At 35.1% G+C, this 72,089-nt stretch overlaps 3 protein-coding genes across 3 annotated transcripts in view; 2 read left to right on the top strand and 1 right to left on the bottom strand.

Annotated features, from left to right (window-relative positions):
- Nucleotides 1–18,942, bottom strand: part of LOC144441816 (uncharacterized) — a 58,420-nt gene extending 39,478 nt beyond the window's left edge. The window contains exons 1-2 of the mRNA XM_078131124.1: nt 18,770–18,942; nt 1–2,456 (exon numbers count right to left, since the gene is read on the bottom strand). The exon at nt 1–2,456 is cut by the window's left edge and continues 452 nt beyond it. Coding sequence (XP_077987250.1) covers nt 1–2,456; nt 18,770–18,785 — 2,472 coding nt within the window. The 5' untranslated portion in view covers nt 18,786–18,942. The remainder of the gene's footprint in view (nt 2,457–18,769) is intronic.
- Nucleotides 18,943–29,926: 10,984 nt separating this feature from the next.
- LOC144433272 (alpha-aminoadipic semialdehyde synthase, mitochondrial-like) lies at nt 29,927–53,600 on the top strand. The gene is made up of 22 exons (XM_078121615.1): nt 29,927–29,974; nt 32,272–32,633; nt 33,108–33,284; nt 34,052–34,204; nt 35,241–35,387; nt 36,168–36,246; nt 37,292–37,419; nt 38,189–38,472; nt 39,569–39,680; nt 40,386–40,448; nt 41,226–41,299; nt 43,035–43,162; nt 44,072–44,201; nt 44,850–44,960; nt 45,741–45,849; nt 46,125–46,201; nt 46,751–46,982; nt 47,597–47,692; nt 48,319–48,434; nt 48,999–49,087; nt 49,894–50,070; nt 51,402–53,600. Exons 2-22 carry the CDS (start codon nt 32,397–32,399, stop codon nt 51,518–51,520), a joined length of 2,838 nt encoding a protein of 945 aa, XP_077977741.1. The 5' UTR covers nt 29,927–29,974; nt 32,272–32,396; the 3' UTR covers nt 51,521–53,600.
- A 7,454-nt stretch (nt 53,601–61,054) lies between these two features.
- Nucleotides 61,055–72,089, top strand: part of LOC144436408 (alpha-aminoadipic semialdehyde synthase, mitochondrial-like) — an 18,687-nt gene continuing 7,652 nt past the window's right edge. The window contains exons 1-12 of the mRNA XM_078125209.1: nt 61,055–61,291; nt 61,757–61,933; nt 62,655–62,813; nt 63,524–63,670; nt 64,418–64,496; nt 65,542–65,669; nt 66,418–66,701; nt 67,920–68,031; nt 68,691–68,753; nt 69,507–69,580; nt 70,962–71,089; nt 71,616–71,745. Coding sequence (XP_077981335.1) covers nt 61,055–61,291; nt 61,757–61,933; nt 62,655–62,813; nt 63,524–63,670; nt 64,418–64,496; nt 65,542–65,669; nt 66,418–66,701; nt 67,920–68,031; nt 68,691–68,753; nt 69,507–69,580; nt 70,962–71,089; nt 71,616–71,745 — 1,718 coding nt within the window. The remainder of the gene's footprint in view (nt 61,292–61,756; nt 61,934–62,654; nt 62,814–63,523; nt 63,671–64,417; nt 64,497–65,541; nt 65,670–66,417; nt 66,702–67,919; nt 68,032–68,690; nt 68,754–69,506; nt 69,581–70,961; nt 71,090–71,615; nt 71,746–72,089) is intronic.

Raw genomic sequence — 72,089 nt, 5'->3', positions numbered from 1 at the left:
ATAAATATGATGTGGCACAACAGGCACAGCATAGTCATGGATCTCCTGCTTCTTTTCAATTGGAGGATTGTTCTCGATGTTTTCATATTCATTATAACTGTCATCCTCTTTGCTGTCACTTTCTAACTTTGGAATATTCTTGACTTCGTGATGAGGTTGTGTTGTTTCGACGACAACATGTTCTGTAGATGAAATTTCTTCTCCATGCATTTCAGCTGGGGAGGTGTCTACCTTCTTCTTTTCCTTATTATCAAGATATTTGTAAAATATACTGTTTCTCTTCCCTTCTCGAACATCCTGCTCTTGGTTTTCGATGTTGCACTCTTGTGCATCAGTCTCAGCATCATAAAATGTACTAGAACGATTACTAACTTCATCTGTTTTGCTCTTAAAACTGAATTTTCTAACCAGTTGCTCAGTAAAACTGGTCCTTCTAACTTCACTTCCGTTTGCTGAACTGAAGTCTTTCTGACTGTCACTACTTTTCTCGCTATCTATTGATGAAGACGTTTGTGTGCCTGAAGGCTCAACTACATGAACTGCAGATACTTGGGACTGTTCATCTTCAACGTTCTCTATGCTCGGACTTTGTGGTGGTTTCTGGGACTGTTCATCTTCAACCATCTCCAAACTCTGACTTGGTGATGGTTTCTTGGTCTCAGGTGTTTTAGACACTCGTCTAGGAGGTCTCTTTGAGGGAACAGGTGGAGAACGTTTGGGAGTTTTGACACTGCTAAGTTGTTGCTCCTTTACAGGACTTCCACTGTCAGTCAGACTTGATCCTTTACCTTTTGGAGCTTGTCTGACTGGTGGTGCGGGTCTGTGTGGTTTGGGTCTTGAAGGAGTTCTCTTTGGTGATTCACTAACCTGCAGATCGCTATGATCTTTAACAATGTCATGCCTAAGAGGGCGTGTAACTGGTTTTGGTGGTTTTATACTTTCATTGGATTCCTGTTTTTCTGATGTCCCAGCAGCTTTGACTGACTCTTGTCTCACAGGTGGAGCTGGTCTAACAGGTTTTATCTTAGACTGGACATGAGGTGTCACATTAGTAACATCTGGATTACTGCCTCCATCATCCTTTAATGGTTTTCTGGCAGATGGTGGCTTAGATGGGGGTGGAGGTGCTGCCCTTTTTTGTGTTTTTGTTGTTTTTTTCTCACTCAGATCACCATGTGATTGTGATCTTTCAACAGCATTCTTGTCATGTTCCTTCTCACTTGAATCTGCCTGAGAAGTGGACTGATCAACAGCATTTAACACTCCTTCAGCAGACTTACTTCTTGATCTTGACTTGGCTTCACTGCTTTCTGTGCACAATTTTGTAAATGTTACATCAGCAACCTCTGAATCTTTTGTATGGACATTACTATCCTGATTAAGCACTTTTGAAGAGGGTCTTGATTTACTAGGCTTTGAAGGGGTGGGAGGTGGTGGTCTTTTAGGCCTCTCCTTCTTAGATGGGCTCTCCCTCCCCACAAATCCCTCTGTTTTACTATCTTTGTTATTTTGTATGACTGGTCCTCCTGGAAATACCTTCACCATATTATTTCCTGTATGGGTGCCTGATGGACCACTGATGCTGGCTGCTTTGATCTTCCTTGGTGGTCTGAAAGGTGATGGTCCATCACTTGCTTGATCTCTCAGTACAGAATCATCGATGGAATGTTTTGAGTCTTGTGCAAATGAAAATTCATCTTGGTTTTCATGTGCTTTTGTTGATGGTATTGGACTAACAATAACATCAACTGTTTTGTACCTCTTAAGATGGCTGCGATTTGCTGGAGTTGGTCTTCGTTTCAAAAATGACCCTTGATCGCTTTGATTTGAATCAGTAACATTGTCAGGTCCTACCTGATTTACTGTTTCATTACTTGCAATACCCCCACTAATACCATCATTTTTGGTTCCACTTCCAGCTGTGTGATTGGAATTTTCAGAAATTACTTTAATCTCCTTTATTTTTAGACTTCCAACTTCAATAGTTTTTCTTTCTGACCTTGGCTTAGGCTTAGGTTTTGGTTTTGGTCTAATTTTGGGGCTTCCAACTGACTGACGATGTGTATGTTGCTTCTGTTCAGTTTGTGTTTGTTCCCCATCTGCATATTTTTGTTCCTGAGAATTATTGTGTTCAGTATGAGGTTCTTCTAGCTTTACACTTTCAACTTTAGTAAAGTTTTCGACACACAGCACTATTTTTTCTTGGTGCACCTCTCTTTTACTATCACTGTCTGTATTTCTTTCTTTCATCAAAGTTTCAGTTTTACTGCAAGGTTTATCCTTTGTGGATTCTTCACTGGATTTCTCAGTAATCTTCCCATTCTTGTCAATGTCTTTCTCCAATATCCGTGACTGCCGACTCACTAAATGTGCTGGTATCTTTGGTTTTGGAGGTATCTTGGGTTTTGGTGGTTTTGCAGGAGGACTAGGCCTGTCTGGTGGTACTTTGCTTCCACCTGAAATAGAATAAAAAAAGAATTTCAACATTTCATGAGCTTCTGTTCAATATATGATGATGATAACGATTAGGCAATACAGATAAATTGAGTTTGTTAATTGCACATCATTGTTATCATTTATTTAAGGAAATGTAATTTTTGATACTTGTGCTTTCAGTCTTTTGACCACTCAAAGTGCCCAAGTGCTACATGTATGTTGCTGGGCCTGGATAACTCTGGGATAGCCGCTGGATTGACTGGGAAAGCCTCAACAGTTCCACAGCAATGTGATCCACTATGGAGTATGCAACACAGTCCCATTTTTACCAAAATTGTGCACCATGGATCAGATCATTTTATCTCATGAGCTAGGTTTCATCTTGGCACCCTTAGAAATAACCTTTGATTGAATATACAAACATGCATACCTGTACATCACCATGTACATCAAGCTGCCCATAAGTGTATTGTGATATTACACAGTGACTGTATATGTACATATACATGTAACCCTGTTTTCACTTGTACAGGTACATGTACCATCAAATTTCAAGCGATAACTTCCTCTATGCTACCATTTTGCAAAGTGTCATGGACTGTTTACAGTGTTGTTGTTGTGGTCACAGTGAGGTTATCATACACTTTAACTTTAAGCTACCTTAAAACCTAGTCCGAACTTAACCACCCTCTCACATTCAGACTAAATAGCCTGACTATGTACTCTCTACACTATTAACACTTGGTGTTTTTTTTAAATATCAGGTTAATGTTTTCTAAATGTGGATTAAGATCAGAATGGATTCTATGTGTACATTGTACTGCTTAGAGTGTGTGTATTGTGAATCCTGAACTTAAACAATTGTCCTAAACAAAGGACTGATCCTATTCAATCTTATGGCTCTACTGATATAATACATACAGTATTTTTCTAAATACATGTACATACATGTAGGCAAGTTTTGAGCTAATCCGAAAAAAAATAGGTTATATGTATATAGGTTATTGGAAAAACAAACATTTCAAAGGCATATTGTATTTTAAAGTATCCATGTTGGATTGTAAATTACATGTATGCATGTAAACAATGATATAATTCAATAACTGAATTTAGTTGCACATAAATATAGACATCTGCAGGCAGCAGTACAGGATCACACAATATTATGACATCCTTAGCATTTATCCAAACAATGACCTTGACCTTACTACTGATCAACAAGTACTGAGCTCACATCAAAAGCTTGACTGTTACAATTGCAACACTAGTTGAAGCCAAATATACAATGTATATTCCAAGAAAACACAGCAATATCATGATTCATAATTTGTTCCAGAGAACAGCCATGTTGTAAGGGATGATCGCACAATGATGCACAAGGTCAATAAACGAATGTCGTACGTTTAGGACAAACCTTCTCCCCCCCCCCTCAAATGAATATTCACAAGTGTGACACCGACACGTTTATACGTGTATATATAATGTTAAAATTATGATGACAATTGTAATGGTCACACCACTCATACGATCGATGCAAATTATGTAACAATATGAAGTTAAACACATAACACTATTCAAACCCATCATCAAATTAACATTAAAATTTTAATCAACTTATTAACATCTCAATAGTAAATTAAAAACCTGTCATCAGTGAAGGTGCATGTGAAAGTTTTCCATATTTGTGTTCATTAGAAGTGTGGAAATGAAGTTCAGCAATCGCACTCATGCCAGACCCCTTCTCTCTCCCCCCCCCCCCCCCACAAACAATGTTCATTTTTTTAAATTCAACTTGTGTGACATTGTGCATTCGTCCCTAAAAACTAGTCAGAATTCAATGCTTCTATGCTGTGAATTCATATACATATAGCAAAGATTTCCTGAAATTTTTTTCAATATTATTATTATTATATATTTTCTGTATACGTTTCACATGCATGTGTACATTTGTACATGGTGTGCATTACTTCTGGTGTGAGTCAACCTAAATATTAATAATTAACAAAATGAGAATTTAACTGTATAACGTCAGTATATATAAATATGATTCCAATGAGCAATAAGTTACTAATTACACAAATTGGCATCTGTACATATATTTAAGAACCAAATTTGTAAATATGGAAGAATATTTTGCTATATAAGTTATACTTTCACTACTGTTGTCTCCCTGCAGCCCTTGTTCATTTGTAGAGCTCTACAGTATGTCTGTGGGTCTGGTAAATTTGCAAAACAAAGGTTAAAATTTATCAAACATGACAGAGTTTATCTCAGTTACAGTTAGATTACTGAAGTGTAATAAAGTTGCTGTACATGTATTTATATATTGTATTCAGAAATAAATAGGAGGTAATTGGTGTATGTACATTTGTATGTGTAACACCATCTGGTCAGAAAATTCATTATCATGAGTTGATCTTTCACATCAAATTGAATACTTCTTACATTGAAAATGTCTCTGCAGTTGAGCATAAGTGTACTTCCTACATAGATTTCAATAAGTGATAATTTTCTAACAGATTCTATGCACAGGTCAGAAAATAGGCTGTGAAGTCAACAAGTGATAATTTTCTGATAGCGTTCACAAAATGGGAGTGTAAAGACTCACAACATGTGTATATCATATGAAAACTATAAAATATATCAACTTAAACTAACTAAATAACTAACTAACAAGCCATTGAGAATGACATAGTCCCCGCTATGATTGGGTTTTAAGGAATTAGCACTACTCTGATCACGCAACAACACTTGTGAACCTAAATCAAACAGACTTAGATATGTTGTGTCTGCTTGTCGGACATGGAACATGCCTACAACAAGAAAGGATTGTTCGGGTATGGGGGATCATATCAATATGAAAATGGATATGCAAATGTATGTCATAGAACACTGTCCTAATACCAACTCTGAATGAGATCTGTTCAAGCATGTCTGAGTTATGGCTTTGGACATGGAAAATTCACAAACAAAATGGCTGCCAGGCAGCCATATTGGATCGTATCATGACGAAAATGGATATGCACATGTATGTCATAGAACACTGTCCTAATACCAACTTCGAATGAGATCTGTTCAAGCATGTCTGAGTTATGGCTTTGGACATGGAAAATTTGCAAACAAAATGGCTGCCAGGCAGCCATATTGGATCGTATCACAATGAAAATGGATATGCACATGTATGTCATAGAACACTGTCCTAATACCAACTTTGAATGAGATCTGTTCAAGCATGTCTGAGTTATGGCTTTGGACATGGAAAATTTGCAAACAAAATGGCTGCCAGGCAGCCATATTGGATTGTATCACAATGAAAATGGATATGCACATGTATGTCATAGAACACTGTCCTAATACCAACTTTAAATGAGATCTGTTCAAGCATGTCTAAGTTATGGCTTTGGACATGAAAATTCACAAACAAAATGGCTGCCAGGCGGCCATATTGGATCGTATCATGACAACAATGAATATGCACATATATGCCATAGAACACTGTCCTAATACCAACTCTGAATGAGATCTGTGTGAGCATGTCTGAGTTATGGCTTTAGACAGGGAAAATTCGCAAACAAAATGGCTGCTAGGCGGCCATATTGGATCGTATCATAAAACAAATTGACGTGCATATGTATGCCATAGCATGTTGCCCCTGTACCAAGTTTGAAAAAAATCGGTACAGGCATCTCCAAGAAACGGCTGCGGACGGACGGACGGACGGACGGACGGACGGACAGACGGAACCCAATCCATAAGTCCCCGTTCCGGACTTCGTCCGCGGGGACTAACTAACCGTACACAGCAGTATTTCCTGTATTCTGGATAAAACTGACTCAGTTACTAAGTCTATCTTTGTAACTTTGCCTCTCTCTCTCTATAACTGACTTCCCTTCTTATTTGACATGTTTTCAAATTAACCTTCACGTCATCATTTCTCTACATCTCAATGTCATTTCCTTCAAGTTTATACATGTATACTTTTGATTTCATCGTAATAGGTCCTATAGGAACTAGAATATGCTAAAACGTGTGTACATAATGATATTTAGTCATCAAGAATGTTGCAGGATACCTTGAATAGGGTCAAAGGTCATAAATAAATATTTTGGTTGCTATGAATATATTGCTATGAATATGCATGTTACATGTTTTGATAAGAATCACAATTTTCTCAAATACTAATAATTGGTTGGTTATTAATTAAAGTAAGATTTATAGTTAAGATTTATAAAGTAAGATTTATAGGTGGTACATTGTACACTTTGGCAGTGTTAGTATTAGTAATAATGACAATTATTAATATTCTTACATGTATATGTACATGTATTCAACAAATACATAAAACACCAAAAACAATATTTAAGAAATTCTGTAGTATTTATGGATTGACAAGAACTGGAAGTGAAAATTTGTTGTTTAGTGACTAGTCTTCTGATCACCCCCCCCCCCCCCCCCCATCCCCACCCAATCATCTAAATACTAGTATTGATAAATACTTAATATTCATTTGAACATACAATGTACACTATGAGCATTGAAATGGAACAGTTAAAATTCACTATACACATGTACAAAAATGTACATGTACATATAGTTCTTAGTCTTTATAAATATCAACATTTATGGCTACTTAACTTATTGCTCCTTTCTTCATGACAGCTGTGTGTTCTTAAGTCTCAGGTAAAAGAAACGTCTGTTTAGAGTTACCACTTAGCTGCAGATTTATAACACTACATTTGTACATGTATATAAAACCATACAGCCTCCACTGTTGGTGGAGGGTCTATCATAAAACACACAATAATACATACATGTACACATATGTTTGTACAATATGTACTGTTTGTATTCATGGTAGAGTTCTTTTGAAATACATCCCCTACTTACTAAACTCTACTTGCATGACAGGTTATATATAAATTCTACAATGACTCGCAGGTTATAAGCCCTAGTGGTCGTTATCTGAGCAGTCTTAATTGTGAAAATATTCTGAAGATAACGCAATATACAAGTATAATGTACCATATATCCAATATTCTAAATAATATGTGTACTGTACATGAACCTGTATTACTATTAGGGGGTTAGCTCAATTGACTTTTGAAGTTGAATGCATATCAGAGTTGTTCAGGATATGTACAAATGTAAGATAGACTTGAATAGAGTTTAATACTAACCTAGATTCTATACTTAATGTTATTGATTGGGCTATAAACTACACGTTGTGGAGTATAATAACCCAAATCGACAACATAAGAATCTAGGTTAAGACAGTGTCGGGTCAAGAATTCAGTAACTGAGGAGATAATAATCACACAACTTGAAATATGCACTTGACAAATTAATATCAATTATATCTAAGAGTTATTATATAATTGACATAACTGAAATATTCTTCTCAACATCAAAAATTTTGTGCTTTCACTGATTCTCTTGTGCTAGTAAATGTTGTTAAAATGTGTGTCATTTGCAACTATATACATGTAACTAAGGAAGTAAAACTTGTATGTTTGAATTTTTAAGGACATGGGTTATACCTGCATGATTTTCTGTGTCAATTTTGAAGAATTACACAGTGTTCTCCCCACTATAGAGAAAGCACAGTGCAAACACCGTCTTTGCCACCTAGGCTGCCATGCTTGGCAGGTTTCTACCATACTTTAAAAGTGTTCTACCATCCTTGAATTTTAGTAACCTTTGAAAGTTTAAACAAACAACTGAAAAGGAGGCAAAATAAATACTCAATTCTCATCCATTTGGAAACTTTAATAGAAGTAATAGGTAATAGTCAAGAGACATTTGAAAAGGTATACAATAAGAGAGTGATGAAAAAGCTGTTAGCATTTTTACAAGAAAATGATCATCACCCTTTGCACTTGGTTTTTTTATGAATAAAAAAATGACCATCACCCTTTGCATTTGACTTTTAATGAACAGAAAATGAAATGACCATCACTCTATGCATTTGACTTTTTTTGAATGAATGAAAGAGTATTTTCAGTAAAAGAATGGTTTTACTAAAGATAACAACTTGAGTCAGGAATTTTTACCACAGGCAATAGGAAGTTTTATGACCAGTTATACAGAATTGAGTAGTAGGCTTTGATACATGCATTGGGCAGTGAATGGGTTACATAAGGCTAAGCAAACCAATGGCTATGGACCAGCTGCATTGCACCGAGTGCAAATTATTTGGAGTATTTTTGCATAGCTGGTCTTGTGTCAAACAATCTCTATGTACAAATGTACTTTTTGTGTCTATCAATGTCGGTTCATTGTTTTTTGCTAAGGTCTGGGAATAACCCCGGTAACAGGAGGGAAATCTGGTAAAATTAGCAAAGCTTCCCATACCATTTACAATGTACCATTATTTTGGTGGGAGCCCCAGGGAAATGCCTGGGTAACTCAGGTAGACTTTACCTGCTTACCACCCCTAACAAGAAACACTACAATTTTTGTACTGTTATCAGAATTGTAATTGTAACTGTTAGTAGTTTCTTGATTTCTCCTCCTGGGATCAATAAAGTAATATATACATGCATTATTATTATTATTATTATTATTATTATTATTATTATTATTATTATTATTATTATTATTATTATTATTATTATTATTATTAAAATTGTTATTATTATACAATATTATTTAATTATTACTATCATTATCATTATTATTATTATTATTATACACAAAACTATCAACACTATATGGAGATTTTTCAATTATTTTAAATCAATATAATACAATACTAAACACTAGATATGAAAAGTGTAATGTATTTGCTTGATAAAAAATAGTGTCAATGTCCTTTTAATAGTTTGAAAGTCTGTTTTAAACATTGACAAGTAGACAGTAATAGTTTGAAAGTCTGTTTTTAACATCACTAAGTAAACTGTAAAACAGTACTTTATCATCCCATACATATAAGTTATTAGTTTTAATGTACAATGGAGCTGTCAATGCACAATAAATCAAATTTTTAAATTTGCTACTCAAGTCAGTAATGTACTCGTGGTTGTCAATCTGACATCGATTCGGCCCTCGATATCAGTTTGCGATTAGACTAGTGTTGCGCCGGATCGGAGTTTAGATAAAACGTAGGGGGGGGGGGGGGGGAAGGCGCGAGCGACTGTCGACAGTCTAGATTACATGTACTTTTCATTCAAAGCTTACAATAGGCCATTCCAGAGTCACCTGCAAACAGGAAATTGAGAATACAAATGTACAGTGCCCTTGCTCAAATTGGTGGTATTGTCACCTCATACATGTAGTACCATTTCTTAAGAGCTTTGTCCCTTGGTATTCCGCAGAAGTGTAAATCTGGGATGTTTTTTGTATTGTTTAGACATTTAGGAAAGCAGCAGTGCTCTGTGATTAACTGACTAACCTATACCATGTATACCCCTAAGGTACACATTGACAGGAAGTAGAGCACCACCATGGCAAATTTTGGAAAGGCATATTGATATGATTATTATATAAAAGTCTGTTATAGTAATACAGCTCTGTTTCCCTTTATTTATATCTATTTCCTCTGTATCTTCAGTTTTTAATTTTGTCATTGTGGGAGTGCATTATCACTTCTTCCTGCATAGGAAGAAATAATCAGTCACTCCTGGAATGACAAAATCAAAAGCAAACAACATATTAAACAAGTTTTCATCGAAACCATGGCCAACCTGCTCCCACATTTCAACTTAGTAAAATCCATATTCTGAATTTTTATGACAAATATGGCTGCCAATCTGTCATTAACTCGAAGGTCAAGAAACAAAGTGATATGCATATATGTCACTGTGGACAACTGTGTCTGACATTTGTGTCAGGTTTGGTTGAAATAGGCCCATGGTACATACAATGTACTATGATCAGAGTTGTGCATGTGCACTAGGACAATTTTTGGCTATTTGAGCTTTAAGATAGTGGTGAAGGTCTCATTAGAAAGCTCATTATAGATAACATGGGCGTAGAGGTCTCTATTGGTCAAGTTTCAAGAGTCAGTGTGCGAAATGAAACAAAGTACTGTACATACCATGAATAGACTACAGTTTCTGACATGTGCGAACTTTGGTTAAAATTGGCCTATGCATCTCAGCAGAGTACATATCCTCTATGATTAATTTCTGGTTATTTGACCTTGAAGATAGAGGTCAAGATCAAATGTTAACATTCTCATTCGATAGTTCAATATGGATGACATGGCTACATGTATATGCAAATGAGGTCTCCGTCTATTAAAGTCTCCACCCTTTAGTGATTTGGTTTCTGTAACTATGTAATTATACCCTATACAGGCTATCGGGCTGTACAGGGTTATAAACCCAAAAAGTAAATGTTAATGATAAAATGGCCTTCATTGAACCACTATTGCCAAGGTCATGAATCAAAGTAATGTGCAAATAAAGCCATATTCATGCATCAGCGTTTAATCAGATTGAGCTTACAATATGTCCTCATACTTTGAAATTGTTTGGTTAAAGGATATAATAAATTAATTAGAATGGCCTTTCGTCAACTTATTTGGAGACATTTTAATATCTTACCAAAATGTTTTATTATATTTTCCCAGTTTTGGTCCAAACAATGTGTACATCTATTTATTTGTCTTTGTAACCATCACAAGGTTAATAAATATTAAAAGACTTCAAACAAAAATTATCAACCTATCAAGACACAGTGTCATTATGTTACATGTACATGTGAACAATCTTGGCAGAATACATTGTGGTTGTTCTTTTTTATTTCCTTGTTATAAATTCCATCCCAAATCAGGGCAAATAATTAACCACATAACAATAACATAGCACTGAACTATACATACATGTACAAGTATCTAGGAAGTGTATGATAAACAGTAATGAAACTGGGCATTGCCGCCAACCCCCCCCCCCCCCCCCCACCACACACACACACATCCAATAACTCCCCTTTCAACAGTACAAACACAAATTCAACTGCAGTGTTCTCCCCAGGTTTTGTTGATAGGATACATATGATTATATTCCCAAAAAATCAAAGTACATCATAATATCAAACAAGTAGTACATGTGGCCAAAGGAAAGTTGAAGGCCAATTTATTACTTCAAAATATTAGCACCAATAAGAAACTCATAAAGCAGTGTTATTGATTATTAATTTATTGTTAGGAAAGCTGAAATTATTTAAATCTTAAAGTCCACAAATAAATTAGACTTTCGAAACACGAAAAGTTTGTGTACAGCTACCGGCAGACATCGTGTTAGTCCGAAATATCGTGATACACGAGACTTACTATACTTCCCTATGGAGGACTTCAAAAACTCGCGATAGTTTGTGACGTCATGGCCGCCATATTGGAAAATCCATGCTTTCATCGTAGTTGTACGATGTATCACTATCAGTCTACAATGTCAAACTACAAACTAAACGTGTTTTCAGGGTAAAATTGAACATGAAACTGATAATCGGAGATAACATCGCACTTTATCGAAAGGTACATTAGTCTGTTCAACTCTTTTCATGACATTGAAGAATGCACATGCTCTTGGGTTGAGACATACTCGGTGTTATCACTGTTACTCTGTCACTCTAGACACTGAATGTCAACTTCATGCGTTTCTCGAACTTTTATACTTTATAGCAAAATGGTTTGATTTTTTTTCGTTTGATTTTATAGTTGTCAAAATCTGGCAGTTCCGACATGCTTCTACGGTCGAACCGACGTTACGGATGGGTCGGTTTTGCCTTTGATTTACCGAAAGCTGTTGTACCGAGTGTGAATCACACTACCATTAGCGGGTTTACGCATTTTATTCCTATCGAAAACAATATTGACGGCAAACTTCAATGAAATCTGTCTGGTAATGGTAGAGGGTTGAATAGTCGTTTGAATTAATTAGACACTCTTTAGTTTTACTTGCTGCTTATGTGTGAAGGATCAATACAAACGTTGTGAAACAACAAAGGCGTCAGCTGACCGATTGACAGATGAACAATATTTACCGAACCCTATACAATCTGATAGCGTATTGGCGGAAATTAAAGGATATCGGGCCCGATACGCTAAAACCCTCTGCGGAGAACACTGAACTGGACTTAATTCTAAGGTTCAATAGTTTGTTCTTTGTTTTACATGACAGTACCACAGTATTATGCATGTATACAACTTTACTACACTTTTATCCTTCTAATTTTCACTACAAAAACATAGTTCACAATAGAGATACAAAATGTACATATACAAAAGTTCAGAATGTCCTGGTGCAGGCACTTTTAAAGAAATGATATTTTGGTGAAAAAATACAATAAAATAAAATCCAAACTGAAATAAAAGTATTCCATCATAAAAATGCCAACTATTAGTCCTGGCTTGCAGATGATGTGGCTCTGATGAATGAACAAAGATGGGACCAGGGTGGACAACAATCACAGTCAACATTTTCAATCTTGACATTAGTACTATAGTCAGTGGCTGGGACTAGCCTACCAAACATGTGGTTTACTGTTGCCAGCAATTAATTTCATGGTGTTGACTATACAACACAGTTTAATCTATTCTCTGTTATTCTTCAAAACTACGGCCAAGAACTCTACATGAACTTTATACAAATTACAATACACCCGCAAAAGTTTCAATTTCACACTTTGTGCCATCTGTGAAATTAGGGAATTCAAGCCACAGCAAACTACATGTAGTTAATCTGACGCCTATCACCATGGTATACATGTAGCATAATTTGACTTTCACCAATTGTGTATCTCTGTTGGTGTTCAAAACAAAGTTTCAGTTCTTTGTGATGTCAATAAGGGTCACATGTGACCCTATGTTTTGTTCTATTTTTCACTTATATCTGACGGACCCAAATTTTCAGCTCCGACATCAAAATAAACAAATTTTTATTGTCGCGCGCCCTTAGTATTTTATGTAACAGCACCCCCTCTGACAAGAATAAGCAAGTGTCTGGACTGCCAACATCATCTACAGTCATGGTGGCAGCGACAACACATATTCACAAACACCTAGCATTTCTTTCATGACGGAAGTTATTCAAGTAGGGGCCTGAGAATATCGTTACCAGGAATCCAATAAAAAGAAGATAGAGAGGAGGAAAAGAAGAGGCACAGAAACATGAAGAAGATGATTCTTTATTTGTTTACTTTATATTTAAATCGATCAACCGACCGACCCATAGTTGGTATGAAAAAGTAACGAGAAACAAAAAAAGTGAAGTCACCCTAATTGAATATAAACCTCATAATTTTGTCAAGAATCTTCATTCTACCAAATATGGTCAAATCTTACACCTAATGTTAGAATGATTCACTCTCGAAACTGCCACTGTATTACTCACCGAACAATAGAGTAAAGGTTCACTGAACAAAATGCATGTACACTATAAAAGTGCAATATTTTGCATTTCAATGAAAGGGGTGACACAAGGACATACACTCAAATCTGGTCACAATTGATACTGATAAACAGTAAATACCAGCCAACATGGGCAACAATGACATATCTACGAATAAGCCAACAAACCTAATTTTTCGTTAGTTCTCAGGATTTTCTTCGAGTTCAGCAATAAACCCTGAAGTTAGTACTCAATGACTGTTTCAAAAATTCATTGTAAAGCTAGGTTAGGGCTTGGTTTTTGAATTGAACTACTTTCAAGGATATCCTGGCTTGTTTGCATCAAAGAACACTACATTGTACAAGGTTCAAATATCTCATGAGTTCAAAGGTCAACCTCCTAGCTGTGAGATGTACATACATGTATGTACATCGACAACACCAAAGCGGTGAGTATGTTGGTTGAATCACAACAAGTTGTTATACTCAAAACAGCAACAAGAAGGTCAGAAGGGTAGATCAGGTCTGATGGTACAATGTACGTTGTTATTGATTTCTCTTTGCTACAACATCCTTAGGCCTAACAAAAAAAATTATGTGGTTCCGATTATGCTCAAATTATGTGGTTCCGATTATGCTCAATTTTAGAATAGGTGGGGTAGGAAGATTTTTTATTTGATTTTTTCACGTGTGAATGTCTAGTTCAGGTAGTTATGTTTTCTGTTGTTTTCCTTAATTGGTTTCTTCTCATCAGATGTGCAGCCATTACAGATTGGAAGAACAGTTTTATATCATCTTTGAAAGTTGATGTCAAATTTCGCATCCACTATTTCTTGTAAGACTTCACAATTTTCGCAATTTTTTTTTTTTTTCTCAAATACATTAAAAAAAAGGTTTAGGGTCAGCGTGAAAAACTATATGTAGGTGGGGTGGGTAACCAGAACCAAACAATTCTTTTTTTTAGGCCTTACACAATGTTTATGTCATGCTTGTCATACCAGTTTACACACATTTTCTGTCACACCTATATAGTTTGTTATGTATTTGACATAATTTCATAATTAAATATGCTTCGTCAACCAAATAAACCTACAAAAAAATCATTACATGTCTCTATTTTTCATTTTTATTTTTCAAAGGTTATCTTAGAAGTTAGGTTTTTATATCAAAGCTGCATTAGCTGCAATTGGAACTCTTTTTTTGGGTCAGCACCCAAAATCCCCCCCCCCCCCCAAAAAAAAAAAAATAAATAAATAAATAAATAAATAAATAAAAAAAAAAAATAAAAAAAAAAAATAAAAAAAAAAAATGAAAAAAAAAATAATGATTTCAACTTATTACTATACTACTTATAGATAAAATAGACCTCAAATTGACATATACATTGTCTAATTATTAGTACTTTAATTTTCAGTGAATATATTGTTGGTTGTCAGACTGAAAAATAATACTTCAGTTACAGCTAGTGCAGCTTTAAAAGAGGCCAATCATTATGTTTTCCTGCTTCCTGTCAAGTCGAAAACTTTGATAAAAGATTGGCAACTACTTCACTTGATGAATTGGGTGTTATTGATTAAACCAGCTACATGTATATATTTTTCTACACGAACGTCAGTCGCTATAAATTTAAATTTACACATTGATTTATGACATTCAGTTAATATGAAAATTGGATAATGTATATATATAGGCACATTTTTTATTAAAATATAATAACAGGAAAGTTGATGTATGCAGACTCATGTATCCAGATTATTTGATTAGTAATAAAGTTTGAACTGTGTAACGCTCTATAAAAATTGTATACTTGTTCAAAAACTTCCGGACTCAATTAAGTGAGTCCATGATCACATGGTCATGTGATCATGAGTGTTACCAAGTTCAAACTTTGCTACTAACTTCACAATAGAATCATTGAAGTATCGGGGTGGTCATGGAGTTCTTTGGTTCAGTCATGGAAGTATAACCCATATATACTGTAAACCTGCATATTTTCATGACTAGAAAATTTTGCGATTTTATAGTCTTCATGTAGTTCACAAAGATTAATTTTCACTAATAACCATACTGGTACATTGCATTATGCAGAAATATATATTTTCGCTACTACTTATTTTCGCAGTTTTGTTTTGTAGTGAAATTAGCGAAAATAAATCTTACGCGAACATTTCCAGGTTTACAGTATATACTTCCATGGATCAGTATACTCTTTATAATTTACCATTCTTGTCGACATATGTTATTTGTTTATCTGTTCTTTGCTGCTATTGTTGATTCATGTTAGTCAAATTTCTTTCTCAAACTCATGCAAACCACTTATTTGATGGTCTGAGTCTCAAAAGAAAGGGACAACTTGTATCTCATTCTTGTTCATATGTTTACATACAAAGTAGTTTGCCAGTGTGAAAGGTATGTTTAAACCACAGACACCTGTGGCCTGTAGTATGTGTCACAAAGTATTAATAATATAGACAATGTCATGTAGAGCCGATAACTGTAATATGTGAAAGAAATACAACAGGTTTCTAGAAACATGAAATTGTGAGCTAACAACGATAAAGTTCCTAGGGATAATTTATAACATTCTGAAACACATTAGTGGTCACGAGCGGCTGTGATTTCATGGAGGTAGAACTTGAAGGACTGTGGATTGAAGGTGCACTTCCTAGTCTTGCCACCTACAAGGAAGAAATTCTTACTTGTCTATGGTCTTGCATACAGCTGTGTAAATTTAATAACAAGATCTATGGTACCATACTACAAACAACAGGATTGTAATTTAGGAGTTTATTCATAGACCCTCCACCAACTGTTGGTTTATTAAAACTGTTATAAACATAAACAATGAAACAATAGACTGTCTACAATGTATGTCAAACAATGGATTGTGTGTGGATGAGTCTCTGTCATTATGGATAGATGTGGTCTCAAACTGCTTTTAGTTGTCTGAGGCAGTGAGATGTGGTCTATCTCAGCATGGATGTATTAGGGGATCCCCTGATCTCAGACAACCACATGTTGGTTGTCTAGTTAGCATCTATATATGCATAGGGGTAAGTTAACGGTATCTCCCCTTATACCTGAATGGTTAGGGCATGGAAGTAGAAGTTCTACTTCCATGGTTAGGGCATTGGTTAAAACATAAGACTTCTCCTGTAGGGTCTATATCTCTCCAACATCTTTGATTACTGCTACATACAAATGTTGGTTTTCAATGGGATTACTGTAACTCTCTGCATGGATGTATTAGGAGACATCCATGCTCTCTGCTACCCTACTAATAGCATTGTCCTCATCATATGTATGCAAATGATGCACAGCATGGTGTGTCTGTGGTTTATCTAAACTTGTCTACTCTTTATGGGTTCAGACCACTGAGTCTGAACGTAGACCAAAAACACTTTTTCTTGCCTGGGAATTTTCATTGTCCATAAATTGATAAAAAAAACTGATAATGCCCAGTTTAGTGAAACACTCACTTTTTTTATTCTACCTTCATTTTAATATTGAAGTACAGCTTGTAAAGTTTGTTGGGAAAGAGATTGGGAACTGTGAGGGAATGTGCATTGATTTATCATGAATAAGAATTTGATATTTTTCTTGGAGATCTATCCAAAAGCAAGATACCGGGTATCCAGATACAAAGTAAGTGCCTGAACCCATCTGACTCGGGATGGTATATAAAGTAGATAAAATGTACAAGTTTCTAGGGCATTTTACTGAGATTTGCTCTGCATCCAAATTCTGGAAAGCTACCCGGTATGTCAAATCTTGCTGGTCTCTGAGGTATACCACATTGCTTATGTCTGTTATGCTTCACTGGACTATGTTGTTATCACTGTTCTGAAATCTTAAATTAAAGCAAACACAAATCTCATAGTAATTCTTTGTGAATACAATATTTTAATGTGGGTCTCGAACTTATGTATTATTTAGATAATTTATGCACATGTGTGGGTATGTGTGATTGTCACATGAATCTGTAACCACAGTCCATCTAAGGATAGCCCCAGCGACTTGGCTGTCTGGCTCAGACATGTGCTGCAGTGCAATTGACAGTATATTCTGGCATTTGATGTATTAGGGAGAGTCTCCATAAATAGGTGTACTAATAATACCTCAATGGTTCGGGTGAACAGTATTTTCAAGCTAGACAGCCTGGACCAACTCTACTGAGCTAACACATGTTTTTATGTTGGAACACTTTTCAATCAACTACTGCATGCTGACACCCAGTTAACACATATTTATTACCAGTGATGCATATGTCAATAAAAAACATATATTTCAACGGGTAACAGTGAACCATAGACCCTCAGAGGGTCTGTGAGTGAACCCTCACTCTGAACTCCTTTCTGATTCAGTAAGTTATAAAAATGGTCGCTAAAGCTACCTATATCACAGTATCTCGAATCATGATAAATGATGGATGTATCAATTATCATGCACATAAAGGGGCGCGCCCCATGGTAAGCAATCAGTTACCTACAGCTGGAACGGCGAACGTCGTGAAAACAATATTAATTATTGCCCATTTAAAACTAACGCACCATTGCAAAGACAAAGACCATTTCCTCGAAAGACAAAATGAGAACAGGAAATTTCAAATGAAACCGCTGCGATTGAACATGAACTGGACGAGTGCAAGTTCTTGTGACAATAATGGAGGGCGTTTTACCCCGTCAACCTTGACAACAAACACCCAGGGCCACGGTGCTCTGTTCTTTCCTTAACCGCTGGATCATACAACTCGATCTCCTCACAGTCCAAGCACAGATCATGGACTTTGGCAGTTATGTTACTCTTTCTCGACATAAATTATCGGTTTACTTCGAAACGTACATGAACAAACTTAAGTTTGGAGCGTCTGTCAACTCAAAATGTTTGCCGTCCGACTTACAAGTTACACTACACAGTCTACAGTTCATATCGTACGATTTGCGAATCACTCAAAATTAGGGCTGTGGCCGATTCGTCCAATTTCTTCTTGCGTTTGAAACTTACCTGTGAGGGTTGACATCTTGCTTCCGATCACCTAGTGATTTCCATACGATCTTCACCTCAGATTCGTCATAATTTGAAGATCAGCGATCGCCGTACAGAAATCAAAACCGCTCTAGGCTGCCACTGGTTGACTGGTGGAAGTACGGGACAAAGTTCACTTCCTGGTTCGGTCATGATGACGTCATCTTTGGTATGAAGTCTCGAAGCAGAGGACGGCACACGCACGAGTGGAGTGTGGTCTCGAAGCTTCCGAACATCCGAAAGTTGACTGGAGGTGGCGCATGCTACAAGTTGCTGGTCCAAACTGTAAGCGGGGAGAGGGTGTGGGTGTAGGTCGGTGTTGTTCAAGAAAACCACTGTTCAACGTTTTATTTCTTGAGACTTATTGACAGACAGAAACAAACAATCAAAAATCACGCACACAAATAAAACATTGGTAATTGAATATTTACAGCAGGCCAGCGTTGTCATTTAAAAGGAATTAATTGCTGACGATATATGAAATGTTACAAAACTTGTGTGTGTGTGTGTGTGGGGGGGGGGGGGCATTCAATAAATTTATCAGATGCTATTTTAACGTCATATTGTATCGACATTGGCTCTGACAATGACAAATCAATCCAACTATTATATGGGCTGTGGTCAGTGCCCTAAATAGAATAACTTTTTACATGCATGACATTTTAAAATTTATCTTATCATTGTTTTTCTTTTCTTTCTTTTTTTATTGGGGGGGGGGGGTGTTTATTATATAGTAGTTATTTTGACCACACTTGATGATTTTATCATTATAAAAATTAGTATTTTTACGTACTTTTTTTCATCATTACTCGGTGGTTTTATTATTATCTCACCCTATATCATTACACATTAAATTTATCGAAAAACAAAAAAGGAAAGAGATTTCATGCTAAATTTATTTGAACATCATTTTTTATTGACTTCAGACTCAGAGATAGGGAATAGTAAAGAGTTATCTTATTTCCAGTATACTAGAAACCTACGATATACATGACAAGTCCCGGCACACGTAAAAACGAAAAGGACGAACGTTCAACACAATGATGTGATTTCAATACAACTTAATTTACAAGTGCATTTAGAATTCCAGATGGTTGTCGTGTGTGTGTGTATATATATATATATATATATATATATATATATATATATATATATATATATATATATATATATATATATATATATATATATATATATATATATATATATATATATATATATAACTCGGTGAGTATCAATCTGCTAAGACAGTGCTCTATACCGCAGTGGCAGAGCGTAATAGTTTTGGTAGTACTGGAACTCTTTCTTGGGTGTAACTCGGAGTTTCACGCATATTGCGATCATCAGACACTCTCTGATGATCGCAATATGTCTGATGATCGCAATATGCGTGAAACTCCGAGTTACACCCAAGAAAGAGTTCCAGTACTACCAAAACTATATATATATATATATATATATATATATATATATATATATATATATATATATATATATATATATATATATATATATACACACGACAACCATCTGTTTTTACATGTATATTGTCGTTCGGAATTCTGTCCTCCAGTCGTGCTTTAAAAGACAAACGACAATGCAATACATATTAAAATGAATAAAATATGTAGCCGTATATTGATACTAGAAATTACTATGCTGCTACTGTTGCTGACCATTGTAAATTAAAAGTTCTTCGGAAATGGATATCCAAATAACTGTATATATATATATATATATATATATATATATATATATATATATTAAGCCGTGTACACAAGAAGTGACATTGGCAAGAAAATATACCAAATGAAACACTGATGTTTTGAAAATGTCTTGAAAATATTAAGTATATCACTGAGATATTTAGCTGTGACACTTGCTAGGGTATCAGCTACAAAATTATGAAAAAATGTACTTAAATAGAGAATATATGATTATCAAATTTAAGTAACTGCGACTGTAAACTAAATAAAATGTCCAAGTATTCATCTCTTATCTTCTGAATGTTTTCATTTTTACACAGTAATGCACAGTGAAATTCATCTCCAATACTCGAGCTACACAAGGTGCATAATCTCTGTTTCCTTTCAATGTTCTTAAAATATATATATATATATATATATATATACAGTTTTTGAAGTTTGTCTTAATTATTTAATAAAACATCTTTTCACACACTCTTGATAAAACCTTGGTCTGGAAATAGTGCGCTCCGAGAACTCTGTGGTGCGGGGACGTGGTATCGAAGTTCCGCGGAGCGCACTATTTCCAGAGCTAGATAAAATTAAAAACCCATATATAAAAACTTGAACAGAAAATATCACCGTGATCGTGACAACTTCGGATACGTACAATTCATCTGTGAATCGACTAGATTTCATTTGTCCACAGCTACTTCATATTCGTATACGCAAGCTTTGTTCTGTTTTTATATTGCCGTTCTGTCGTGCTGTTGTTTTATAAAAAGACAAACGACAATAAAATATATATTAATATAAATGAAATCTGTAGCCGTATAGTGGTACTAGTACAATTACTATGCTGCTGCTGCTGCCGCTGACCATCGTAAAAATTTCTTCGGAAATGGATATCCAAATAACCTAAAGTCGGGCTTGTATACCTGGTACAGTTTTCGGATATTTTTTTCAGATATTGTAGAGTAATATCGACGAAGTATGTTACTGTTCGAGCTGTTGGTAACGTGCGAATCATAACTCTGAAACGAAATCTTATCGCTGAGGTCTGCCCGTCTCAAGACGTAGAGGGCGTCCTCTTCAAGCCGCTCAAACTTTCCAATGACGTCAAATTCAATCTCGCAGACTGGGCAAAGTTGATAGATAGGTTGCCAGTGGGGATCAACTCTCGATGAACCAGCGGTGTCTAGGACATATTGAACAAACTCCTTAAATTGTATATTCTTAAGACTATTGGGAACATGAAAAGGCCTATTTTCTTGGGACCGATATCGTTGAATTATATCCGTCCCATACATTTGGAGAAATCGCTGGTTCCATTTATCCGTCAGCTCAAATTTGTTCCTGAATGCCGATAATAGACGCTCGAAGGGATGGCGAACGAATAGGAATTTAAGATAGTTATCTAACCGTTTATTTTTTTCTTCTTTCTCCAATCTTTTTAGAGTTGGATACACGTTTTGATATTTGTTATGAACCAAGGAGTGGTGTACGTTGTCGTCAGAGTTCACAACACCCATCAGAACCAGCCAAGCCCGGTGCCAATTCGTACAGGCCACTTTAGGAACAGAACAGTAAACCAATTTGTATCTGTCTTCGTACAACATCCTATCACGCGCTTCCGAAAATTTCACGTGTGGCCCGTAACTTTCTCTCATGGTCTTACATCCTTGTCTCAAGTTGTCAAGGCGTGATTCGTAAGTGTCCTACAAAGTAAAGAAAGAATGAATGTCTGTTATGATATAATACATGGAATTTATTATGGATTTTAAAAAAAACTAATGTGAAACAACATTGACCAAGTCTGTGTTTGTAACTCAATAAATTGCAAAAAAAACCCCAAACAATTGTGTAAAGTTTATTATTGAACGTCGATAACAAACATTTTACACATATGAAAATTTGCGATGTACTTAGTTATAGTAAATCAGGATTTGACATGTGTAGTTTCACATTGATTTTTTAAGGAGGAAGAAATGATAAAATTGTTTTCATAAATTCAAAATTCAAAATAAATAAATACCCAATCCTCATCCATATGATCCCTTTAATAACGTTAACATAGTAAATACATTTATGATACTTCCATCATAAGGTATATAAAGTGATTAAACGACTATTTGACATGAATGGTAAATTCTCATATTTATCTGTATAAAAGTGAAAAGGTTATTACAATGTGTTTTTGCCCCCTTAGAATGTACCCACACACTTGTAAATATATACTACAAATTAAATTATTAATACTCACGATTGCCGTGGTAACATATTCTGAAAGTGAATCGTTTTGGGTTTCATTTCCTTCTGATACCAGAAGCCATCCAGTGATCTTCCTGGTGATATCTGATGAGGGAAGCATTTGAATTGCAAATTTACCATTGCAACGTACACAATAAAATTTATTAGTGTACCAACCACCGTACGTGCATTGCTGTGGTAAATATAATTGCATCAGTAACAAACAACAAAATATTCCCGTAAATGAGCTAACGGAAAGAGACAAACAATGAGAACGACGAGAGAGAGAGAGAGAGAGAGAGAGAGAGAGAGAGAGAGAGAGAGAGAGAGAGAGAGAGAGAGGGTGATGGGCAGTGCAGTATATATAACATTTTACAAGCAAATACTTGTCGTGAACCAATCTGATTAAAATCCGATGTATATGTCGGCTAATCGCAATGAACGATTAGCTGACATCTACATCGGATTTTAATCAGATTGGTCGTGAACAAAAAGCAGAATTATTTGGTAGTTATCCAATTACTGTACACATCTGTGTGTACAAATGTTACAATTTTGAAGTAGAATTAAAAACGAAAAATGTAGTCAACAGGCATTCATCACTGTAGAAAAACATCAAAGTAATATATGGTCATATTTAATAGAGAAACTAAATATTACATGTAACTGAAGTTGATGATGACAATTATGGCATTCAAGCATTTCAAAGTAAATTAAAACAAATCTCTGTGAATACAATTTGGCTGCATTAGTAAATTAAACAAATAATTTATTTATTGAGGTATTCAATACATTGTTGACTATTGAGGAAAGATTTATTGCCATCAGCCTGGGGAAGTTTATTGTTAGCAAATACTTTCACGAAAACAAACATTTAATAAATCGTATTCCTAGTCCCGTTTACTATCGTTAACATGTCTTGTAGTTAGATGTATTTTAGTATATTCTTGGCCATAGACTATGTTGTGTAAAACGCAATTTCAAAAGTATACTACACTACACTACGATGCACTGCACTACACTGCACTGCACTGCACTACACTACACTACACTACACTACACTACACTATACTATACTATACTATAAAGAAACCATGTCTATTGTAGAATAGTAAAACTCACCCGCTACTGTATTTGTGTTGAAACTGCTTCCCTTTGAAAAGTATAAAAACAGATAAACCACCAGTAGGAGCACACAGATTAACGCAGCTCGGTGTTTTATTTTCCACTGATTCATTTCCAACGTAATCAGTAAAATCTAATAGAAAAACAATAACGTTATATTACGAGACATTAACAAAACGTCAACATTAGCTTGCATATACTGTAACATTACCATCACAGTGGTTGTATAAGTGATACTTTACAACAATGTGTCGTCATGTATATTCTTACAAAGCCCTCTATAAAAATTGATTTTTTTTTATCTGACAACACTTACCTCGCCTCCTCGCCGATGTGTTGTTCGTAGCCGGTGTAGTCTTCGTGGGTGGCATATGTAGTAGTGATGCATTTTGTTTGAAGTTGCTGATGATTGGTCAGAGGCAGTATGTACCGTCATCATAGGTGGTAAATTGTATTGCTATTTCTAGCAGTATTCGCATATTACGAAAAAAAGTGGGGCTCTTTATGGATTACAGTAGCAATGAAAATGAACAGTTGATTACACAGTACGCCGACCTTCAGTAATTACGATGGGGGGGGGATTGTGGGGAGGGTCATATTTTAGAAACCCGCGTCCAGGGGGGGGGGGGTTTAACATTTTACGTTGACTCATTTTATGACCTACCTGGATTGTACTTGTTAGCATACAGTGGGAAGATAAAATTCTTGTAAAATGCACTCTGCACTATTTCAAACAAAGTCTACAATTCTGAGAGAAACAACACAGATCCCTAACTAATAGTAGTGTATACACTGATGGAATCGCACACACTTCCCTACATACCGTTTGTGCCACCAACAAAAGCAAAAAAACCTGAAGCGCTCAGGACAATAAGTCGTGCGTTCAAGATAACATCTCGCTGGTGCCCTCGAGATATTATGTCGTGCACACGACTTATTATAGTTAGATGGGACCAGGACGTACATTCAATTTTTAAATTCTATATAAAATAGCCACCACTATACTGACCTTAAAACATACCATATAACATATACCATATAACACACACACACACACACATATATATATATGTATTCCGTTTACATACACAAATTTATGATAACCCATACGGCCCCGGAAGTATACTTCGACCAATAAAAGATCGTTAGCTTTTCACAACGGGCGTTATATTTGTGACTACAAAACCAGATGGATTTATAACAATTACGGAGTTTGAACCATCTAAAACGATGTCACGTGATATAGAAAAATAGGTAGAAGCTGGTATTACTACATTGTTATTATTATGAATAAAATGTATGACTATTCTCATATTGTCTTCAATTAAGAAATACGATCGACCATTATCTATAGCATATATCAACGAACAGCCCTGTTCTCCATTTACAGCGTCAAGAGCTACCTCCATTTCCACACTACCTCCAAATAAATGTAAATTATCATTATCAGCGTCATTGGTTGGATGATTAATCACATAGATTCTAGAACCATTATCAAGCTTATACGTCTGTACTGTTTCTCTGGGACCAGTTCTATATAGCTCCCTTGTAATGGAAGGCACTGCGTCCCAAGGAGGAGCGTTGTCGTCGCCACTGTTTATATGGTTATCTACATATAATTTGGTCGTGAGATGTGTATATAGTGTAGGTTGTACTAAGCTAACAATATTGCCTGTAACAGTATCACCGGTCTTCATAATTCGGTTATTTAACTCTCTTGTGATATTATCATCACTCAATCCATCTACACTAAGCGATAGGTTAGATGGTTTTTTCAGTTTAATACCAATTTCGTTATTCACATAATGAAGTCCCCCATTTGCTTGAACATGTACAAGTGTCGGCCCTGAAAGAATCAAAGGTTTATAAATATTTGATCCTCCGTGTTTAATTAATCCATAAGCAATATTGGTTTCTGTGTCATTCCATCCGTCCATATTTTGTAGTTTTATAGTAGCATCTGGTCAATCAAATGCATTTTAAGGAAAGACATTTACATTACATGATACCAATAATATGTCAGAAACTGATATTAATAAATATTACAAACTGCACAAATCAACAATTATAGAAGATCATGGAATGGAATTAAATAAAGACGAAATTAATAAATCGCAACCATTTAGTAAATTAATAATAAGATTAAGACGTCCATATGAAATAAAATTCATAATGTAATATGAAATGGAATTATTAATATTAATTAACACGTTTTTATGGAATTTATAAAATAAAATATATATATAATTATATGAGTCGGGCAGAAATAAATGATGTATTAATTGATGTTGGTATTATTGATAAAGAACCGGTGTAAAAACCCAGTAGAGGTAGACCAAAAAAAAAGAAAATAGATCCAATAGTAGTTGATGACAACTGTGAACAATATAGAAGTAAATTGGGTTGTATAGTAGCATCTGGTCAATCAAATGCATTTTTAGGAAAGACATTTACATTACATGATATCAATAATATGTCAGAAACTGATATTAATAAATATTACAAACTGTACGAATCAACATATAGTACACTTGTTTCTGATAATATTGTAGATGGGTTTTTAAATGGATCTAGTAAACTATTTAGTTTTGTGTTACCAATCGATGATGCAGATAAACTTTGTGATGATTTAAAAGCTAACTTTTTAGTAAATACAGAGTTGAAGAAATTAACTGGATCATTAGCCTATAGTTTTGGTCCAGCGTTGGCCTTGTTAAGTGGTGGTTTGGTTTTTTACAGTCATCCAGTTATTTTATTGTCATATTATATATGAGTGAATCAGATATTATACCAAAAGAAGAAACCACTACTCCAAAGACAGAAGAACCTGTTAAAATTACAAAATGACTCACATATATCATTAGAGGGTGGTGAATATGAACTATTCCATAAAAATGATGATGAGTTTTACCATGGTTTAATTTGTATAGAATATCTATCATATCATAATCCACAAACTAAAATAATTGAGAAAGAATATCCAATGGGGCCTCAAAGTGGTTATTTCGACAAGTATTGCGACCACCGAGCTTTTATTGGGATTGATTCACGAAAAGCTTATACATCTGATTTCATGGATATTGAAAAATACCCAGTGTTTGGTTATTTTGACATTTGGCAGAAATATGATAAACATACCATTGAAGATTATACACAATATATTGTTAAATGTGAGGGCAATGTAATATTATTCCCCAGATTATATAGCAGATGTTATGGATATAAGTTAAATAGAATTCCAAAGAATATTATTTATAAAATTATATATTATCGTAAACCATCAACATTAAATAATAGTAATTCCACTGAGCTAGTAGATAGATTATGGACTGCAGATATGGATATATGTAATAAAAAATATATTTGTAACCGTAACCTAGGATTAATTGAAAAGAAACAGAATAAAAAAAACCATATCAAAAGTATTTAAATCTTATAACGAAGCATTTACATATCAAAGTTATTTCAAAAAAGGAGATATATATACCATAACAGATGGGGATGGTTGGGAAAAGATGAGAAATTTATAGGACGTGCAAAAAATAAGACACTAGTAAAAAAATTACATATTTTATGCATCACAGCTGAGACAGAATTATCAAATGGATTATACCCAATAAAAGATATGATATACGATATTAGAAGTTTGAAGAATTATAAAGCATACATGAGATTGGTGAAAAATGGTATAACACCAATTGGAATTAAAACTGATTCTTTATTAGTAGAAAATTCAGAGATTAAAAAAGCTGTGCAATTATTTAACTTTGCAGATGAGATTGGTGGGTATAAAATTGAGTTCAATAAATGGGTGACAGATACCCATGTAACACAGAAAATCAACGAATGTATTAAAATTGATAATGTAAAAATTATTAAACATACAATTAAAAATGAATGGAATACAACAGAGATTAATACAGTATTACATAAACATAATACTATGATATTAGTAGGGAGTATCCCTGGAGTTGGTAAAACATACGCATCGTCAAAGGCTCCGTATAATAATATATTATTTGTTTCACCGTATAACAAGTTATGCCAGCAATTGAGAAAAAAAGGGAACACCGCTATAACTCTTAACATGTTATTAGGTATCAAAATAGACGACAACAAACATACAAAAATGGCACAGTATAACGTTTCAGACCATGATTGTATAGTTTTTGACGAGATATTGTTATATAATCCATATCAACTATACCTAATTAAGAACTTTATTGACAAACATATGGATAAAAGAATGCTAGCAACAGGTGATTGTGATCAGCGTAAACCATTTTCATTTGGTGTAAACAACGTAACAAACAAAGCTAATAATCAAATGTTTTGTATAAACCAGATGTTCCCTAATCAAATAACATCGAATGAAAATAAAACGATTGAAAACAGCCTCAGACAAACAAAAACTTATATCGTTAAAAGAGGACTTATTTGATACATCTAAGGATGTTATTGAAGTGTTTAAAAAACATGGGATTAAAATTATAAACAATATAACTTATTATCTCGAGCACTTTTATTTCGAAGTGTAGTGGAAGAAATAACAGCTCTGGTTTGCGAGAATGTGATGATGATGATGATGATGATGATGATGATGATGATGATGATGATGATGATGTTGTTGTTGTTGTTGTTGTTGTTGTTGTCCTCCTCAATGTTTTGAATGACAGTGATAGTGACACTAAGGAAAGTGACAGTGAGAGTAATGAAACAAGCAATATATGCACAAAGTAATACTGAGTTATTACAAGTTACTCTATCATGAGAGTGTGTACCACATGAAAATCACGATATCAATTATAAACAAAGAATAATGTACCAGTAAGTTTGGTGATATTTGTGCGTGGCAGAAATATGTGCCAAATTCATTAAAGGGACAGTATCTGTAACTTGATGATTTTTTTTGAATACTTTTGTTCTGTGTGTCAAGTGCAATTTCTTGTTCCACTCCTTAAAACATGTTGAAATACCCTGTATTTGGCTTGTCAACACATACAGCCTGTATATGTGTAAAGTGCACTGTTATTGTTGATAATTTTAGTCCAGACTAAAATTCACTTGTCAAAAATAACAATGCAGTTTGTACTTACTTACATACAGGCTGTGTTTACAAGCGTTTGCCAAACACAGGAGTGTTTCAATGTCCGTTATGGAGTAGAACAAGAAACTAACAATTGTTATTGTAGTTGATACACAGAACAAACATACCTGAAAAAATCATCAAAAATTACAACTACTGTCCCTTTAATCTGTTCACTTAATTTCCATACATCTATCAATGAATTTTTCATTTTGAGATGGGGAAGGGTAAGATTTTAGAACTTGGGATTGGGGGGAGGGTCACATTTTAGAAAAAGGAGTAGGGGAGGGTCACATTTTACAGCTCAGACATATATCCTAAATCCCCCCCCTCGTAATTACGGAAGGCTCCCTACACTTAGCCAGCAGGCCCTTCAACCAATCTTGATTTTGAGGGAGAGACATCCGTAAGAAATGAAAAGTAAAACGAAATGTTGAGTCACACACACACACACACACACACACACACACACACACACACACATATATTGTAAATAAAAACAAAGCTACAATTATTGCAACAGCTAGTGTGGGATGGGTGTTCCTCTAGTTCACTGAGAATTTGCTCTTTTTTGTTTGAAAATAAGGACATGTAGGAGGCCAGCAACATCTCAAGCTATGCAAATATGGTAATATTTAGCTATTTTGCCCTCCAGCACAGCTCTTTTTGCTTTTTCCCCTCCCCTCCCCCTCCCTCTTTCTCTCTCGGCGAGTTCAAGTTCCATCCATATGTTTTATGTAAGTCTTTTCTACACTTTTACAATGTAACAGTATGTTTCAGTACAAACTATATTTGAGTAGCTCCCTTTCACACAGCAGTTTTTAATAACCCTCTTGTCGCTATGTGTTTTAATCACCCCCTCAACAGATTCACATCTAGACTGTAAGATCCGTCGTCGTGACGTTTCGCCCTCACATCGTGTACTTTCCATTCATACCTGCCGGTGGGGGCGCTCTTTTATGACTTCCGTTTCATGCTTTCAGTCGAAAACACACATGGCGAGCAGAACAGTCTGTCATTCTCTTGCTAGTGAATAAGGTAAGATCAGGATGAAATGGCTGTCTGATACAATTTAACAATAACATTTATCTCTTAGCTCAGCCCTGGTGGCGAGAAAACGATCGTGATCATACACATATTTGTGTCAACAGCTCAGCACTGAACAATTTCAAGTTCAACTTAAGTTCATATTATTATTACGGTGAGTCGGTGACAGACACGAGTGCTGTGGCAGTTACTCGAATTTTCATTTGCTTGCTGTGGGCATGGATCCTTGCTGTAAGGCAGAGCGTAAATGTAAAATGTATAACACTTTAGTGAAATACATGGGTACGATACCACAGGCACTTGAACCAATCTATCATTTCTATGCATTTAAAATATGTATAGTATACTTTAAAAACAAAAAACCAAGATTGGTTCAAGTGCCTGTGGTGTGGGTACCTACTACGAATATGTTAAGTGTCTGTCTGTCTGTCTGTCCGTCCGTCCGTCCGTCTGTCTGGATTGGAACAATATCATAGCATAGTGTACCATAGCGCTGCTTTCATCAAGATGTGTATGGGTCTGTGACTTTTTGTCACTCGACCCCCAGGCTGCGTGGAGTGTAACGTACATGTACATCACAGCCATACACGTATAATAAGGGCTAAGTGTACCTCAGCTACCTGTGTGGTAAACATAGTTGTGGGAAGCTTGAAATGGCATTGATCATTTCTCTTGTTGGATTTTACAATTGATGTCACTGTAGTTGTATAAGATGGGATGTGCATGGTACAACGAAAGAGAACATTTCAAAATTGTGTGTGTGTGTGTGTGTGTGTGTGTGTGTGTGTGTGTGTGTGTGTGTGAATTTTGTTTGTGAAGAGCTACATGTAGTACTAGTTAGTACATGTATTTAGTCTAATGAGGTCAAAGGTATTCAGAGATATATAAATAGTGCATGTTATATGGCCATTTATAATACTGTACATTTCAGGTATGTTAACCAGAGCAGTCAGTTCATATTTTTATCTTGGGCGCAGGGCAAATATAATTAAGGTAGATAAGGCTGTTAAAGGAAAACCCTGGTTTATTAAAACTGTGTCGAGAATATAGAACAGTGGACTGACTCTTCAATAGACTCACATTTGTATTCAAGCTAGGGAGTTAGGGTTACAGGTAGAAATGGAATCCACCCGCGAAAATGGCCAGTGTTCTAACTTCTACTCAAGGCTTGTTAAAATATCTCAAGAATGTAGGACTGTGATTTGAAGATAAAGTAGAAACACTTTTGTATTCAAGCTAGGGAGTTAACAAGGAATTGGAATTGAGTTAGACCCCCTAACACAAATCTACTTTGTGTCATCTGCCAAAAATGACCATTTCTTAGGCTGTTGTGCCTAGTAATATATATTAGCAGTTCTGATCAGAGAATAAATTGGTTTTGGAAGTCTGTACTGTTGTCCGTTACTGTCAGTGACCTCCTGACATAGTACAAGATTGTACACATTTCTCACAATTTCCTTCAGGGACGATTGCACAATGCTACACAAGCTCAATAAACTACTCAAGGTACAAAAAAACACCTTTCCTTCCCATAAACAAACATTCACAAGTGCGACATTTATATGTTTATAGTATATGAGATAAACCATGCCATGGTAATAATTGTAGTGGTCACACAAGTACAATCGATAAAATGCAAAAACGTAGTAAACGCTTTAAAATGCTAACCCAAAACCTGACATTGTATATCACATTAGCAGTAAATTTTAATCAACTTATCAACATTGTGGTTGTAAATACAGAACCTGTTATTTGGTTAGACGTGTGCAAATGCAGTTCAGCAATCGCTCTGACATCAAACCCTTAGGAGTCCCACCTTAATGGATGAAGTTTGTTTGTCGAGCATGTGTGACATGGTGCATTTGTCCCTTATGCTCTAATAATACAGGACATCACATTATATTGGTAATGTCTAGAGTATGCACAAGACTGAAGTGATCTGAAGAAATTATTTTTGATAAAGTATCAATGTAAAACGACTTCACCTCCAGAAGCATATAGCAAATGAAAGTGCAGCAGGAAAATACTACAAACATGAAGTGACACTCATGCATCATGGGGTTCTGTTATTACTACAAATGTTTACCCCAAACAGCAAATTTTGTTTTTAAAAAACAAAACACAATTCTATGTTCATGTGATTTTAAACACATGAAGCGATACAGGTATGCAGTAATGGTTTTGGTATTGCACCTCAGTGTCTGTGAAAATACCATGTGTACAGTTACTAAAAATACATAATTCATGTTCACTTTTTAACACTTTTTTCTCTCTTTCTCTCTCTCCAGATTTTGTACCTGTTGGATAATGTTGATGTGACATTATAGATAGTTGTTCCCAAACTTGTGACTTATTTCTTCTGAAACACAACAAATTTGAATCATTGGAAGGTGTGAGACAGTAGTACACAACAATGTGGAAGAACCATACAAAACAGTTATACAGGACAGTATTAACTGCCACTCAAATTCATGCTGTCAGATCATTTTCTCGAAAACCTCAAAGACCCCTCGTGATTGCGCTACGACGTGAAGATGGGACACCGTGGGAGAGAAGAGCAGCAATCGGACCAAAGCATGTCCAGGAAATAACAAACCACGGTATCAAAGTATTGGTACAGCCTTCTAACAGGCGAGCTTACCCTATGCAGGTATAATTTTAAAAAATCAAAATCTTGAAGGAAATACATTAAAGGCAATGTAGAGTTTGTCTAGCTGTAACAGGTTGTTTCCATTTGGATGACAATTTACTTGTAGTAAATGTTTGTGGCTATTATCAGTTTTTGACTAGTGACTTTAAATATGCACTAGTTGAGACTGGAATGTTTTTTTTTAGAACTGTTTTGTTAGCTATCATGATTTTACTACTTATAATATTATTCATCCTGAACAGTATTGAATCATCTGTGGGTTAATGTATTCGTGCAGCTGTACTGTTAAATATGATACAATAAAAACTGATATTTGGGTCCACACCCAAAATTCAACACCCTAATATGATGTAAAACACAATTTGCAAGTACCGAGAATTGGCATACAGGACACACTGTCAGACACATACATTAAGTGGAAAAGGAAGATTTTTATTTGCCTATCTTACTTGACATCATTCTTTCCCTTTCCAGGAATACGAGAATGCAGGAGCGCTAGTCCAGGAAGACATCACGGAAGCTTCTTTAATTATTGGAGTCAAACAAGTACCAATAGAAAAACTTATCCCAAATAAATCATATGCCTTCTTCTCACATACAATCAAAGCTCAGAAAGAAAACATGCCGTTGTTAGATGCTATGCTAGAGAAGGTATGGTGATTGTGTTCTAGTGAGTTTGCTATAATAAATTGTCTAGTTTTTTAGATGCTTTGTTTATATGCCTTTTCTGTGAGTGTAGAATATTGATGAAGACCCCATCATACAATGCACATACATTCCTTGGAAGCTTTTGAAATTCCTTTAATTTCAAGGCATTTCTTGAAAGTTCTGGAAATGGCTATTATCCCAGGAAATTCATGGAGAATGATGTTTTCGACATGAAATGAAATAGTTTCTGAGAATGTGATAACACTGGTAAAAGTACTTGTTAAATTTCACATAATATGCACTATAAATTACAGGCAATAACTTCTGTTTATTCATGTTAGTACACATACCTTGTTGGTAATACCACATTGATTAGTTTGGAATTAGATGAAATGGATGGCACTCAAGGTTGGGGGGGGGGGTTGCGTGTAGACAACTCTTGTGAAATGATGTGAGGGGCTCTTCTGAGAATTATAAAAAAGTATCTTTTCACAATACTTCGCATAGATCACAAAAAATACCCCTGTCCAGTGCGTCTCCCCCCCCCCCCCCACTGTATGATTGTCTATGGGAGTTGCCTCTCCCCACGGGATGTTGCAGCATTAACAACTCTTACTGTTTGATAGCGCTTAAATGATATAATGTTAAGTTTCAAATTCATGTAGGGGTGCACAAATTGATTGACCATGAGGACAGAATTCCAGACACAAATATAAACCAGACATGGGAAAGTCACAAGAGGACATGTTTTGTTTTTTTCTTTTTTTCAGAATATCCGTTTAGTGGATTATGAAAAGATGGTAGACAGTACTGGTAAACGTTTAGTAGCTTTTGGTAAATTTGCCGGCATTGCTGGAATGATCAATATACTCCACGGAATAGGATTAAGATTGCTGGGATTAGGTCACCATACTCCATTTATGGTAAATATATGATTAGGTGCTATTCGGCAATATTTATATGGTAAATATATGATTTGGTGCTATTCGGCAATATTTATATGGTAAATATATGATTTAGGTGCTATTCGGCAATATTTGTCTTCATTCAGCCAAGGACAATACTTGTGACCTAAGGGGCCTTGTCACTACACAGACAATACTTTTGACCTGAGGGGCCTTGTCACTACAAGGACAATACTTGCGACCTAAGGGGGCTTGTCACTACAAGGACAATACTTGCGACCTAGGGGGCTTGTCACTACAAGGACAATACTTGCGACCTAAGGGCCTTGTCACTACAAGGACAATACTTGCGACCTAGGGGGCCATGTCACTATAAGGAAATACATGTGACCTAAGGGGCCTTATCACTACAAGTCCATAAACAAGAAATTTCAGGTCATGATTATTTTCTGGCTAAATGAAGAAAAATATTGGGAAATAATGTAAAATCACACCCACACAAGTGTAATTACCGATAAATAGGATAATGTAACAGTAAATGTTTTGGCCTATATTTTGGTCACCACAGAACCAGTTATTCAGACACACATTACCATGACATTGAATGACATTGTTTGTTCAGACCTGTTCAGCTTGGCTTGTACATGGTGTAATAGTTTAATATGTAAATTCCCTGAATTCAAAGAATGTTGAAATATTGTTTTATTAGCATGATTAACGGGTGGGGGGCAAGCTGAGTTGATATGATTTTTTGATGTAATCTTTACTGTGTGTTTAAAAGTTACTCCCCAGTGGTCTGCCTATTCAAACATTCAATTGACTGAACTCTAGTCAGTTTTTAGGACATAAATTATAAATGATCCGATGACAAAAAAAATGTCAGGGAAATTTCTACTCTTCAAAATGAGCAACACAATTCTCCCCACTAAATAATGATTAGTCAGAAAAATGTGCAATATCCTTATGTTTAGAAATTATAGAGTGTCTTGGGAGTGCCGGAAGTTTATTTCATATACTTTGATTTTATACAAACCGTAATGTATTTCATATACAGCATATAGGTTCAGCTCACAACTATCGCAATAGTGGTATGGCCAAACAAGCTGTCAGAGATGCAGGCTATGAAATAGCACTCGGACTGATGCCAAAATCTATAGGACCTTTGACCTTTGTCTTCACTGGTGCTGGTAATGTCTCTCAGGTAAGAGTTTTGTTCTTGGCCTCCTTTGACCTTTGATTTCACTGATGCGGGTAATGTCTCTCGGGTAAGAGTATTGTTCTTGGCCTCCTTTGACCTTTGACTTCACTCGTGCTAGCTCTCAGGTAAAGTTGACCGTATGTATGTATATCTCTTTCTCATTGGAACACCTTAAACTTGATAGGTCAGAGGTCAGTTTGTTCGAAAGCGTAAGGAGCATCAATTATTTTGGCTCATTATAACACTAGCTATTTCATTTATATGTTAAACTTTTCATATTAAAAAGATGTTTTTTATCTGGAGTTAAGGTAAAATGCACCATGAGACAAATTTCGCTGACAATCAAAATTCTTGAGTTCTTTCTAAACTTTGCCAAATCATGGCGCATATAAAAAGCTTGTTCCTGGTCCTTTTGAAATAATAAATGAAATTTGGGGATTCACCATCTTGTTTTCAAGGCAATCATTAATCTTTTATTTACCATAGAATAAACACAGTATTTGGTAGCCATATTGGATTGTAAAATGAATAAATTTTGATATTTATTCCAAAAATTTGTATGATGATCCCAGACATTTTTTATTGATTTTACCTGAGAATGGGTTGGAGTTTACTTGAACAAATGAACATCAATGTTTTAAAGAGTTTATTTCTGAGGTGCATTCAACATTATTGATGAATATTGGATTGATAATTTGGGGATAAAAATAATCTGTGATATTTCTCTGTTAGATTTTGTTGAATTCAATGATCTTTATTTCTCTCTCATCTGGGTATAAATAGGGTGCTCAGGAGATATTCAAAGAACTTCCACACAAATTTGTACGACCAGCAGATTTGGAATATGTGGCTAAATATGGAGGTAAGAAATTGTCAGTAACTGTACATACCAAATTTACAAGACGATGATGATAAAGTCGTAATTATTTCAAATGAACAAGCTGTGAGGTGTAAAATATATTTATGTTGTAGTTCATCCTTGCATAAAGTAGCACATACAGCAGACAGTAGTGTTCATATAGTTACATAAACAATTTTCATACTAATCTGTCATCTCATAACCAGGTATATGCAATACTAGAATTAATGTAGGACAAATATTACTTTGGGAAATAAAGTTGTTTTTGTAAACATTTGGTTCTTGATTTTTAATCACTTATATTTTGTGCATTTGAAGAGAAACACAGAGTTGAAATTTGTTTCAAATTCATTATTCAGTGGAGGTCGTGCCATGCACACATTGCATTATAGGAGTCAGCAAGACATGCATTTGTCATACAATTCATGAAATAACACCGGTGTGTTTCCTTGTTTTTTGACAATCAGGAATGCTCGAGGCAGGGTTTATGCGCAAAGACATACAATGCAATTAGTGTCGGTAACTTTAAAAGTATAAACCCCACTCAATCAAACCTGGATTCAATACACACACCAAAGAAAGTAAGCTGTTCAGGAATAATGGATACAATAGTTGCTTGTGGCTGGCTGTATCTTGAATAGGGTGATTCATATACATTGTAATGTAATTGTTGCATATGTCTATCTTTTGCAGAGGGTGATTTAGATTTAATAAAACAAGGATTCGGACTACACGACAGACATGTCGCATGTCCCTGTAATTATTTTGACAGACAAACAAATAACATGCATAACATAAAACTGATGAAATCTGCATCAACCTCTATCAGAGGCATCGACTGTCGTCTTTGTATCAGTTATCTTGTTTGCCTTGACCTAATTCTCTTTGCATGAAGCTCTCTTTGTTCAAGCAAACGCACTGGCGTTATTTTGCTAGTTGCAGCAGAATATATAAATATTCATGATTTGGTTTATTTGATGGTAATAAGTACTTAGGAGCAAAGGCGATTAATTTATTTGTAAATCAGCTATTCTTTCCTTTGTTCTAGATCATAAAACAATGTATGCCACCGTGATTGATATGGAGGATCATCTGTACAGGAAGAACGGTGGAGGATTTTGCTTCTCAGAGTTTGAAGAACATCCGGAGATTTATGCATCAAGTTTCAGTTCCAGAGTGAGTTGATAAAATAGTTTCCATGAATTGGTTTTGACCAACCAGAATATATATGTGTTTGATAGTCATTTATGAGGCCCGGTATTAAAGTGGCCATATGGATGACGATTGGGTATTTATTTTGGATGTTTAATTTATCAAACAATTTTATCATGGCTTCCTACTTGAAATCAAAATATCAATATGAAACAACATTAACCAAGTCTGTGTTTGTAACTCAGTAAATTGCAAAAAGCTAAAAAATAGTGTAAAAAGTTTGTTATTGTAACGTACAATAACAAAGATTTTACACATTGATAAATCTTTTGCAATTTATTGAGTTACAAAGACAGACTTGGTGTGTGTTGTTTCACATTGATTCTTTAAGTAGGAAGCCTGAATAAAATTGTTTGATCAATTAAAAATCCTCACCCAATCCTCATCCATATGGCCACTCTAAAAGCAGAAGTGTTTGAGTTATGCCAGGAAATTTGACAGACCTCTTTCTCCGTTTATGATTGAAATGGCAGCAATAATGTGTAAATGGCTGAATTGAAATAAATTCTAGGTTATATCATTTGAAAAAATATAGTGCTAATGGAATATTTGAACCACTGGGTCAACCCAGCTGTGCAAAATGGGGACCTGGTAGGACAGGGTTTGTTGTGTGAAGGATTCAATTATATACACTTAGAGGCAGCACAGATTATCTCATTTAAGGAAAGGTGACATACAGGTATGTAATATTACACAAAATGTATTAATATTGTTGTTGCTCATTGTTTTTCAGTATGCACCCTGGGCATCAGTCATGGTAAATGGTATTTACTGGGCACCCACCCATCCAAGACTACTCATAAATGAAGACACCGCAGCACTTTTAGATCGTCACACTAGTCCAAAGACAGAGACAAGTGAAGGATGCCCAGGTTTACCTCATCGTCTTCTAGCTATATGTGATATCTCAGCCGATCCTGAAGGCTCTGTAGAATTCATTGACTACTCTACAAGTATTGAAGCACCATTCTGTTTGTACAATACTAGTGATGTCCATGAACATTTCAAGACAGAAAGGTAAGTGATTCCATTTGTGCCTAGAGGGGGGTAGCTGGAAATCAAGATATCCATAGACATTCTGTTTATATAACACTAGTGATGTCTATGAATATTTCAAAGGTGATTCATTTTCACCTAGAGGGGGAAATTGCAATTCAAAATATCCAGTCAGTGCTCTCTTGCATGCACCAAGGAATATCACTGAACCTTGCACAAAGATGAGATATAGCAGCTATATAGTATAACACTTTGTTTTCTTCATTGTAATCGTCTTACAGTTTTGCTACTAAAATCCTCACTTTTGTACAGTAATTTCTTACTTAATAAAAAAATAAAATAGTATTATAACGGTTCTTATTGCACGACCAAAACATTCTAATTACCTGCGAGTAACGTTTCGCCTGACCTGGTTGACAGGTTTTGTCAAACTGTCTGTTTGTTATGTCATACCGTTTTGCCTTGGTTGTGCAATACAAACCGTTATAATACCATGCTTTACCGACCTGATGAGTATTTTCAAGGCTAAAATAAATAACATAGTTTAGGAAGTGTAGTTTAAAACTATGGCTAAATTCAAGTATCCAGCCCCCCATAAATGTGAAAGGATTAGCACTTTACTTTGAAGGTGGTTTGCTATCTGAGTCTCACCAGTACATTACATAAATTATATATTCCTTTTTTGGCACATTTTGTATATGAATGTCTAAACATACACTTTGCATACCATATGCTATTAATTGTGATCTCAATGTGTGAATCTCAAAGATCATTAGTGTATTGTTTATGGGTAGTTCTGAGTTCCTCGGAGGTATTTTACTGGGTTCCATATCAGTGTGTTTGAGGGACAATAAGTGTGTGTAAAGTCTTCCTGTTCCTTAGGTATTTTACTGGGTTGCCACCAAAACATATTGATTCACTTCCAAGAAATATTTTGACTCTTGAGTAGAAATTTTCAGTAGTAAGTAACCCAGAGTCTATGAACATTCATTCTTGGATATTGTACAAAGTATTGGAATCGGCTTTGCCTCGTTTCCACCCTCTGTTATCGTGTTTTCCAAATCCTAGTGTAAACACTGACTATTTTGTTCTTTTTTTTGCTTCGTTTGTGTTGTAGTTTTTCGGGCGAAGGGGTCTTGGTGTGTTCCATAGACAATATGCCAGCACAGTTACCAAGAGAGGCTACGGACTTCTTTGGGAATTTACTGCGAACCTACGTAGAAGAAATGGTGAGTAAAGTATTAACAAACTACTGTCAGTCACAAAGTCAGTAAATGTGAGCGTAGAATTAGCAAGTTGGCAAAACCATGATAAGAGATTTTTAAAGTGTGATTTGAAGAACTGAAAAGTTTTGTATACACTGTAGATAGGGTTGTTGACATTTACTTAGTAAATTTTCATCCAGTTTTTTGTTTGACATTTATCAAATACAATTTTCTTTGGAACTATTTGTACTGTCATTGATGATTTGAAGAATAGGAATTGGAAGCTAAATAGAAAGTTTTTTTTTTTTGACGTAATTAGTGAATATAGATTGATTGTGCACTTGATTCTAATATTTGATCAGGGATTCTGTCATTTTCATAAACTTTGGGTTCTGGAAAGTAATTTCATGATTTTTTGGGTATTATTTCATGATTTTACATCACATATATTATGCGTTGATACCATGAAACATTAATTGAGTTGAAACTTGTTCCTCATTCAGTGTTCAGTTTACGTCCCTTATCATGTACACGCATCATCTCAAGGAACTCATCAGACATGCATATGTAGTAGCTGAATATAAATATTCAGGAGTCTATATTATTATCTTCAAATAAAAATGACTATAAAAATTACCCCATAGATGTACAAGTAGTTGTTTTATGCAATTTCTCTCATTGGAGCAGAGACCGTAATCTCTAACATTTTACTTCTGTTAATTTCCTCAGGCAACAATGGATGCAAATCTTCCTTTGGAAAGAGAATCTCAGTTGTCACCAGTTGTCAGAGATGTGAGTATATATAAGTCTAAAATACCACAAAAATCCATGGTTTTATTGCTTTCTATAGATAGAGAAACAAATTTTGGTACATATTTTAAAAAAAATTGCAGAATGTGTTGTTAGTTTTGCACATCTTAGAAACACCCAGGATAAATCAAAGTTTTTAAATTTAGGTGACTTTCATTTCATATTATAGATTCGTTTAATTGTGTAGCTTCTATATTTTCTAGATTTAGTGAAATTTGAAAAAAAAATCTCCTCCTTTAAATGACACAGATTTCTGTACAACTTTATGTAGTGACGAGCACTAATCTCACCATTAGGTCCATATGTTGTGATGAGAAAATAACTGTTTGTTGACAATTGGTAGGATGGCTGTACAAAAAAAAACAGTAACACAACTTGAAAAACACTCTTCTATACTGCAATGTTTGTGATATACTGTTGATTTTAACATTAGATAATATCTGAAATTGTGAAAACTCACCACAGTAAAAAATTCCCTTCATCTTGACTATATACAACATATATTCATGTCTAAATAGTATAGTTAAAGTCACTAATAGTGACCAATACCTATCTAATATCACCCAGTGTTTTTACTGCAGTTTGGAAATTCCGGTAAAGTTTGCGAAGCTTTCTATTCCATGTACCATTATTTTGGTTGTAAACCCCAGTAAAATGCCAGGAAACCTCAGGTAGATAATACCTGCTAATCACCCTGAATAAAATAACAAAAAACACTGTCACCTCTATTAGTATAGTCACATTCTATCATTTCCATAGGCTATCATATGTTCCAATGGTGAACTTACTCCAAAATACAAGTATATCGAAGACCTGAGAAGGAAACGTGAAATGTGAGTATAACGACTGAATTTTTTTTTATATTTAAAAGTAAATTTGAAAATTATTTCAACCAATTAATATGACATATGCTATACATCTCAAAATGGAATTGCTAAATATTTTAAAAATAAATACAACCATTTGTGCTGCTTTTATGAAGATCTGATTAAAGTGGTCATATGGATGATGATAGGGTATTTATTTTGGATTTTTAATTTATAAAACAATTTTATCATGGCTTCTACTTGGAAAATCAATATGAAACAACATATGGCAAGTCTGTGTTTGTAACTCAATACACTGTAAAAAGCCCAAAAATGTGTAAACAAGTTTCTTATTGTACGCACAATAACAAACATTTTAAACATTTATCAGTCCTTTGCAATTTATTGGGTTATAAAGGTCATTGCATATGTTGTTTCACTTTGATTTTTCAAGTAGGCCGCCATGATAAAATTGTTTTAGAAATTAAAAATCCAAAATAAATACCCAATCCTCATCCATATGGCCACTTTAAAGGGTCGTAAATGGTCGTAACCATACAGTGTTAATGAATTATTTGCATAATCAATGATTTTCGGTAATTAGGCTATATCTTAAGAATACATACTTCAATTCCAAAATAATTGTTAATGAATAATTTGCATAATTAATGATTCTTGGTAATTAGGCTATATCTTATGACTGCATGCTTCAATTTCAATACAATTCAGTACATACATTAACCATAACAAATTGTGTATGTCCTATAAAGTTAGTTGGTGTACCTTACAGTGTTAATAAATTTTCGGTAATTAGGCTATATCTTAAGACTGCATTAAGCAGTATCATACACTCTTGCATACATTAACCTAAGAAAGCACGCTTGTCCAAAAAACAAAGCCTGTTACCATAGTTTTTTTAGTTTAATGAATTATTTGCATAATTAGTGATTCCCTTACGGGAGGCATTCAGTTTAAATCTGGTTTGTACTTTTCCGATTGTAAAGGGTTTATTGTAGTATTCTACTGACTGACACATTGTAAACAATTGTTTGTTACCAGCAGATGTTATACCTGGTATTTAGGGCGTGGCATATAAATGAGTCAGTGAACAAAATTGGTATATTATGTAGGAAAATATGAAGGAAAGCCCTGTTAAGCCATCCACAAAGGCCTAAAAAAATTAAAAGTTCGGTTGCGGTTACCCGACCCCCACCTAGCTTTTCACTATTGTCCCTAAACTTTTTTAAAACATATACAAGAAAAAATTAATAAAATTGCAATAATTGTGAAATCTCACGAGAAATAGTGGATGCGGAAACTGACATCAACTTAAAAAAAGACAAAATAAAACTGTTCTTCCAATCTGTAATGGCTTTACATCTGATAGGAAGAAATAAATATTAAACACAGAGACATTTGGAAAACAATGGAAAACCTGACCTAGACACTCACACAGAAAAAATATATATAATAAAATCAAATAAAAAATCTACCTATCCCACCTATTCTAAAATTGAGTGTAACCGGAACCACAGAATTTTTTTATTAGGCCTAATACTATGAATACCAGAAGACAATTTGTAATGTCATCAAAGGTAATGATCAGGAGTATTTTTGTAAACCCCTTTGGAGTAAAAAAAAAAATAAAAGCTTGTAAACTCAGCTTCTATCACTTCAAATTCTCGTCAGCTTAAAAAAAGCTTAATACACTGTCTTGTAATACATTTATTTAACATATTTTGTGTGTGTCCATTGTCAACAGAGGGCGCCGGGCAATCCAAGTGCCATCGATCTCAGCATGGAAGAAAGTTCTGGTATTAGGAGCTGGTTATGTATCATCACCTCTTATAGAATATCTATCTAGAGACAGAAATGTAGCAGTCACTATTGGTGAGAATTATGCATGAAATCATCAATTTTATCTTAAGTAGTCTTGGGGATTGACAGGAGTGTTCAGCTGTCAAGGATAGTGTATGGTGTATTGAGACTGGTATATAGATTGTGGCAAAAAAAAGATAGGGAGGGGGGGGGGGTGAGGGAGGGAGGGATGGAGGGAGATGAGATGAGATGAAATATCGGGCATTTTATAAAGCTATTTGTAGATTGTGTTATTTGAGTGACTTCTCTTAAATCTACATTCTGTCACAGAGTGACTCACCTAGCACTAAATCTACATTCTGTCACAGAGTGACTCACCTAGCACTAAATCTACATTCTGTCACAGAGTGACTCACCTAGCACTAAATCTACATTCTGTCACAGTGACCTGCCTAGCACTAAATCTACATTCTGTCACAGAGTGACTCACCTAGCACTAAATCTACATTCTGTCACAGAGTGACTCACCTAGCACTAAATCTACATTCTGTCACAGAGTGACCTGCCTAGCACTAAATCTACATTCTGTCACAGAGTGACCTGCCTAGCACTAAATCTACATTCTGTCACAGAGTGACTCACCTAGCACTAAATCTACATTCTGTCAGAGTGACTCACCTAGCACTAAATCTACATTCTGTCACACAGTGACTCACCTAGCACTAAATCTACATTCTGTCACAGTGACTCACCTAGCACTAACTAAATCTACATTCTGTCACAGAGTGACTCACCTAGCACTAAATCTACATTCTGTCAGAGTGACTCACCTAGCACTAAATCTACATTCTGTCACACAGTGACTCACCTAGCACTAAATCTACATTCTGTCACAGTGACTCACCTAGCACTAACTAAATCTACATTCTGTCACAGAGTGACTCACCTAGTACTAAATCTTCATTCACTCTCTGTATACAGGTTCAGCAATACGTTCTGAAGCTGAGAAGCTAGCAGAGAAGTATCCCAATGTTGTGGCTCATGATGTAGATGTACAGAAACATGTAGGATTTCTACAGAAGTTAGTTAAAGATCATGACTTAGTCATCAGGTAAAAAAAATATATAAAATCCATCAATATTCAATGAGACAAAAAGTCTGTTTTATCTATTAACTTACTCCATCGCAATATTTTCGTCAATTTGTATTCAGTTCATTTTTGCAAGCCTGAGTAACGTTTTTCTGCCACTGTAAAAGAGGCAGGTGGTTTTACGATGATGATCAGTTATTCAAGTCTGCAATTCAGAATTTTCTTCAATTCAGTTCTTCTGCAGTCTTTATTCGTGTATTATTAACGACGTTAGTAAGTCTAATGTAGTATAAACTTTTCAATTTCTAACACAAATAGTTTAGAAAAGCCATATGTACCTGAAGCTTTCATCCTTCCAATAAGGACTTCATCAACAAATTGGAGTCATTTCTATGCTTTGTTCTTGTAATTTTCATTAATTTGGCGTACATAAGATAATTATCTCGCTTGTTATTTTATACTAACATAGTTATAAACTTTTGAAAGCATTTATACTCAAACCTCAAGAATATCGCTGATAGTCATCCCAGATTTGAAACTCTTCATTTTTTTTCAACTGCACACAGAAATCTAAAGTAAATATATGTTATATTATTGTTGTTTGATAGTCGTACAGAATTCATTAAAATCGTTGTAACTAAATTAACAATTTATGTTTTGTGTTTACAGTCTGCTGCCATATTCTCTACATCCAGTTGTGCTAAAGATGTGCATCCAAGAAAAGACTAACCTGACAACAGCAAGTTATCTGACACCAGCCATGGCAGAACTTCATCAGAGGTGAGACTTGACTCAGTATTTTACACGAATCCATTGGGGGTTGGGGGTTGGGGGGGTGTCACTTGGTCCTACCAATACAAAACAGCCAGTCACCAAGTTCAACTAAAGGCAAACTCGACACACACACACTCAAAAAGTTTCATTCAACATCAGGCACATATAGACTGTCACAAATACTCACTTGTGCCAAGGACAGTCGGAGACTGGAACAAAAATACCCCAAGAAATAATCAACATAACCAGAGATAAGGAAAAAATTAGAACCAGAACAATTCACACAAGCAGTTACAACTTTGAACAGAGTACAAGAGACAGATACATCAAGGACTAATACAACATTTTTGAACACACCACATCCTAGTCCGATATGGGACGTTGAGTAATATATGAAAGAAGAAGAAGAACAGATTTTACAGGGTGTACCATTTGTTAGATATTGTTCCTCAGTGTTTTCTTTGTATGACTAGGGAAAGTATAGGTGATATGATTGTCATTTGTCATAAAATGAGAACACGTAGTTACAAGATCTGCGTATCACAGGTAATTCTTGGATAACAAAGATATTTAAAAAATGTTGCATAACACAAACATTCATCATTTTCAAAACATATTGTTATATTTCGTCATTTAATATTATACACCATATCTACCAAGTCTTTGTGACCTCAATTGACCTTTCATTGAACTTTGACCCTATCTTTGCCTGTTCTAGATATGGTAATCTGATGTGTGACCTTAATTGACCTTTCATTGACCTTTGACTATATTTTATGTTCATAGTGCTTTGGATGCTGGGATTACTGTAGTGAATGAAGTTGGTCTAGATCCAGGCATTGATCATATGTTGGCCATGAAATGTTTTGATGAAGCCGCTACTCATGACGAAACTGTAAGTTTATCCTTTTGATAGATAGTTGATTTCCATGCCAACATGCTGAAACAGTCTTGCACTTGACAGTGAACCCAAACATCAGACGTACAGGGTGCAACGTTAGTGAAATAACTCCCAATGTATTGAAAATCAGTGTATGTAAGTATGCTAAGCAAAGTACACAGAGTCAGGAATTCTATATATGGTACGTGTTGTAGATCAAACTAGCATCTTACTATTTTAGAATGATACATGTATGTGTGGTGATTTTTCTCAGTTCATTTACTTTACAGGTCACATCCTTTATATCTTATTGTGGTGGATTGCCAGCACCCGAGTATTCTGATAATCCTCTGAGATACAAATTCAGGTGAGTTATATAAACCTGCCTCTACTCTGTGTGTGTGTATGTGCATGGTGTCTATGTCTGTGTGTGCGTATGTCTGCCTGTGTGTCTCTTTCTGTGTCTGTGTGTGTCTGTGTGTAATATATGTGTTATTGTCTATCTATGTCTGTGTTTGTGTCATCTGTGGCTGTGTGAAGCTATCTGTCTGAATGTGTGTCTGTGTCTGTGTGCATGCATGTATTGTGTATGTGTGTATGTATACACGTGCATAATGTATGTGTGTATGTGTGTATACATGTGTATGTGTGTGTGTGTGTGTGTGTGTTTGGGTGTGTGTGTGTGTGTGCATCTGGATTTCTATTTACTTGTGTGTGTCTGTACTTAATGCATGTGAATGTACATGTTGCAGGTTTGTATGATGCAGGCATATGTATGTCTCTCTGTGTGTATAATAAATTGAAAAATAGTCAATTATCGCCATCGCCAGTTATGCTTGAGTGCAGTGTTTTACACTTGATAAAGGTAACTGATTGCGGTTGCTCTCCTTAAATTTTCTTAAATTTTCTCCCATAGTTGGAGCCCTCGAGGTGTACTGTTAAACACAATGGGTGAAGCCAAGTACTTGAAAGATGGACAGGTTATTCATATACCAGCAGGGGGTGCACTCCTAGACAATGTAGAACATATGAACTTTCTTCCTGGTTTCAATCTGGAAGGATTCCCAAACAGAGACTCCACTATATACAAGGAGGAGTATGGTATCCACACTGCCAACACAATTCTACGTGGAACACTTCGGTACAGAGTATGTAGTTTTTATCCTCTGTAGCTGTAGATAACAAAACAGACAAATGCTCATATACTTTGCATACATAGATATGTCAGTTGCCAAGATGATAATCAAGCAAGAATGAATGGTCATAGACTCAGGATTACTTGTTACCAATAAAAATGTTCTATTTGGACTCAAAATATTAAAAAAAATCAAATCCCAAATCTTTGTGGTTTTCTCTCGAGCATTGCCAGTGTTGCAGTAACAGTAACTATATCTGCAGCATTTGGACAACTTTTATTAGAGGAACGGGCGTAAAAAAAGACTATGAAAGTTCAGAAACTGTAAGATATGTTGTGCATTGCCAGTGTTGCAGTAACAGTAACTATATCTGCAGCATTTGGACAACTTTTATTAGAGGAACGGGCGTAAAAAAAGACTATGAAAGTTCAGAAACTGTGAGATATGTTGTGCTGTTACACCCTCACCAGGCCTGAGAGAGGGGGTAGGCCTATGGACATTGCCAGAACACAGCATATCTTACAGGTATCATATTGTGGTGTGTTAGCGCCCTCACATGGGCAAGGGATCAGTGCTTTTGTTTTAATGAGGTTTAGTACACCATGATGTGTATATGTTAATTGTAGGGTTACTCTACCATTGCTAAAGGCCTCCAGTTAATTGGTATGGTAGATGCCAATGATCACAGTGCTCTCCAACCTACTTCTGGTCCTATTACATGGGTAAGTATAAGAATCATAGTTATCATGTGTTTACACTTTGCTTCAAGTCCTGTGGACTTTGCTGCTGTTGAGGTCTGATGTGTTGTTGTTGTTGTTGTTGTTGTTGTTGTTAATTGAGGATAACTATAAATTAGTGTCATGTCAGGAAAGTCAAAATTATATACACAAATGGTACTAGTATATCATATGTACAAAACACGTTTCAGCTCTAATTTTCAACATTTGGTCAACTTTGGTAATTTTAATACTTATTGGTAATTTTAATAGTTATTGGTAAAAAATAGCAGTTTGACAGTACTGGACATTTGTCTATTCAATCGTTAACAAAAGTTTCACTTGGATGGTTGCCAGGGAGATGAAGTATACATGACCCATTCAATTGTGTTGAATTCAGGTCTGTGTTATGTTTCATAAAACATTGTGCATTGCTTTGAGCACAGGGAAAATGCTATAAAAATGTGCACTATTTGTTAGCATCCAGAAGAGTATGTGAAATACTTGTGAGTAATTTGTGAAAACCAGTGACTGTAAAAGTCAAGTGCAAGGTACATCTTGATATTTCATGCCATATATGATAATGTATGAATAGATGTTCAGAGGTAAACATCATCTTGTTGTCTCTACAGAAAGAATTAGTGTGTGTCCTTCTGGGGATACATAGCGACACATCTACTGACATTCTCAAAGACGCTATCTATGAAAGAGTTGGATGTGATCAAAACAGATTAGATGGCATTATCAGGTATGAATTAATGTTTGAAATTGACCCTTTCTAAATTAGCACCCCTTTAAGTGATATATAGTATTTATTCGTCAACCATTTGCATGAAAAAAATTCAATACTTCTGTGAAAAAGTATTTATATAGGAATATGCATGTATTAGTATGTGTTATACATTTATATACTTTCAAAGAGGGAGGGAGGGAGAGAGAGAGAGAGAGAGAGAGAGAGAGAGGAAACGATAAAGAAAGAGAAAGAAAGAGAGAAAATGTTTGCATTCACACACTCACATACACATCCACACAAGAATTACAACCTACAGTAAGGTACATATTGGAGAGATACTATTAGCATATTGATTTTATAGTGTTCTGTCTCATTTTGTCATGTCATGTCCTGTATTAACATTATGTGGTGTAATCCAAACTGAGGAAGTAGTTGATGCATTGCAAATCGATTTATGTAAAAAAGGCTACACACATCATAAACCCCCCCCCCCCCACACACACACAGACAGACACACCAGTGTACATATTTGTGAGCTAAGATATGCTATGACAAATATGTGATTTCATCCTTAACTAGGCTGGGTCTACTGTCAAGTGAACCGGTACTCAAGAGAAACACACCTTTGGACACCATTTCCTACTACTTGGACCGGCAACTTTCCTATGGTAAGATACAACACCATCAACTTTTAACCTTTCCAGAATACACATAAACATAATCCAATGACAAGAGAAACTGATTGCAATTTATTTTAGAAACCCAAATAGGTAACATTTCTGCACTAGCTGCAACTGAAACGTTTTTTTTTTTTTTTTTTTTTTTTTTTAAACTGTTCTGTTAGATACAATGAGAAGACTCATAAAATTGTACACCCTGAACAGTATTGAATCACCAATATATGGGTAAACATAGCCGTGTAGTTGTACAAAAATATGGTACAATAAATCCAATCAAATTAATTTGTGGGTCCACACCCCAAAAATCAGTGACCCAGTTCAATAACGATGTCAACATGTTACTATACTACTTCTGGATAAAGTCGACCACTAATCAACATGTACAATGTCTAATTATTGGCATTTTGACGATTTTCAGTGAATATAATAATAATAATAATAATAATAATAATAATAATAATAATATAATAATATTTATTTCTTAAAAAGACAAACGCTTTCCATGTAAAAACATCTCAAAGCGCCTTACAGCACTAAGACACCATTAAAACACAATTCATCAGTGAAAGTGAATAAAACAATCATACAGTAAAAAGGTATGTTTTGAGAATATATTGTTGGTTGTTAGATTGAAAATAATAATACTCCCGTTATACGTTTGCTTCTGAACAAATTCGAGTCTGTTTCTATACATGCATGTACTAGTCCAATAGCCAATATGGAGCCGTGTATCAGTTAAATTAATATAAAATATCCTATCTAAAAGTAATCTTTTCAAATGTTTTTTTTTTTAGATGCTGGTGAGAGAGATATGATAATTCTGAGACATGATGTAGGTATTAGACAACCTACTGGAAATGAACTCATTCATCACATTGATATGGTAGTATATGGTGATCCCGATGGATTCTCTGCTATGGCAAAGACTGTCGGCTTTCCATGTGCAATTGCTGCTAGAATGGTACTTGATGGTAAGTTCATTTTGTACTTGTGGCTATCTTTTTTGAATTTTTCAATCAATCAATCAATCAATCAATCAATCAATCAATCAATCAATCAATCAATCAAAAAAAATCCTATTGCACCAGATTCCAAAAGCCATGATAGTTCTGTTCAATATTGCTATAACCCACAATCCACATTGAATGCTTGTTAGAACAGATATGTCTGGTGTGATCTTGAAAGTGGCCAGATTTGATACATGTCTTTGTATTTTGGGATATGAAAATGACAGCAGATAATTTTTCACATTATGATACCAACTAACTTGGAGGGGGGGGGGGATTTTAACTACAGTGTATGCATAGCTATTTGAGTTTTGTATTTTGTGGTATACTACACTGTGTTGTGGTAGTGAAAAGGCTTGCATTCACTCTGAGGGTCCTCTCTGCCATGGTAGTGTGTACACTATTGTGTGTTGTGATAGTGAAAATGCTTGCATTCACTCCCAGGGTCCTCTCTGCCATGGTAGTGTATACACTATTGTGTGTTGTGATAGTGAAAATGCTTGCATTCACTCCCAGGGTCCTCTCTGCCATGGTAGTGTATACACTATTGTGTGTTGTGATAGTGAAAATGCTTGCATTCACTCCCAGGGTCCTCTCTGCCATGGTAGTGTATACACTATTGTGTGTTGTGATAGTGAAAATGCTTGCATTCACTCCCAGGGTCCTCTCTGCCATGGTAGTGTATACACTTTTGTGTGTTGTGATAGTGAAAAGGCTTGCATTCACTCCCAGGGTCTTCTCTGCTATGGTAGTATATACACTATTGTGTGTTGTGGTAGTGAAAAGACGTGCATTAACTCCCAGGGTTCTCTCTGCCATGGTAGTGTGTACACTATTGTGTGTTGTGATAGTGAAAATGCTTGCATTCACTCCCAGGATCCTCTCTGTCATGGTGGTGTGTAACCACTAGGCTAGCATTCTAAAATCTAAATTTAACTATCATGGCAAATCTTAACATGACATTCACAAGCCATTAACGGTCCAAGTGCAACAAACCCGCGGGCTTGCCTGACGAAAACGGGTGTCATAAAAGTTGTTTGCATCTCTAAAGCTGTTTGTAGTGTTACTTATAATAGCCTAATAAATTGATAACAACTGATATAAGACGGAGATAAGGTTTGCCTCAATTGACCCACTCCTTAGAAATGATCTTACGCTGTGAACTACACTGTTTACTTGTGTTATGTAAGAGCCCATCATCACATGTGTAAATATTGGTACTCTTTGATAACAAGTGGACTTGCTTCTTTAATGGCTTGTCCCAGTAATGATTATTGTTAATGTTTGCATTTCAGGTGAGATTGATCAGAAGGGAATGGTCAAACCATTTGCAAAAGAAATCCACAGACCTATACTTCACAGACTCATAGATGAGGGCATCACAAGTTCTGAAAGTATTGAATATATCAACTGAACATCATGAAGGGAAATTAAAATATTGTTATTTTATTCACATCAGATGAAACCTGACTGTATCTCATCTCTTTCAACAGCGTTAACATTTGGCTTATAAAGCTTTAAGATGACTGACAGTATATTATATATAATAGTTTTGTGTTTTTGTGTAATATGTATGTATGTATATTATTGATACAATGCTCTTTATCTCAATATCCAAGTAAGGGCTATGTCATAAATGTGTTCTTCACTTTAAATAATTTTTTTTAATTTGTATTTTAGTTTACTCTTTAGTTTACTTTGTTTTGAGTTTTGAAATAATGTTTTGAGGTGAGATCTTACAACAGTGGCAAATCAACTAGTGGCAAACTAACACAGACACAAAGTTAAATTATTACAACTAGTAATACCTAAGTAAAGCACTTTCTCTATGTGCTACACTCGTTTGTAACATTCATATCAAGGTGTAAAAGTATATTGTTCCAATTGGTTTATTTACAAGCCAAGCACGTGGCTTTTCTAAGCAAATGACTTTTACACTTGATATGGATAGTATAAATGATTGTGGTACATACAGAAAATGCTTTACTTTGGTGTTGTGGGTTGTATTTAATAGCAAATGAAACAGTATTGTTTTACACTTGATAAGGATGCTATAAGTGATTGCGGTACATACAGAAAATGCTTCACTTTGGTGTTATGGGTTGTACTTGATATATGGATGCTATAAACGATTGTGGTACACACAGAAAACACTTCACTTTGGTGTTATTGGTTGTATTGCAATGTGTTGAATAAACTATCGATGAATATAGACGTAGATACACTCATACTGTGTAGGGTGGCATCTCTGATAGTCAGTTTTCTCAAGCAGCAGCCCATTCACCTTCATTTCAAACTTATGTCAGTACAAACTGGTCTGGATTTTTTGAGACTTCTGGTGTTTACACTCTCATGATTACAGGGTGATTATATCTGTATAACCAAGACACTGCTATCATCTACCACAGGCAAAAACAATGGTTTTACTTTGTGTGTCTATCATAGTTTATCGATAGCTTGTTTTCCATGGTAGTAATATGAGACGTTTTATTGTGTTCTGATTGTTGTCATAGTCTGAATCAAGTCAGCATGGTTTGTTAGTTTTCTATTGTAGTGTAGATATGAGCTTTCATTTTTTTTTACATTTTGCTCTCAGACATGTGTTTTATGAATTTACTTTGCCCTCTGAAAGACTACCTATTATAATGGGGAATATTCATAAGCCTTGCATTACACACTATATAGCTGAGAAAACAGAGCTTTAAAAGTACCAACTTGCCTGTCTTCAATCTCCACTGTTTATCTCCTATCAAAACCTTCAGAGCACTGCACAGCCTCACATGGCCCCCAAAAATGCCATTATCCTGCAATATATTGACCAATCAGAAGCAATCTTTTATACCAGCCATTTTGGAGCAGTTGCAGCACTCGCGGCCATCTTTAAATTGACGGCCATCTTTAAATGGATTCTCAGATGATGAATTATCATATTGGGCAACATATGCACATTGTTAATAGCCATCTATCAAATTAGCCACATGGGGGCTTGATACAGTGTAACAATAATGGGAGTTCCTTCAAGATGTTTTGAAAGAAGACATTGAAAAAAACTCCTGATAATTCAAAATGTCTTACCAGAATTTGAAACCATGACAGAATGACAAGACACTGACTGCCAGATATTACTAGTTTTCTAGATGAAGACAAATCCATTACAAAGACTTCAGACTTGTGTACAAAGAATACAGAGGGAGTAATGCAATGTGTTGAGAATATGCTGCAGAATCCTTATCCAATGAGGCCTTTATTGTTTCTCGTTTACTAGCGTTAATTCTGGAATTGTATACATATTCAGTTCAGGTACTATTTCTAGTATAACCAATTATAAAATATACAAGTTTATTTCTTGTTAAATAATGTCATTTTACCATGTGCATTGGTATTTAAATGAAGCATTGTAAAAAAGTCTGGGCCAGTTGATTTCCACATCAATTTTGTGTGAGTTGATGAAAATGGCATTGATTAATAAAAGATGATGTGAACCATCTAAAAAATTGAGAGTATATCATTGTTTTAGTTTGTAGCCTGTTTTAATACTGACTGAATCTTTGATACTCAGTCACACTATTCAGAGTGGACAAAGGTAGCTGTGTCACGCAGATCCACCATGTAGACAGGCTAAGAAACAAAATGATAGAAAGACAGAAGTATCTACAATAGAAGACAGTTGACGAAACAATATCACCCGACTTGACAAAAATGTTGCATTGTTACATTTCATCATTGTGGCACACACACATATATATATACATGTATATATACATGTATATATATATATATATATATATATATATATATATATATATATATATATATATATATATATATATATATATATATATATATATATATATATATATATATATATATATACATGAAAAAATTTAAATCGACGCCCTCTATGACAGGGTTAGGAAAACCATGAGTGCGTATCTGAATGAAAATTATTGTTTATCGCTGAAATTTGGGCAAATTCAATATAACAAACAGTTCAAATGTGACTTTACTTGCCATTTCTAAGTCATTCAGAATGTTAAATATGATTATGAATTGAAAGTATCGCCAACAAGTACTCATAAACTTATTATTTTTAAAACTTTTTATTTTAATTTTTAACAGACTCACAGACTAATCATAAAGATTTTACAATGACAAACATAGAATTAAGGGCCATGTGTGGATAAACATACAGAAATGGAAAATGTTACATATGCCTGGCCCTAGCAACAAGGCCACACCCATAGCTACTTCCAAATGAGGATATATATTGCAAAGATAACAACAGGGATGGTTAGGCAAGTGGATAAACATTTTAAAAGGACATACATATGTGCCTAGTAATAAGACCATGCCAATAGCAACAGTAAAATTGTGTATATGTGAAAAACAACAATTGGGATGGATATATATTTACATAATTAATAGTTTTGCATTAATGAGCCTATATCTTAAGAATGCACGCTTTAAATTCAATGTAATTTAGTACATACATTAATGATAACAAAGTGCATGTGTCATAAAGTTTGATAATACCGTATAGCTTGTAATTTTAATGAGTTATTTGCATAATTAGCGATTTTCAGTAATTACGCTAGATCTTAAGAATGTATACTTAAGGATGCACTCATCCTCTGGTGTTATATTGATGTGTGAGCTTATTAAAAATATGCACTTCTGATCTCAATAGATATATTACTTAATCGATAAAATAGAGAAAATATCATTGTATACTTGTACATGTATATTTTTGCATGCCATACCTCTCAGTATCAAAACAATAAACGGTTCATGCATATATTCGGAACAGGTAGCCTGTGGGGGTCAGCTATGAAACGGTGATGCGAAGCCCAGGGTTAGTCGAATCTCCACTAAAACTACATCGAGCTGTACGACATTAATACACGTAGAATTACTGAAATTTAACTAGCAAATTACAGTCTACCATCTTTGAAACAAGTGAGAATGAGAATGAATGGGTACTCTTAGGTAGGTTTTATTTGAATAGACGTGGTAACAAGGACAAAAATAGTTAACAAAACAACTACTTGAGTGGTAGACCTGATTATTTTTTTTTCAAAATTATTGTCTTGTATTAAATTGATTTTACTGGCACGAAAGAAGAGATTCAGTTGAGGTTTACTGTACGAAAAGTCAAGTTTACCCACCTTTACCCAACCTTTACCCTACCTGTGACCCACATATATATTAAACTACCATCTCTGTCAAGGGGTAGTACGAGACAAAGTGACACTTTTGACTTCACAGCCCCAGGGGAGAGGTCACCGGGGGTGAATTAAGTCAAAGGTGTCACTTACTCATACTCAACACATTTACACATCCTCTGCTAAAGATTTACCCGGTGGAAAGACATGGTCAAATATGACTGTTCGTATAGTGAACTAAAATGGTGGACTCTAGTGAAAGTTACAACGGGTTGAAGATACACCAAACTCAACTTTAACAGAAGAGGATATGAACAATAAGTTCCAAAGCTACGTTTTATTCATTGATGCAATATCATGTCTGGTAGCGCAGAATTTTTCTTTCGACAAGGTGTGAAGGAACAGCAATCTTAAGTTTTGCCTTTACTGACGGCATTCAGTTTAAATATGAAATAAACATATATTTGATCAATAGCATAGCATCAATTGAATGGTTACTATACAAAGTTATGTATTCGAGTGAATAGACCCAATTATTTTTATTCAAAACTGCTGTCCAGACTCTCACTCACGCCATTGTGTCGTATGCATTGTCTACGTTTCTACTAGTATAGCTATTTGGTTGGAGTTACATGTCAATTCACCATGTTCAAGGGAACAACATGAATAGACGTGTTCTCCGCTGTTACATTTGATTACGTTATTTCATCGAAATTCTAAAATAAAACAGGATAAAGGACAATGTAGTGTAAAATAAAGATGATAAATTCAGTATCTGAAGACTTTTGACACCATTGCAAAGTGGGAAATTGATGAACACTCATGAAATGCCTTTAACAACGATACATTTACTTTTTAACATCATGATATTTCTACAGAACATAGAGGGCCGAGGGAGAACTGCATACAGAACAAATAACAAAAACGTTCTAAAGTAATAAATTCAGTATCTGAAGAATATCTTTTCTAATATTTCAAAGGAACAATACATTCGATTACGCAACAAACTTCCTCTTGGTCAGTCACGAATAAAGGTTGAAAGTAACAGCAGAGACATTTGGCTCTGGATGACAAAGAGGTGTTAAATACCAGTACTTAGCTGATGAATAGATGTTGAAACAACTCTGTCCAAAGTAAATTCACCAAAACAAATACCAGCCTGAGGTCAGTGGACAGCCAATATAAATCTGATGAAAAAGTCAGTTGAGACTTGATAGAACGTCAAAACGATGCACTCAATGTGATCAGTGAGTGTTCATAACTTGATGTGGTTAAGATGACTCAGGAACAAACGACGGTTTTTGAGAAGCTATGACTTTTTGAGAGAGCTCAAAATGTGTGGGGCAGCCTGTTAGGTAGTCTTGCTGCTAGACGTTCAGGCTTTCTTTCGATGCTATAACTATAAGCGAACGAAGTTCGCATGTGAGGGCCTGCCCGAATAGCGATAGCGTTGTTCGGCTGTGTGTCGTATTTTATCGGAAGAACATCCGAGGGCTAGCTGATAGACTACCTGTTAGGCGCACACCTGCTAATCGTAAGTAGCTGCCATATTCACTTTTTCCATTGCTCTCGACAGTATCTCAATTGGTCAAAAGTGGGGGTAAAACATTCTGAATGTTTCTAAAGGTGTTTTACTGAGTGATGTTTCTTTTCTATCTAATATTTGCAAGAGGACCAATTTATGTAATTTGTATGCTAAAATTTCAAATTTTGTGTAGACCTAAACTTGGACTCTATATCCTGTGTAGAATGTACCTGTCAAGGATTCAATGATACATGTGTAGATACGTATTAAAACCAGATGCAAGATCTGAAAAGGAATATATTAATGTGTATGTACACTTGATAAAAAGCGACTTCTGTCGTTTAGATTTCAAAATCCGTTCAAGAGATTTCGAAAAGGACCGTACACAAGCGGAATTGCTATAATACAAACTCCACGATCACATCTGTTGTAAGTATTCATTGCAGACTTGAATGTCGTGTACTATTATATGTTTTGTTGTATTGTCATGTGTGTTGGCGATTTTTCGCCCAAAACTCAACATCTAATCTATACACTGAAAGTTTATTTTTAGGACCAGACAGACTATTACGTTGCATTATATAAGCTTACACTCGAATGTTATGTTACAACATGACAAACTTTCACAGACACAGACAAACTGATAAAAGAGTCGCGTGAACCACAGACAAGTACATGTATGTGCATGAACCTACATCAGAGGGGCCCGGTGTTGTTTTTGTACCAATATTTGTCAGTTTGATAGTGATAAGAAGCAGACTTTTTTTTCCGTTCTGATCACAGGCGATTCTATATAACTCCTGTAATGGTAGTATATCCAAATATTGCTTTCTATTACAGAGTCAAAATCATTTAATTTGTATGTATACATGTAATGGGAATATTGATTAACGTTCAGTATATGCTGTTGTCATGGGGAGGGTCATGTTTTACAAAATGGGACAAAGGGGAGGGTCACTTTTTACGAATGGAGAATGGGGAGGGTCATGTTTTTCTTAACAGACCATGTGTGATTTCCTCCGCCCCCTGTAAATACTGAGGGCTCCCTAAACCAACCAGAGTATTCATAGTAACTGAGTAACTGAAATAATTCATGGTTGGCATACATTTTGAAAGAATAGCAATCAGCAACATAAAACAATACAGGAAATCAAATAAACCGGAAGCATCATACATAATATGCAAATAATATGCAAATAAAGAAGCCAGAATTTATAATATTGTGAATAAAATGCAAAATTATACAACAGTCTACAAGTTTATAGTCTACAGGATGCCCATAAGTACATGTATACAGATATAAAACAATCGTACAGTTCACATATTTTAATTTGCCATCAATATACAGTAAAACCATGATTTAACATCATTTATGAAATTGCTGCAAAAATTACCCATAATATTGAAATAAAAATTGCCAACATATATTTTTTAATTGCTCAGATGGTGGGGAACACAATTATATATGTTGGCAAAAATTAACATGAATTTCACGCGAAACCCAAAAATCTGCCATATGCCCCACACTATATATTGCAAAAATAAAAATATTGATGGTTAGGCAAATGGATAAACATCGAAAACATATATGCCTAGAAACAAGAATACATGCATAGCAACAGTAAAATGGTGATATATATTGCAAAAATAATAACATGGATAGTTAGGCAAGTGGATAAACTTTCAAAACTTTCACTTAACCTCATAAAGATACTGCCCATACCAACAGTAAAATTAACGAATAAACCATACAGTTGTGCTACAATGCCATTGGCACTATTTTATAAATATATACTTGTAATTAACTTGGGAGAACTTGATAACCTTGCATCCAAGGACCTATCACTAAAAATGGTACCAATGTCAACGTTCATCGAGATATACTTCCCCGTTTAAATAACAACATAGATATTGTAGTGGAAATAAGATATAGCCTGGTATGTCAATACAAATTGAAAAGACCACAGACACATTTCTCTGAGTAGTTGAATGCGACCACCATTTTACTGATTGACGAGTCGTTGTACAAAGCGATGGTTTGTACGATAATCGACCTGTACTTTGACAGGGTGATATCCGATTTTTGTATTAGAGATACGACGTGTCCGACATCCCTTACTGGACCTTTCTTTTAATATGAAATTGGAAAGGGATGGGTTAGAGCATCCCAACGGCATATCTTTAGAAAAGTCACTGTTATACGATTTTAAACCTGTTGACAATAATGATTTCAGTATTGCTACTACAATGATAATCTGTTTGGTTCTTAATTTATTGTAGTAAAAATGGTTCATGTTGCCCCACTATTTTGAGTCAAATTTTTGCTATCATTTCAATTTATTAGTTACAATTAAAACACATTTTAATCCATTATCATCCTTACTGTAGTACAATGCCAACAGAAAAGTTGTATATTTTGTTGCACAAATCTATTTCACTATTGACTATAAAACAAAATTATTTGAGGAGATATGCTAGCACTGTCAAAACAAAACAAACAAAACAAAAGAAATCACACATTTAAACATTTTTGGGGGTCATCCTGAAATATTTTAGACACACGCACATGTACACATAAATGTTCTATCTTATCACGATTAACGTTAACATACACTCAGCCACGTATACGTTGAACATGAATGAACATGAATATCACTAGCTGTATGATTATTACACTGCGGACAACTTACACCCGTACTAAGGACGTTCTAAACAAAACATAATGTGGAAGAACCGCACAATAAAGTTATACCGGAGAGTATTGACTGTTACTCAAATTCGTGCTATCAGACCATTTTCTGGAAAACCACAAAGACCCCTCGCTAACAACCCATCCATGATTGAGCGACTGCGGAGAGTCAGAATTGTACCACCATTGTTGGTCACCGAAATCACCCGTCGTGTAGACTACCCGAACTGTCAATCCGTGTTGACGGCCCTTTGATGTGTGCTGTTTCAGAGTAAATTGTTGCAGAAAATGCCCAAATGCTAAGCTCTTTTGACCATGCAGGAGTCAGTGTGTTTCGAACACCTCAAATATGGTCATAAGAGCTTAGCATTTGGTTGTTTTCTGCAACAATTTACTCACATCTCTCACAATTTCCTTTAGGGAGGATTGCACAATGCTACACAAGCTAAATAAACTAAAGTTCACTTTCTTTAGGTACAAAAACACCTTTCCTTCCCCTAAACAAACATTCACAAGTGCGACATTTATATGTTTATAGTATATGAGATAAACAATGCCATGGTGATAATTGTAGTGGTGACACACGTATAATCGATAAAATGCAAAAACATAGTAACGCTTTAAAATGCTAACCCGAAACCCCACATTGTATATCACGTTAGCAGTAAATTTTGATCAGCTTATCTACATTGTGGTAGTAATCGGAACCTGTTATTTGGTTAGACGTGTGCAAATGCAGTTCAGTAATCGCACTTACACCAAACCCTTAGGAGTCCCACCTTAATGGACGAAGTTTGTTTGTCGAGCATGTGTGAAATGGTGCGTTTGTCCCTTATGCTCTAATAATACAGGACATCACATTATATTGGTAATGTCTAGAGTATGCACAAGACTGAAGTGATCTGAAGAAATTATTTTTGATAAAGTATCGCCGTAAAACGACCTCACCTCCAGAAACATATAGCAAATGAAAGTGCAGCAGGAAAATACTACAAACATGAAGTGACACTCATGCATCATGGGGTTCTGTTATTACTACAAATGTTTACCCCAAACAGCAAATTTTGTTTTTAAAAAACAAAACACAATTCTATGTTCATGTGATTTTAAACACATGAATCGATACAGGTATGCAGTAATGGTTTTGGTATTGCACCTCAGTGTCTGTGAAAATACCATGTGTACAGTTACTAAAAATACATAATTCATGTTGACTTTTTAACATTCTCTCTCTCTCTCTCTCTCTCTCTCTCTCTCTCTCTCTCTCTCTCTCTCTCTCTCTCTCTCTCTCTCTCTCTCTCTCTCTCTCTCTCTCTCTCCCTCCCTCCCTCCCTCCCTCCCTCCCTCCCTCTCTCTCTCTCTCTCTCTCTCTCTCTCTCTCTCTCTCTCTCTCTCTCTCTCTCTCTCTCTCTCTCTCTCTCTCTCTCTCTCTCTCTCTCCAGATCTTGTACCTGTTGGATAATGTTGGTATGACACTGTAGATATTGTAGTTCTTCCCAAACTTTTGACTTATTTCTTCTAAAACAAAACAAATTTGAATCTTTGGAAGGTGTGAGACAGTAGTGCACAACAATGTGGAAGAACCATACAAAACAGTTATACAGGACAGTATTAACTGCCACCCAAATCCATGCTATCCGATCATTTTCTCGAAAACCACAAAGACCCCTGGTCATTGCTCTACGACGTGAAGATGGGGCGCCGTGGGAGAGAAGAGCAGCAATCGGACCAAAACATGTCCAGGAAATAACAAACCAAGGTATCAAAGTATTGGTGCAGCCTTCCAACAGACGAGCTTATCCTATGCAGGTATATTAAAAAAAACCCCACAGGATCTTGAAGGAAATACATTACAAGCAATGTAGAGCTTGTTTTCCATTTGGATAACAATTTACTTGTAGTAAATGTTTGTGGCTATTATCAGTTTTTGACTAGTGACTTTAATGTTACACTAGTTGAGACTGGCATGTTTTTTTTAAAAACTGTTTTGTTAGCTATCATGACTTTAATACTTATAATATAATATTATTCATCCTGAACAGTATTAAATTATCTGTGGGTTAATGTATTCGTGCAGCTGTTCTGTTAAATATGATACAATAAAAACTGATATTTGGGTCCACACCCAAAATTCAACACCCTAATGTGATGTAAAACACCATTTGCAAGTACCGAGAATTGGCATACAGGACACACTGTTAGACACATACATTAAGTGGAAAAGGAAGATTTTTATTTGCCTATCTTACTTGACATCATTCTTTCCCTTTCCAGGAATACGAGAATGCAGGAGCGGTAGTTCAGGAAGACATCACGGAAGCTTCTTTAATCATTGGTGTCAAACAAGTACCGATTGAAAAACTTATCCCAAATAAATCGTATGCCTTCTTTTCTCATACAATCAAAGCTCAGAAAGAAAACATGGCGTTGTTAGATGCTATGCTAGAGAAGGTAAGATGATAGTGTTTCATAGTGAGTTTGCTATAATAAATTGTCTAGTTTTTTGGATGTTTTGTTTTGTTTATATGCCTTTTCTGTGAGTGTAGAATATTGATGAAGACCCCATCATACAATGCACTTACATTCCTTGGAAGTTTATGAGATTTCTTTAATTTCAAGGCATTTCTTGAAAGTTCTGGAAATGGCTATAGTATTATCCCAGGAAATTTATGGAGAATGACGTTTTTGACATGAAATGAAATAGTTTCTAAGAATGTGATAACACTGGAAAAAGTACGTGATAAATTTCACATAATATGCACTATAAATTACAGGCACTAACTACTGTGTATTCATGTCTGTACACGTACCTTGTTGGCAATACCACCTTGATTAGTTTGGAATTAGGTGAAATGATATGAGAGGCTCTTCTGAGAATTATAAAAAAAGTATCTTTTCGCAATACTTCTTATAAATCACAAAAATACCCCTGTCCAGTGCACCCCCTTCCCCCACCGTATAATTGTCTATGGGAGTTGCCTCTTCCCATGGGATGTTGCAGCATTAACAACTCTCACTGTTTGATAGCACTTAAGTGATACAATATTAAGTTTCAAATTCATGCAGGGGTGCACAAATTGATTGACCATGAGGACAGAATTCCAGACACAAATATAAACCAGACATGGGAAAGTCACAAGAGGACATGTTTTCTTTTTTTCTTTTTTTTCAGAATATCCGTTTAGTGGATTATGAAAAGATGGTAGACAGTACTGGTAAACGTTTATTAGTAGTAGCTTTTGGTAAATTTGCCGGCATTGCTGGAATGATCAATATACTCCACGGAATAGGATTAAGATTGCTGGGATTAGGTCACCATACTCCATTTATGGTAAATATATGATTAGGTGCTATTCGGCAATATTTGTCTTCATTCAGCCAAGGACAATACTTGTGATCTAAGGGGCCTTGTCACTACAAGGACAACACTTGGGACCTAAGGGGCCTTGTCACTAAAAGGACAATACTTTGGACCCGAGGGGCCTTGTCACTACAAGGACAATACTTGCGACCTAATGGGGCTTGTCACTATAAGGAAATACTTGTGACCTAAGGGGGCTTGTCACTACAAGGACAATATTTGCGACCTAAGGGGCCTTGTCACCACAGGGACAATACTTGCGACCTAAGGGGCCTTGTCACTACAAGGACAATACTTGCGACCTAAGGGATCATGTCACTATAAGGAAAGCTGAGTTGATATGTTTTTTGGATGTAATTTTTACCGTGTGTTTAAAAGTTAATCACCAAAGGTCTGCCTATTCAAACATTCAATTGACTGAACTCTAGTCTGTTTTTAAGACATAAATTATAAGTGATCCGATGACAAAAAAAATGTCAGGGAAATTTCTACTCTTCAAAATGAGCAACACAATTCTCCCCACTAAATAATGATTAGTCAGAAAAATGTGCAATATCCTTATGTTTAGAAATTAAAGAGTGTCTTGGGAGTGCCGTAAGTTTATTTCATATACATGTACTTTGATTTTATACCGCAATGTATACCGTAATGTATTAAACCGTAATGTATTTTATATACAGCATATAGGTTCAGCTCACAACTATCGCAATAGTGGTATGGCCAAACGAGCTGTCAGAGATGCAGGCGATGAAATAGCACTTGGACTGATGCCAAAATCTATAGGACCTTTGACCTTTGTCTTCACTGGTGCTGGTAATGTCTCCCAGGTAAGAGTTTTGTTCTTGTCCTCCTTTGACCTTTGACTTCACTCGTGCTAGCTCTCAGGTAAAGTTGACCGTATGTATATATATCTCTTTCTCATTAGAACACCTTAAACTTGATAGGTCATGATCAGTGGTCAGTTGGTTAGAAAGCATAAGGGGCATCAATTTTTTTGGCTTATCATAACACTGGCTTCATCTATATGTTAAACTATTCATATTAAAAAGATGTTAACTTCTACATGTTTTTATCTGGAGGTAAGGTAAAATGCACCATGGGACAAATTTCGCTGAAAATCAAAATTCTTGAGTTCTTTCTAAACTTTACCAAATCATTCATATAAAAAACCTGTTTGTGGTCCTTTTGAAATAATAAATGAAATTTGGGGTTTCACTATCTTGTTTTCAAGGCAATAATTAATCTTTTATTTTCCCATGGAATAAACACTGTGACAGTATTTGGCAGCCATATTGGATTGTAAAATGAATAAATTTTGATATCATTTTAAAGTTTATTCTAAAAATTTGTATGATGGTCCCAGACGTTTTTTATTGATTTTACCTGAGAATGGGTTGGAGTTTACTTGAACAAATGAACAGCAATGTTTTAAAGAGTTTATTTCTGAGGTGCTTTCGACATTACTGATGAATATTGGATTGATAATTTGGGGATAAAAATAATCTGTGATATTTCTCTGTTAGATTTTGTTGAATTCAATGATCTTTATTTCTCTCTCATCTGGGAATATACAGGGTGCTCAGGAGATATTCAAAGAACTTCCACACAAATTTGTACGACCAGCAGATTTGGAATATGTGGCTAAATATGGAGGTAGGAATTGTCAGTAACTGTACATACCAAATTTACAAGACGGTGATGATAAATTCATAATTATGTCAAATGAAGATGTAGTTATTTGAACAAGCTGTGAGGTGTAAAATATATTTATGTTGTAGTTCATCCTTGTATAAAGTAGAACATGTAACAGACAGTAGTGTTCATATAGTTACATAAACAATTTTCATACTAATCTTGCATCTCATAACTAGGTAAAGGTATGCAATACTAGAATTAATGTAGGACAAATCTTACTTTGGGAAATAAAGTCGTTTCTATAAACATTGGGTTCTTGATTTTCCATCACTTATATTTTTTGTGCATTTGAAGAGAAACACAGAGTTGACACTTGTTTCAAATTCATTATTCAGTGGAGGTCGTGCCATGCACACATTGCATTATGGGAGTCAGCAAGACATGCATACAATTCATGAAGTAACACCGGTGTATTTCCTTGTTTTATTGACAATCAGGAATGCTCGAGGCAGGGTTTATGCGCAAAGACATGCAATGCAATTAGTGTTGGTAACTTTCAAAGTATAAACCCCACTCAATTAAACCTGGATTCAATACACCAAAGAAAGTAAGCTGTTCAGGAATAATGGATACAATAGTTGCCTGTGTCTGTCTGTATCTTGAATAGGGTGATTCATATACATTGTAATGTAATTGTTGCATATGTCTATCTTTTGCAGAGGGTGATTTAGATTTAATAAAACAAGGATTCGGACTATGTCCCTGTAATTATTTTGACAGACAAACACATAACATGCATAACATAAAACTGATGAAATCTGCATCAACCTCTATCAGAGGCATCGACTGTCGTCTTTGTATCAGTTATCTTGTTTGCCTTTACCTAATTCTCTTTGCATGAAGCTCACTTTATTCAAGCAAACGCACTGGCGTTATTTTGCTAGTTGCAGCAGAATATATAAATATTCATGACTTGATTTATTTGATGGTAATAAGTACTTAGGAGTAAAGGTGATTAAAACTGTATTTATTTGTAAATCAGCTATTCTTTCCTTTGTTCTAGATCATAAAACAATGTATGCCACCGTGATTAATAAGGAGGATCATCTGTACAGGAAGAACGGAGGAGGATTTTGTTACTCAGAGTTTGCAGAACATCCGGAGATTTATGCATCAAATTTCAGTTCCAGAGTGAGTTGATAAAATAGTGTCCATGAATTGGTTTTGACCAACCAGAATATGTGTTTGATAGTCATTTATGAGACCCAGTATTTAAGTGGCCATATGGATGAGAATTGGGTATTTATTTTGGATGTTTAATTTTATAATGGCTTCCTACGTGAAATCAGTATATCAAAATGAAACAACATCGACCAAGTCTGTGTTTGTAACTCAATAAATTGCAAAAAGCTAAAAAATAGTGTAAAAAGTTTGTTATTGTAACGTCTTTTGCAATTTATTGAGTTACGAACAAGGACTTGACATATGTTGTTTCACATCGATTCTTTAAGTAGGAAGCCATGATAAAATTGTTTTATATGGCCACTCTAAAAGCAGAAGTGTTTGAGTTATGCCAGGAATGACAGACCTCTTTCTCCGTTTATGATTGAAGTGGCAGCAATTGAAATAATATGTAAATGGCTGAATTGAAATAAATTCTAGGTTATACCATTTGAAAAAAATACAGTGCTAATGTAATATTTGAACCACTGGGTCAACCCAGCTGTGTAAAATGGGGACCTGGTAGGACAGGGTTTGTTGTGTGAAGGATTCAATTATATACACTTAGAGGCAGCACATAGTTTTGTTCCGTTGGGAGGTTACAACATCTAGGTTCTAGCATTGTAAGTCTTTACCATCATCTCATTTAAGGAAAGTTGACATACAGGTATGCAATATTACACAAAATGTATTAATATTATTGCTCATTGTTTTTCAGTATGCACCCTGGGCATCAGTCATAGTAAATGGTATTTACTGGGCACCCACCCATCCAAGACTACTCATAAATGAAGACACCGCAGCACTTTTAGATCGTCACACTAGTCCAAAGACAGAGACAAGTGAAGGCTGTCCAGGTTTACCTCATCGTCTTCTAGCTATATGTGATATCTCAGCCGATTCTGAAGGCTCTGTAGAATTCATTGACTACTCTACAAGTATTGAAGCACCATTCTGTTTGTACAATACTAGTGATGTCCATGAACATTTCAAGACAGAAAGGTGAGAGTGATTCCATTTGTGCCTAGAGGGGGGTAGCTGGTAATCAAGCTATCCATAGGCATTCTAGTTATATAACAATAGTGATGTCTATGAACATTTCAAAGGTGATTTATTTTCACCTAGAGGGGGAATTTGAAACTGCAATTCAAAATATCCAGTCATTTCTCTCTTGCTTGCACCAAGGAATATCACTGAACCTTGCACAAAGATGAGATATAGCAGCTATATAGTATGACACAACTTTGTTTTCTTCATTGTTATCGTCTTACAGTTTTGCTACTAAAATCCTCACTTTTGTACAGTAATTTCTTACTTGATAATAAATAAAATAGTATTATAACGGTTTTTATTGCACGACCAAAACATTCTAATAGGGAACTTGCAAACCCGCCATGTTCAATGTTGCACTATGGGAAATATGATAATAAATACTAATAAATTGTTACTGTAAACAATACTTTTACATTGTTTGCAACCACGAATGGTCAATTCATAGTTTACCCTGACTATTGTGGGAGGTTTTTTATTGGTAGCTGCAGATTAGGTATTACGATAACCACAGATAATCCCATAGTCCTTTGCATCTGAGCATGCTCAGTCTGAATTGCAAGTTCCTTATTACCTGCGAGTAACATTTCGCCTGACCTGGTCGACAGGCTTTGTCAAACTGTCTGTTTGTTATGTCATACCATTTTTTCTTGGTCGTGCAATAAGAACCGTTATAAAACTATGGCTAAATTCAAGTATCCAGCCCCCCCCCCCCCCCCCCCCCATATGTAAGGATTACAACTTTACTTTGAAGGTGCTTTGCTATCTGAGTCTCACCAGTACATTACATAAATTATACATTCATTTTTTGGGCACATTTTGTACACGAATATCTAAACATACACTTTGCTTACCGTCTGCTATTAATTGTGATCTTTTGAAAGTGAATCTCAATGTGTGAATCTCAAAGATCATTAGTGTCATGGGTAGTTCTGAGTTCCTCGGAGGTATTTTACTGGTTTCCTATCAGTGTGTTTGAGGGACAATAAGTGTGTAAAGTCTTCCTGTTCCTTAGGTATTTTACTGGGTTGCCACCAAAACATATTGATTCACTTCCAAGTAATATTTTGACTATGAGTAGAAATTTCTACCCTCTGTTATCGTGTTTTCCAAATCCTTGTGTAAACACTTGACTATTTTGCTTTTTTTTTTGCTGTGTTTGTGTTGTAGTTTTTCAGGTGAAGGGGTCTTGGTGTGTTCCATTGGCAATATGCCAGCACAGCTACCAAGAGAGGCTACGGACTTCTTTGGGAATTTACTGCGAACCTATATAGAAGAAATGGTGAGTAAAGTATTAACAAAATGCTGTCAGTCACAAAGTCAGTAAATGTGAGTGTAGAATTAGCAAGTTGGCAAAAACATGATAAGAGAATTTTAAAGTGAGATTTGAAGAACTGAAAAGTTTTGTATGTAGATAGGGTTGTTGATGTTTACTTTGTAAATTATTACACAATTTTTTTGGTTATATAATTTCCTTTTGAACTATTTGTACTAACATTGATTATTTGAAGAATAAGAATTGGCAACATAATTAGTGAATACGGATTGATTTGTACATGGTTATTCTAATATTTGATCATGGTTTTCTGCCATTTTCATAAACTTTAGGTTCTGGAAAGTAATTTCATTATTTTTTTAGTATTATTTCATGATTTTACATCACATATTATGCGTGGAGACCAAGAAACATTGAGTTGAAACTTGTTCCTTATTCAGTGTTCAGTTTACGTCTCTTATCATGTACATGCATCATCTCAAGGAACTCATCAGACATGTATATGTAGTAGCTAAATATAAATATTCAGGAGTCTATATTATTATCTTCAAATAAAAATGAGTATGAAATTATCCCATAGATGTACAAGGAGTTGTTTTATGCAATTTCTCTCATTGGAGTACAGACCGTAATCTCTAACATTTTACCTCTGTTAATTTCCTCAGGCAACAATGGATGCAAATCTTCCTTTGGAAAGAGAATCTCAGTTGTCACCAGGTGTCAGAGATGTGAGTATATATAAGTCTAAAATACCACAAAAATCCATGGTTTTATTGCTTTCTATAGATAGACAAAACAAATTTTGATACATGTTTTTAAACAAATTATAGAATTCTTTGTTGTAGTTTTTGCACTGCTTAGAAACACCCAAGATAAGAGAAACGTTTTAAATGTAGGGGACTTTCATTTCATATTATAGATTCTTTTAATTGTGTATCGCTTCTATATTTTCTAGATTTAGTGAAATTTGAAGAAATAAAATCGCATTGAAATGACACGGATTTCAACTTTATATAGTGATGAACGCTAATCTCACCATTAGTTCTATATGTTGGGATGAGAAAATAACTGTTTGTTGACAATTGGTAGGATGGCTGTACAAAAAAAATAGTAACACAACTGGAACAAAACTCTATACTGCAATGTTTGTGATATACTGTTGGTTTTAACTTTAGATAATGTCTGAAATTCTGAAAACTCACCACAGTCCAAAATTCCCTTCATCTTGACTATTTACAACATAAATTCAAGTCTAAATAGTATAATTAAAGTCACTAATAATTACCAAATACCTATCTAATATCACCCAGTGTTTTTACTGCAGTTTGGAAATTCTGGTAAAGTTTGTGAAGCTTTCTATTCCATGTACCATTATCTTGGTGGGAAATCTCAGGTAGATTTTACCTGCTAATCACCCTGAACAAAATAACAAAAAACTCTGTCACCTCTATTAGTATAGTCACATTCTATCATTTCCATAGGCTATCATATGTTCCAATGGTGAACTTACTCCAAAATACAAGTATATCGAAGACCTGAGAAGGAAACGTGAAATGTGAGTATAACGTCTGGTGAATTTTTTTTTATATTAAAAAAACAAATTTGAAAATTATTTCAACCAATTAATATGACATATGCTATACATCTCAAAATAACAAGATGGAATTGCTAAATATTTTTAAATAAATACAACCATTTGTGCTGCTTTTATGAAGATCTGATTAAAGTGGTCATATGGATTAGGATTGGGTATTTATTTTGGATTTTTATTTTATAAAACAATTTTATAATAGTGTCCTACTAACTTGGAAAATCAATATGAAACAACATATGGTTTGTCTGTGTTTGTAACTCAATACACTGCAAAAAGCCCAAAAATGTGTAAACAAGTTTCTTATTGTACTCACAATAACAAACATTTTAAACATTTATCAGTCCTTTGCAATTTATTGGGTTATAAACAAGGTCATGGCATGTGTTGTTTCACTTTGATTTTTCGGGTTGGCCGCCATGATAAAATTGTTTTAGGAATTAAAAATCCACAATAAATACCCAATCCTCATCCATATGACCACTTTAAAGGGACATAACCCAAGTTTGTATGTTTCTGATTAAAGGAACATAAGGCATTTTTGTACTTTTTTTGTACTTCTTCCTATTATAAAGGGTTTATTGTAGTATTCTACTGACTGACACATTGTAAACAATTGTTTGTTACTAGCAGATGTTATACCTGGTATTTAGGCATGGCATATAAATGAGTCAGTGAACAAAATTGGTATATTATATAGGAAAATATGAAGGAAAGCCCTGTTAAGCCATCCACAAAGGTCTAAAAAAAATATAAGTTTGGTTCCAGTTACCCAACCCCCACCTAGCTTTTCACTATTGTCCCTAAACTTTTTTAAAACATATACAAGAAAAAATTAATAAAATTGCAATAATTGTGAAATCTCACGAGAAATAGTGGATGCGGAAACTGACATCAACTTAAAAAAAGACAAAATAAAACTGTTCTTCCAATCTGTAATGGCTTTACATCTGATAGGAAGAAATAAATATTAAACACAGAGACATTTGGAAAACAATGGAAAACCTGACCTAGACACTCACACAGAAAAAATATATATAATAAAATCAAATAAAAAATCTACCTATCCCACCTATTCTAAAATTGAGTGTAACCGGAACCACAGAATTTTTTTATTAGGCCTAATACTATGAATACCAGAAGACAATTTGTAATGTCATCAAAGGTAATGCAATAACATTATTCAAGATCAGGAGTATTTTTGTAAACCCCTTTGGAGTAAAAAAAAAAGTAAAAGCTTGTAAACTCAGCTTCTATCACTTCAAATTCTCGTCAGCTTAAAAAAAGCTTAATACACTTGTAATACATTTATTTAACATATTTTGTGTGTGTCCATTGTCAACAGAGGGCGCCGGGCAATCCAAGTGCCATCGATCTCAGCATGGAAGAAAGTTCTGGTATTAGGAGCTGGTTATGTATCATCACCTCTTATAGAATATCTATCTAGAGACAGAAATGTAGCAGTCACTATTGGTGAGAATTATGCATGAAATCATCAATTTTATCTTAAGTAGTCTTGGGGATTGACAGGAGTGTTCAGCTGTCAAGGATAGTGTATGGTGTATTGAGACTGGTATATAGATTGTGGCAAAAAAAAGAGAGGGAGGGGGGGGTGAGGGAGGGAGGGATGGAGGGAGATGAGATGAGATGAAATATCGGGCATTTTATAAAGCTATTTGTAGATTGTGTTATTTGAGTGACTTCTCTTAAATCTACATTCTGTCACAGAGTGACTCACCTAGCACTAAATCTACATTCTGTCAGAGTGACTCACCTAGCACTAAATCTACATTCTGTCACAGTGACTCACCTAGCACTAAATCTACATTCTGTCACAGAGTGACTCACCTAGCGCTAAATCTACATTCTGTCACAGAGTGACTCGCCTAGCACTAAATCTACATTCTGTCACAGTGACTCACCTAGCACTAACTAAATCTACATTCTGTCACAGAGTGACTCACCTAGTACTAAATCTTCATTCACTCTCTGTATACAGGTTCAGCAATACGTTCTGAAGCTGAGAAGCTAGCAGAGAAGTATCCCAATGTTGTGGCTCATGATGTAGATGTACAGAAACATGTAGGATTTCTACAGAAGTTAGTTAAAGATCATGACTTAGTCATCAGGTAAAAAAATATAATTTATATAATCCATCAACATTCAATGAGACAAAAAGTCTGTTTAATCTACTAACTTACTCCATCGCAATATTTTCTTCAATTTGTAATCAGTTCGTTTTCACAAGCCTGAGTAACATTTTTCTGCAGACAGGCATCTGTTAAGTGCCGCCATACGTAAAGAGGCAGATGGTTTTACGATGATGATTCAGCTATTCAAGTCTGCAATTCAGAATTTTCTTCAATTCAGTTCTTCTGTTGTCTTTATTCATGTATTACTACGTAGTATAAACTTTTCAATTTCCAACACAAATAGTTTAGAAAAGCCATATGTGCCTGAAGCTTTCATCCTT

Source organism: Glandiceps talaboti, chromosome 1 (assembly GCF_964340395.1).
Source record: "Glandiceps talaboti chromosome 1, keGlaTala1.1, whole genome shotgun sequence".
Classification (NCBI taxonomy): domain Eukaryota; kingdom Metazoa; phylum Hemichordata; class Enteropneusta; family Spengelidae; genus Glandiceps; species Glandiceps talaboti.
The sequence above is the reverse complement of the archived record's forward strand: the minus strand, read 5'-3'. Positions and strand labels throughout refer to the sequence as shown.

Excerpts from the sequence above, each read along its gene's own strand:
- LOC144433272 (XM_078121615.1), top strand. The coding sequence starts at position 32,397 with ATGTGGAAGAACCATACAAAACAGTTATACAGGACAGTATTAACTGCC. Across the intron at positions 44,202-44,849 it reads GATCATGACTTAGTCATCAG|TCTGCTGCCATATTCTCTAC; the intron begins GTAAAAAAAATA and ends TTGTGTTTACAG. Across the intron at positions 46,983-47,596 it reads GTGGAACACTTCGGTACAGA|GGTTACTCTACCATTGCTAA; the intron begins GTATGTAGTTTT and ends TGTTAATTGTAG.